Source organism: Castor canadensis, chromosome 4, assembly GCF_047511655.1.
Source record: "Castor canadensis chromosome 4, mCasCan1.hap1v2, whole genome shotgun sequence".
NCBI lineage: Eukaryota > Metazoa > Chordata > Mammalia > Rodentia > Castoridae > Castor > Castor canadensis.
The window spans coordinates 126,569,349-126,641,437 of record NC_133389.1 but is presented as its reverse complement, the minus strand read 5'-3'; positions in this window follow the sequence as shown (position 1 = coordinate 126,641,437).

Sequence of the window (72,089 nt, the reverse complement as noted above, 5' to 3'; positions counted from 1 at the left end):
TACTGGCAAGCTAACATATCTTTAATGTGAGACTCACAGAGTCTAATGTGAGATCCAGCTAATGCAATCAAGCCAACAACTCATGGGATACATTTGCCATCACTGGCCAGAAGCCCCTGAGAGCTTTACTTTTTAGGGAAATCTTCGTTTCTGTGACTTATTAACTGATATTCTGCCTCTCTCTCTCTCTCTTGCCAGTGAGATCCATTCAAAATACCAGATAGTGATGCATGAAAGAACATCTCAAGCTAAAATGACTCCAGCTGCAGTGTGACATGTGGAAGAGATGAAAAGGGAAGCAGAGGAAAATAATTTCATAAACTCTCAAGTTCAGATCAATGACATGAATTAAAACCCAGTGTCTTAAGGAGGGATATGAGATACAAGGTTTACTTAAACACATTAAATGGGGGTGTGGGTATGAAAATTCAGTGCTGAAGCCATGTGAGTTTGGCAGGAGGAAACAAGAAAAGCAAACAAAAAACACTCCCCCGCTTCACTAATAGGCTTCTGTTTCCCACATTTTTCTTAGGTTGAAAAAGTGTCTATGATTTCAGCTAGAATGAGACACTTGCATGCATAAAGTTTATAAGTATAAACTCTTCACGAATCCAGAATTTCATCAAGTATTTTTATAAGCCTAGTTTTCTCAGATGTAGGTGCCTAGAATCTAGTAAATACTTCATAACTACCCATTTGAAGTGTGAATGCATTCCTAACAACAGCATAGCACACACCATAGGTATAAATCAAATCCAGATGGCCATGATTTTGGTTATATAGAGCTCGTGTGTCTTTGGCTATTAAAAAATTCCTATTGTGGAATTTTACCACTTTCCTTAGAAAAATCTGAAAGATTACCTACGCTTCAAAATAAAGGTGTGATAGGATTTACTAGGAGTTAATGAGTGTGCATAGAATATTGCTCCATATACATAACCCTGACTCAGCTGGCAGCATTGTTTTCTGCTCACACAGGTACATGTGATTTGAAACCAGCAATCCTGACTTGTGGGATGTGTGTGGAAACCAAACTTTGGTTTGGAACTGTAGCTGCTTTTCATGGGAACTCTGATTTGTGGCTTGTCATATTGCACTGGGGACCACATACTGCCTTTGTTCAACATTTGTTGCTTCATCTCCTGTTACCACTCATTAATCCTGCCATCTTTTTGCTTTTTCCCTTACTATTTTTCCATAGTTCAGTAGAAAATAGCTGAAGTACCTAGCAGGCATGTGTGCCTCGGTGTGTGCACAGCAAGCCTTCCCACCTGATTCCAATTAACCTCTCTGAACAGTGCCTGTGAGGGCCTCTACCTTGACACTTGCTTCCCATGCATCCTGGAGCAGAGGGGTGAGGCCTGACACTTAGGTCTGTCATTCACAGACCCCCTTGACGCACTGACTTAATGATCAGTTGTTGTATGTGGGTTGATGAATTGACAGGTGCCAATTCCAGAAGCCAACACTAGCCTTCTGGGTAGCACCCTGTCCCTGTTGGATGAAACAGTTCAGTATTGACGATAAAGCATCCATCCCATCCATTTTAGGGTTTTTCTTCATCATCAATGTCAATAATTCTCACCCTGCTCAGACGGGGTGCTTGTTAATAATGCAAATTCTGAGACTCCATTTTCAGAGACTCTAACAGGCTTCATATGGGGTACAGGTGGTACACAGACTATGCTTTCAGAAATGCTAATTTATCTACAACTTCAGAAGTTAACAAGTGTGCCACTGGACTACTATATTTGGAAATTTTATTTTTAAAAAGTGCGCTTTACAAGCCATGTGGCGGCTCATGCCTGTAATCCCAGCTACTCAGGAGATGGAGAGTAGGAAGAATACAGTTGGAGCTCAATCCAGGCAAAAAGTTCACGAGAACCCCCCCCCACCCTCCCGCCAAATCTCAACAGAAAAAGCTGGTAGTGGTGGTGCTCACCTGGCCTCCCAGCTGTGGTGGGAAGTGTAAAGCAGGAGGATGGAGGTCCATGGTAGCCTAAGCAAAAAGTGAGACCCTATCTCCAAATAAGCAGGCCAAAAGATGCTGGAGGCCTGGCTCAAGCAGTAGAGCGCCTGCTTAGCAAGCACGAAGTTCAAACTGAGTTCAAACTCCATATTGCTCCCTCCCCCCAAAAATGCGCTTGACAAATAAGTAAGCAAGATACTATACTCTGATTTTTTTTTATGAGCAGATATCTATCATTGAGTGAAGCATCACTTCAGCTTGGCTAGCTGACATTATGTCTAGTTCAACTTGGTAATATTATTATCTTAAAGAGGATAGCCAGAACTTTCACCGATGGTTTGACCTTGACAAAGTCCTATGCAGCATGAAGATCCTGCCTCAGAAGAAGATGACATGTTCTTGCAAAGTCAGGAGACACCTGTGCAGAAAAAGGAATGGCTTTGTTTTCCTATCTAAACAAAATCTAGAACTGTATCCCATTTTATTTGAACCTAAAACATAATCATCAAAGCCTCGTCAAATCTGTCAAATATTAGACAAAGATACACTTGACCTAGAGTGAAGTATCAGGAATTTTTAAACATTTAACTCCTAGTGTGTATTAGTATGAAACTAAGTTGAGCAGAACCCATTAATGTCACAGTGATCGGTTACCAATGGAAATAAATAATTCATGATGAAGGGAATTAGTCTAATTAGCAGGCAGTTTGAGTCCTTTGATAAAACCCAGCTCTAATTCCGTGAAGGGCAGGAAGTGCTGTCATCAGTCAGCCCTGAAAAGATTAGCATCTATTATGAATGAGGTTCGTCACCCTAGCGAAGTCATGTGTGTCCTGGAGACAAACTTAATATGTTCCAGAATGGGACACAGTTTGTCTCACCAACACATCACGATTCCTACCAGGCTATTGTATGTAATAACAAGCAAAGATCAGCGCTCTGTCCTGTCATTCGCTCCCCTGTCCATCATCCTGACAACCGCGCAAATACATTTTCCATGCAAAGTAGGTAATGTGCCCTGAATACTTGCAAAATTGCACAAGATGTCAGAGAAAATATGTGTTACTTTCTCACTCACCAAAACAAACACACAGAACCAAATGTCAGCCCTGAAACTGATGCTTTCAAAGATGGCGGGCAATAGAGCATGTCAGGCTTGGGGTACACACATTTCATTTTAAAAACTGTTGTCAGCTCTCCCAGGAAATTTGCTTCCCTACTTATCTCTCTGGAGATATTGAAGTTAGAAGATCAATCATAGGCTTCCAGCTTCTGCAACTGCACATAAGTGGAGATAAGTGTCCTAGGCAAAGTAACTTCTAGAATTCCAAACTAATACCTAAGGGCAACAAGAACAAGTTGTTTTGTTTTCCATTACAGCAGATAAATGGCTTAGATCATTGGAATGGCTCAGCTCTAGGAGGATTTATAGTTTCTGAATCATATCTGGCCTGGTGTGTCTAAAAGATGTTGACTATGCCACACTGTGCAAAACCCTACATTATTTGCAGCCCACGAGCTGACGCGGCATCAGCTGTGTTTCCATTTTTACTTATGAGCCTTTTGAAATTACATGTTTCCATTTTGTAATTTGATGTAATAATGAAGAAACTCCAAATTTGTAAGTTATTGTATTGCTTGTTTTTATTGTGTAAAATTAATCGCTTCATTTATTTATGTCATTAAGAAGGGGGGGATACCATTTTGCACATTTTATCATTTGCTGTAATAATTAACATGCCAATAACACAACAGAAGCTGTGGAAACAGGATGGATCATGCTGGATGTGTAAACAGCATAAAACATGGCAACCCTCAAAGGTTAGAAGGGTTCCTCCCAAAAGTGTAAGGAATGTAACATCCCAGGGGCATTAATAGTCCTGAGGAGCACGCAGCGACCTGTGGGAACAAGCATCTTTAGTCAATACAATAAATAGTTTAGGTAGAAACAGATAGTGTAGTTTGTAAAAATTGTAATCCAGCTGTCCTAGCACAGTTGAAGTAAGCAATGATAATACAGTCCATGGAAATGGGCTGTACAATTTAGTACTGACAACTTGCTTAGATTAGAAAATACTACCTGAAAAATATTTAGTCCAGATTCTTTAAAACTAGAGGTTACTCGTAGAGGCTACATATTGGATATATCCCTTTTTTTCTAACAAATCTATAAACTAAAATCTAAATCTGAATCCTATGGCTTTGTATTCTATGTATTCAGCATGCAGCTGGGTTTGCAGAGAAGTATGGGCACATTTTGCTCATCCGCAAGATCTTTGGCATTTCATTCACACCTCCTGTTATGAGCAGTTTCATAGACAAATATCACTTCAAGGCAGGAACCTGCCTCCTTCATCTTTATATCTTCTCTTCCACCAGTCTCAAGCAGAGAGAGCAATACACTTGGTGCTGAGTGAACATTAGCCAATTCTAAACATACTTGTTTAGTAGTAGGCTAGGCAATCCAACCAAATGCTTCTTTGTATTTCCAGTCCTAAGAAGGTGGCAAAATAAAGCCATAGAGTGCCAAAACTCCACAATATCTTAGAACACACCTGTTGTCCAGTGTCTCATGATATTGGAATGGTGGGTCCTGGTAGGTCTGAGAGCAGATGGTCTGAAGCCTGTTGGTAAGTCCTGGATGCAGAACCTTGTTCTGACAGTGACCATCAGTGGAGCTTGACTCCATTCTCCAGATTTTCCTGGGCTCCAGCTGGGAGCTCTAACTCCAGGGAGAAGAAAGCTTTCAGTCAAGACTCTTAACAACCGTTCTCAGATGCACCTGCACATAAAAGATGGAAGGTGTTTTGAGGGCAATGTATTTTTGAGTATTCAGAATATTAAGCTAAGTCTCATGTCTCCTTAGAACCCAGCTATCTTTAACTGGGTGACATCTTAAAGCAATACAACAGAGACAGCTCAGAGATTATGGGGAAGTTGGCTACTTAAATTCCATAAAAACCTCTAGCAAAGAATATGAAATACAGAATGTTTTTTAAATCAAATTTGTATTCCTTTCAAATAGTATTCACTCATCCGAATGAGCTACAAAAACTTTGAGAGTACCTATATTAAAAATCCAGCAATGCTGATATGGAATTAGCATGTGATTTGCTTATGAATAATCATTCTAAAGCAGTAGTTTTTAACTGAAGGGGTGTGGTGAAAGCCATAGATCGTCCATAGAATACACTAATGCCCACAAATGAAATTTGGGCACAATTTCTTGAAGAAATATAAGGTGTTCTTTAATTGTCTTCTTAGGTATATTTTAATTTTGTTTAGACAGATTTTTATTCATAGGAAAATTGTGAATTTGGGAAGCCCAAATTCATAAGTTTTTAATTTTTATCTCCATATTTCTATAATACCATTTTTGGGGCAGTACTTGGGTTTGAACTCAAGGCCTTGTCCTTGCTAGGCAGGTACTCTACCATTTGAACCACTCCCCACAGCTCTATAATTCTATTTTGCCTCCCCTACTAAGAAGTTCTGAATTCACCTTACCTTGTAAACAGTGACTCCAAAGTCCAGAAATCATGGGACAGGTTCTCATGAATGCAGGATGATCCTGATGCAGGATGGAATGAGCAATTTTTTTCAGAGCCAATCATTATAAATGATGACAGATTCAGATCACCACTTCCTCAGTATCATTTCCCTCTTCTTTCTTGCTACCATCACCTCCATTTTGCTTGGACGTAAAAAGAAGAGCTCCAGCCTGCAACCTCTCCCATGCAAGTTTCTGGAAGGAAGTGCTGGGAATGATCTTCACAAGGGCTCAGAGTGGTACTCATTTCACCCTTTGCCCTACACCCAGAATATAAAGATGCCTAGAGGTCTAGAATCCATTTGACTACCATGAAGACAAAAGCAATGGGCTAAAGATGGCCAAGTGGAAATGCAGACAGAAAATGAGCAATTGTGACACCATCTTTGAACTTATTCATCTCTTGATTTCATACTACATGAGAAAAATAAAACCTCTATTGTGTTTAGGCCACTGGTTGGGTTTTCTTCTATTTGTGGTTGAACTTACATCCTAACTGATGCATCCACATGCCCTTGACCAGCTACCATTAGGCTGCGTTCCATTGACTCCTAGGGCAGGGCATGTAAGTCACCTGGAATTGAGTTAGAAGAGCTTGCATTTCTAAACTCCCAAGTGAGGCTGATTCTGCTGGTACAAGGCCCACTCTTAGTAGTGAGGTAGTATAGTATATAAAAGCTGAATGCAACTTTCTTTCCTATGGATTTTCCTTTTTCCAGGAGTGAGAGCCCACTGGTTTAACCTCATTCTCAAAGAAGCCAGACAAACAAAAACATTTAAAGACAATATTGCATGGGATTAATTGATAACAGAAAAGGGCCAAGATGCCCACAGGAGTCAATTCCCTCTCCCTGTGGGTCTTTAAGGAAAAGATATATATCAGACTGGTCATTCTCTATCTGTCCCACTCTCAATTCCATTCCACTCTCCACACTTCCTTGCCCTTCTTGGGGCTCTGGGAAGAGACTCTATGTACTGCACCTCTTGGATGTTCTTATCAGCTGACTCTGCTTGGATTTAACCAATGGAGACAACAGCTGGAGATCAAAGGCCTGGAGAAGGGAGAGGAGAAGTTTTCCTCCCCACTCCCTTCCTGCTTTGTCATGTCTATGGCACTACTCTGGGTAGCTCCTGCTCTCACAGGACACTGCTAATGACAGCCTTCCTTCCTCTTCAGCCCAAAGAGTAGTGCTTGCTGTTGCTAGTCTCTGCATGCCTCCATCTTTCTTGCCTGCCCATACCTCTGGGGCAGTCCCCTAAGAGAAGTCTCTTCTCCTGACATATGCAGAAGATCCCACTTCCTGCAGGATGTGCACAGCAACTGGCTTCTGGGTTGCCGGGCCAGTGGCCACTTACTAGGATCAGTTTAGATTGTTTTGTTTTGAAAAAGGGAGTCCTCCGTCTGCCTAGAGGACTCCCATGTTTGATTTGCTACAATCCCCAACAGGATACAACTGAAAGTGAGCAGCAGCCACCTCTTGCCACTGCTCAGGGACTCTATCAGCCCTCAGTCTCCCTACACCACAGTCCTGGCACCTAAAAGATGAAAAAGATAACAATCTCCACACTCCTTAGGAAGTGTCAAGGTTCCATTCCAAGCTCATTTGCAACTTCTCTTCCGTTCATGTCCTGCCTGGACTCACATGACCCACCTGGTGTGCCCTAAATACATCGTACTATTTCAACCTTCTAAACCTTTTCACTTGCTGTTCCTTCCCAGAAGAATTCTCACTTCTCAACCACCAAGAAGATTTCTACTTTACTTACAGAGGCTGACCAAATGTCACTTTAGGGTCAGTTCAGCATCCTCTTTGTCCTCTGGCCCTTCAGGACACTGTGCACATGGCTCCTTTCATCCATGCTCAGTGTATTATAATTCATTTCTTTTTAAATTTAAATTTAATTTTGAGACAAGGCCTTGCTATGTAGCCAAGGCTGGCCTCAAACTTGCAGTCCTGGTGCCTCAGCCTCTCAAGTGCTGGAATGACAGGCATGTATCATCATATCCAGATCTAACTCGTTTCTTTTTAGGTCTGTCTTTTCCATTTGAGTAAGCACACTGAGGACATGAATGCCAGCTTATTTGACTTGACTTCCCCAGTGTCTGACACATGTTTGTAACCTTTAAATATGAAAGGAGGGAGAGGGGTACAGAAAGATGGCGAACTCTTGGAAGGTTTACCTTAGCTTAATCAACCTGTCTTCTTCTTTGGAAGCAACAGCACAACACCCACCTTCACCTTCAAGAGACTTTATGTTTCTGTGAAATTTCATATGTGTCCTCGAAAGATAGGAAGGGCTGAGACTCAATCCCCAAATTGTCATGTAAGTAGGACTGACTTTCAGACAGGCAAGACACTGCGTGGTGATGAGAAATATACTTCCAGGTGTGATTAAATGCTCCAGCACAACCCATTTCTATCATTCCTCTAGAAATGCATCAAATGACCTAGGGTGGAAGATTTTTTTGTTTTCACAATAATTGTTTTTTTTTAACCTTGGCATAATATTTATTCTTCGTGAGTCCCTTGACTAAACTATAAGCTGATGAGAACAGGGAAAAACTATGGGTGTCTTATGGAAAGTCACTTAGTATTCATAATGGTTCCCTAAAAGATAGGCAGAGAGGATGAAATCGCTTCAATAATTGCCACCTTCTCTCCTCCCTGACGATAACCCGCGTCTTTATCCTTACTTTGCATCCTTCCGTGCTTTGACCCATATGTGCTGTGTCTTTATGATCTAAACATAACAACTCTAATATTCATCTGCCTTATTCTGTATCTCTTTTGTCTCTCCCCTTGCTTCATCTCCCCTGCAAGATCGTCAACAACAATAAAGCAATGTGTTGCTGCAGCTAAGGACATGCCAAGTGACATCCACAGCTAAATCTGCATTACTTACAGCGATATCTTTTGTTCGTCTCTATGAAGTGTCTGCATGGGCCCCTAGTGATTCAGACCCCCTGGTTAATAATCATGCTGTTTTGTGTCATTCTTCCTGTTAGGCATAGCAATGTAAGTGACATCTGTCTCAAAGCTAACTGTCAATATCTTCTTTAGAACCTCTGTGTTAATCCTGCTGCCTTTTGCTGCTGGACAAGTGTCAAATTCCCCAAAATGCTACTCCTTACTAAGTCTCTTACCAGGATGGCTCACTCTTGGAACGTAAGAGTTTTGTGACTCAAGAGTGATGCCCATTGGCCTTGAAACAGGATGATGGCTTGCTATGATCTCGTATGATCTTGGAGGGGAACACTGCTTTCCATTCCCTTCCTAAAAGCAATTCAAAAAGGAAGGGCAAGACAGGTGCTTCCCAACACTTTCACACCCTCAGTTACGCCAGTTCAGTTTCAAGAGCACTGTGTCTGTCCCCTGGGGAAATGATGCTTACATTTAGAAGTCATCCTACTTTGATGTCAACACCATGTTAGAAAAGTAGGATTTCCCATCATTCTAAATACAGAATGGAATGAGTTCTGCAAAGGACTACATTTGGACTTGAGATGAGATAGTTGGGGTGCTAGTGAGGTCCTACTGACAGAGAGGAGGGAGAAGAAGGTGGTGCCTCTCTCCAGGGTTGTTTCTCACGTGCTCTCATTGTTCTGAATTGGACCGGGTGTGGCAGTGTCTCTAGCTCTCTCTCAGTATCACTTTTACCTTTCTCTTGCAAAGATACAGAACTTCTAGGTTTTGGTGGGCTTGTGGCCACCATGCCACAGGGAAAGGCAGCAACATGTGTAATTTCTGGCCAATGAGAAGTAAGTGAAATTGACGAATGCAATTTACATGCCAGCCTTAAAAAGAAGCATGGCCTTCCCTCTTCCTTCCAGTTGGATGGATGTGGTGGCCAACCATCCTGAGACACGCTAATGGAGATAACACACAACAAAAAAAGCACACAGGTAAGACAGAGGGTTCCTGAGCCCTTGGCTCATCTCTAGTAAACTTCAGGTACCACAGCACTTGGGACCTCTCTGTCAGGGATCAAAGTTGCTTCTTCCTAGCTTACCGACAATAGCCTTCTTTCGTTGCTGCCCTCCTGCTACCAGCCTGGCTATCAATGGAAAAACAAGACCTTACATCATAATTTCTCAATTCCTTCCTAATACTTTTCTTTTTGAGAACCATAGCTTAGGGAGAAGCTAGTTATACCCAGTTTTGCAGATGAGGAAACTAAGACTAAGTGACTTACCCTCAGAGTTGGTATTGCCATCCATTCAGGGGTGCTGAAAAGAATCCAAGGATCAACACACAAGATCGCAAACAGTAAGGGACCCCAGAAATGCAATGGCTTTTCCCAGTGGCATATGTCCCAGAGATGCTTCATTTGGCAGGTTTCTGGTACTCATGACTGACTGTTTCCTCATAACCACTGCTGAGGGTCCTAGAGATACCTCCCCTCCCCCTACCCTCCAGCGCCTCCTCCCTCTGGCAAATGATCAAAGCCACTGCCCTAGCCGCCCTGGGCCAGCACTGCTGTTGGGCATGGCAGTTGCACCATGGCAGTGGCCACCATGCTTGATAAAGAGCTGACAGTAACAGCATTGTCCTGCTTCTGTGTTGGGTGTTTACTGCAGAGCTTAGTGGAAGTCCATTTATCTGGTTCCCAAGCCAGAGACACCTGAATGCTTTCCCTGAAACAAAGCATTGATGAGTCCTTGGCCTATGATTACTTTCTTTAATCTCTCTATGGTCAAATAAGCAGAAAGCTGAACACGCTCATGGGCTGAGAGGTGCTGAGATTAGGAGTGCATGCCTGCAGTTCTAACCAGTGAGAAGCATCAAATGCTTCTCTATCCTTGAGGTAGTTGTAGAGTCTGACACTGAAGGCTCCAATAAATAGCTCCTTCATTCTCCATTAGGTGGTCAACTGTTTTTTGATATTCCTTAGTATGAGAAAGTCTGACAGAATACAAGACCTTGCACAGAGCTGGTGCTCAAGAAGCCTAGGTTACTTGTATGAACTAATTCCAACTGAAGTATTCGTTATGCATACATTAGCCTTGGAAAGCATTTGCAATATTTTTTAAATCATCAAAACTCAAGAGTTATATGGTAATAGTAGAAAACCAAGGCATGTGGTAAGTAATTGGGGGAAATAGTTTTGGCCTTAGCTGCAGGAGGGCAGGTAGAAAAGTGACGAACCTGGATCTCCACCTTAAGGGCAGTTTTTGATTCCGTGGGTCTAGAGGTATAGCCTAGATTCTACATTTCTGGCAAACTGCAGGTAACACCCATGCTGTAGGTCTATCCAGGCTGCAAGTCCAAGGGCCCCGCTTTGAGGAGCAAGGAGCAGCACTGTCACGATATAACACATTGGCAATGTCCTGTTTATTGGTTCACTTCTGCTCATGGTGACAGCAGAAGCACAGCCACTCTTCTGACCAATCTCTAAGCTCAAACATGTTCTCATATTTCATACTTCCTCAGGACGTTACAAGGAATATGAAATTATTCTTGGGTATGAAGTGGAGAGTCTTCCTAGCAGCTTAGATTGTTCAGTGGGTACAGGACTCTGCTACCTGTTTGAGAAACTGCAAATTGCTGAGTGTCTAGTATGAAAAAATGGCCACCACTCCTAGGAGTTCTGAGGTCCAAGATAGAGTTTAATTAGCAAGAAGAATGGTTATTGTGGAGTGCTCTTGGGATCCACACTTATGGACAGGAGTGGAGGAAGTAGGGTGGGACAGAAGGAGACACTGAGCTCTGATAGGGGCACAAGAAACTCCTTAGCCATCAAAGTGGCCCTTCAGAGTTGTCTGTGATGGTTTGGACATGGTAAAAAGACACAATTCTGCCTAGTGAGACTTGAAGGTAAGTTTGTTATAGATTTCTAAGAAAGTATTCTCCACTCTTAAGAACACCAGGGAATGTCCTTTCTTCTGTCTCTGTCTCTGACCAAGTTATTTTATCTACATGTGATGACAGGAACTATAGCAGCCATTCTGCATCCATAAAGATATATGCTTAAAGGCAAAAGTCAGATGGCATAAAGATGGGAGGAAAAAAGACCTTTGATGATGTCACTTGATGATGTATTCCACCCTGGAACTGCCTTTCTGAATGTGCCACTATTGGAGATAATAAAGGTGCTTACTTTTTAACCACTGCATTTTAAAAATTATAAGTGATTTAAACATCTTAACAATTTCAGTGCTTGATCAATACTTACTGAAGTAGTAATTGAATGAATTAGTGCCACAGAGCTCAACCGCCTCATATGAGAAAGAGTAGCACAGAGTACATTGTGATATAGTCCCATTCTTTTCTGGATGGTATAAAGGACCCGTAAATAGGTATAAAGGATGAGAAAGAGGACTTGAACTTAAGAAGAGGGTGTCTGGTTGTTTATAGTAGGAGTGGATTTAGCAAGTCTTACAAGGTCTTATACTTCCAAATTGTGATCCAGCTGCTGTAGTGGGGGTGGTGGAGTTGATGGAAGATGTGAATCACACCTCATAAAAGCAAAACAATAAAACCTTAACTGGGAGCGAGGCACACTGAATGTGAATTATTTCTTGGAACTTATGTCTTAGAAATAGCTCCCCACTTGACAGTCACCAAGCCTCAAGCCAGCACTTTGTCTTACGTTCCATAATCAAGCAGGGCTCCTTTGCTGGGGTGGGAGCTTGCAGGAACTCTATCTTTTAACTAATTCACCTTCAAATGAGGGCTGTGTCCTGATGTATCACCATGATGGGCTATACCATGCTTGTAATCCATCATCACCGTCCGCTGCTGCTGGGTTCCCAGGATAGAGAAACTGAGCCAGCTGTTGTTCTGACATGAAGCAATGAGTCACCCAGCCTGGGGCTCTGATGATCTATTGCCCCACAAAGACAATGTCCAGAATAGAGATAGTCCCGGGACACACGAAGCGGTGTGTGCTGGCTTGACAGAGTCCCCATCAGGGGTGGAAAAGAAAGACTTCTTTTAGGTTTAGTTAAGGGAGTGAAGAAGTGTGCACATATGTCACTGTTATTGATTGAACTCAGGACATCAATTTCTTACTAATGTTTTTCTCAAAAATCAAAGCTGCCCTGACAGCATTTTATGTATCTTAATCTTTATTGAGGATGCCTAGAATGGTCTTTACACAAACCTTTCAAGTCAGCAAATGATATAGGCCACCTGTTCAATGTCAGGGCCCCCATTTGAACATGTGTAAATAGAAACTGTTTAACTGTTGACGACTGAGAATTTGCTGGAATCATCAATTTCTAGTTTTCTTTTTGTTCCCCAAGTGAACAGCTTCATCAGTATCTGCACTGCACAAGAGCGTAAGTGGAATTACCTAAAATACTGGCGTAATACTTACGCCACCATAACCATCCCTCACTCAAGCTCTCCCACTAAGACAGCCTCACCAGTACCTGCTTGTCTGTACAGAGAATTGACCCAGAAAATAGAAAGATTTGAAAATGCATCATAAAAACTCTAAACTGTTGGTAAGATAGTGTTTGTAAGTAATTTCTCAGTTTTTCCAGCATCTTTAAGAAGCTACAAGTCTAGTGAACTAGTGAAACCATTTTTCTGGCTGTGACTCCAAGGGCACAACATGCGCCCTTTTATGCCTGCTTTCCCCTTCTACAGTATAAGAAGCTGTTCCCACCTGTAGTGTACAAAAGAGATGGTTTCCTAAAATCAGGAAGGCAGCACAGGTAATAGAATACTTTTAGCAATATAACAATCCTAACTATTTTAACAAGAGGAAAGTTACTCAAATACATAGAACAATTTGATTCTGAAATCCTTCATTCTTTGGTATATGCTATATGACCAAAATTAATCATGATTAATATTTCCATGAATAAAACAACCCAAAATAAAATTATTGGCACCTCACTGGAATTAAAATGTCTTCATTTTGTACGGGGTTCCCTCTCCTTGCCCCTGCAGTTGGGAGGTAGTTTCCCTTGTGCATAGGGCACAGAGTTCTCACTGTTCTTATCTCGGTATCACAGGAAGCCGTGTGGAACTCCGGTGTATTTATCTTTTAAAGAGCAACGAGGGGCTGGAGGAGTGGCTCAAGTGGCAGAGTTCCACAGTGCGTGCCTAGCAAGCATGAGGCCCTGAGTTCAAATCCCAGTGCTGCCATAAAAAACAAAAACAAAAACAGATTTTTATAAGAGCAATGAGGCTTTATCTGGTACATTTGGTGAACGTGGTGACCAACTCATCACAGTTTGCTGAGATTTTCCCTGTTTGGCACTGTAGTCCCTTGCCCTGGAATTCCTCATTCTGGGGCAAACAGGGGCAGTTTGTCACCCTAGCAGTAGGTCCACAGGAACTCACACTTGGGGGGCAATGTAACTAAGCCAAAAACCAGGTCATCGTATCTAATCTTGACTTCTTTTTCCTCCTGTACAAATAAAAATAAAGTGTGATGTGGAACTAGGTTAAGAACTGGGTTGGCGGTAAGCACAGCGCTTCACCAAGAGCCTGCACATGAGCTCTAAGAGAGAAAAGAGGGGCATGACATTTATTAGGCAGTTAGTCCCTTCACCTATCCAGGTCATGTGATTCCACCCCAAGGTAAAGCTTCACAGTTTTTACAGAGTAGATTAGTGGGACTCAGAGAGGTCACATGACCTTCCTAGGAGGTAATGAGTGAGTAACATATTAAGATGTGAACAAGGCCTCCTATTTCTTAACACAGGCTTAGAAGTGATAGATGTAGGCCAGTTACAGGAGGAACTCCTGCCCAAAATAGACCGCATTACCTGTCTTCTCTCCTTAGAAAATACCTTTCATCCAGACTATGCTAATAGTCTTTAATTAAAGGACAAAAGTCCCTTTTTTTTCTTTTTCTCATAGGAAACGTGAGGGGTTGAAAGTGTACAAGTAACATTTTTCTCACTGGTGAATCTTGAGATGGGAAATGACAACAGCTGATAGCTGGGTACTACACAGGTGACTTCTGTGGGGGGAGAAGGGTAAAGAAAACATAGTAAAAGGGGCACAGTCTAGGACCTAGGACTATGGTTCTCATTACAGTTCTGGAACCAACCTCTGGCTGGCTTTGGTTAACTTCAGTTTCTCAAGCATAACAAAAGGGGATAGGACCCAGCAATGGTTGTGAGCATCCCCTTCCAGCCTAGAGCAATGGGTTGGACTTCAGATTTCTCAAGAGACCAGTTTTCTTGTTGTCACCTCAAGCTTATGAGTTGATAGGACAGACACTGGATTCACAGCGTCCTTATTAACCCTGGAAGCGGTGTGACTGTGGAAAGAACATGGGGTTTGAGTCAGACCTGGGGTAGAGTTGCTTGCTCTGCCATTTGAAGCTGTAACTTTGGGCATATTTCCTGATCTTTTTAATCACATTGTGCTCCCATGTCAAATAACAATAAACCAACCAGCCATGATTTTGTGGGAAGCATTAATGAGAAAGAGTACCATGGTCTGAATTGCAAGGGCAAAAAGCTCCGCAGCCATTTAGCTATGAGCTGGCCCCTCCAGCTCTTCCCAGGATTCCCAACAGGGCCTGGGAATCTCCACCAATGACGTCCATGTCCGACCCCACATTGATGTCCGTGGTCAATGGCTGTCACCGCTTCTTTCACACTGATCACAAAGAAAGAGAAATGACTATTTCACCCCAATCCTGGCCCATTCCTAGGATGCTGTAGAGACTAGGCCATAACCTTTGTCTAGAGCAAACGTTCAGAATAATGAAAATGAACGATGGAAAGGAAGTTCCAGCACAGAGACATTAAAATGTTTCTCAGGTCCATCCTGGGATCTCTACCAGATTCCTCACTGCCACCTTCTGGTCTTGATCGCAATCCACCCCCCTTCCCAAGGCAGGAAAACTGCAGGTATCAGCCTGCCCTGGGATCTGAACCAACTTGACCTTCGGCATTGCAGAGAGAAAGTACTGCGTCCTCCTCTAAGCTGCCTCACATCTCCCGAGGACTGCACTAGCCAGAAGAATGGATGTCCCTTCTTCTGAGGGGACTCTGCTTCTACAACTACATGAGTGAGGCTGGCCCTTGGCTACAGTCAGTTTCTGTGTCTTTTCCAAAGTCTGGGTGCATTGATTCTGGAGAACATTTAAGATTTGAAACCCCCTGGGACATCACCACATTGATCATGTTTCTATTCTGCATTTTCCTCTTTAAATATTTTTTTAAACCATTAGGTGAAATTTTACCCAGAACCGTCTTGGTACATGCATAGATCAAACCCTGAAGCCTGTGCCAGGTGAGCACATCCCTCTCCTTTTCACTTGGTGCTGAAACACTTTTCTCCTACTAGTCAGTTGCAGAGTGTGCAGCGGTCCCAGCCATGAGCCACCAGCATTCCTCCTATTTGGGACCCTCTGGAGGGATCAGGAGCAAACCCACTACTCCATACGCTGCTGATCTGCCCTCTGCCCAGAGCAGGGGGCTCTCTGCCCTGTAACAGACCAAACCCACTCAGGTCTGCTGACCTTTCTAGCTCCAGTCACTTCCTCTCCCTGATCCCAACACAGTTCCAGAGAACACAGATATGTGCTTCCTGAGGAAGAATACTTCAGATTTCATCTCAAGAAAAATTACCTTCAATTAAAAATTAACCATTCCTCTGCAAGATGGTACCTAGAAGAACCAAATGTATAGAAACAGAAAGTAGAAAGTGGTTGCCAGGAGCTGGGGGAGGAGAGATGGGAGCTGGGAAGTTGATAAGGAATTTTAGAGCAAGAAAAATTTCTGGAGATGGAAGATGGTGGTGGCTGTACAAAAATGTGCATCTACTTAATGCCAATAAACTGTACAATTAAACATGGTTAAAGTGGTACATGTTATATCATGTGTATTTTACCACCATCACAAAAAAAATTATCATCTGGAGAAAAGCAGACTTCGGATGTCTCCTGCGACTCACTCCCCAAGTGCATCTTAGTGAGCAATCACTCTGTGAATCCTAAGTGCAGGAAAAAATAGAAAATGAAGCAGTGGACCCAGGTCCAGTTCAGGGAGCTCAAAACCTGGTGCAGAGGCAGCATTGGAAAACACATTAAAAAAAAGTCCACACTGGAAAAATTGAGCATGCTGCCCTGATAAAAGGGCAGTGCTCCCCACACCTCAAGCTTCCCAGCACGAAGCCAGCAAAGGCATATGTTTCCTGGGAAATGGTTTCTCCATCATGACACAAAGACGAGCTTGGTGCTTCCTAAGCTTCTGTCCAGAAGACAGTACAGAAAATATATTAGTCAACTCTTAATTTGTCAGTTGGGTTAAGGTCCTAGCATCAGTCTGCCTAGGTCAAATGTCAACCTGGAGTCATTAACTTAAGGTCTCCATGTGTCAGTTTCCCCATGCTTAAAATAGGAAAAAATAATAGTAGCTACTTTGTGAATGCTGCACCAAGCAGGTTGCTATAGTTTGGATCCGGATGTTCCCCAAAGGCTCGTGTATTAAGGGTTGGTTGGCTCCCCACTTGGTGCTGTTAGGAGGAATTGACTACTGGGAGTTCTTAGGTCATCATAGGCGTGCCCTCAGAGGGGTTAGTGGCAATCAGTGCCTTCCTCCCCCTTTGCTTCCCAGGCACCATTAGTGAGCAGTGTCCTCTGCTGCCTGCTTCCCAGCCTGATAATGCTGCAGCACCACAGACCCAAAGCAACAGAGCCCACCAATCATGAGCTCAAACTATGAGCCAAAATATAAGCCTTTCCTCTTGATTTTTTCAGGTATTTTGTTACAGTAACTGAAAGCTGACTAATACACTGGTCAAGTGACTAGATCTCAGTACATAGCAAGTATGCAATAAATGTTATGGAATTTCATTCCTGGCTGTGCCATCCAATCCCTTTACAAGCTCAGAAAAAGTAAACTTGAAGATTAGTGTTATATGTAGCTTTCTTAAGTTTCTTTGTTTTTTCCCCTGGAACAATCAAACTTTCTCCCTGAGCAGTGGTTTTTCCAGACGTACCAATCAAAAGGCTTTATAGTCTTCTTGGTTACTTTGAAATTTTCCTAGAAATCTTCTTTTTTCCCAACCAAAGAAAATTTGACATGCAAGAGTAACATTGATATGCAAATTAGCATACTGTAAAATTCATTTTGGTGCCTCAGAGGCAGTATTTTTATAAATACAGAAGCATAATTATGCATCCTCTGGAGGACTAAAAATAATTATACAAATTTACAACAAAGCCCAAGGCTGTGTTTCCTTTTAACTGACTGTTTTTAATATCATTTAAATCTTGTTAGAACTTAATTACCAAATCTCTCTTATAATAATCCAGGTGGAAGATTTAAAGTCTAAACTTGCCATTCAGAAAACAGAATCTCATCAGAGAAACAAAGACATGGAGGCCCTGGTTGGCCCAACAGGACAACAGAAGAAACTCCTTCGAGATGAAACCATGTTGGGTTCTGAGACAAAGACATCTACTAAGAAGAGACATTAATATATAAGCCGTGTTAATGTTTCTACCCCCTATTTCTTGGAAAGACACAATTATATACTATGATCATTATGGATTATAAACTCAATCAGCCATTTCTACCTCTGCTTTAGTTTCTATGTTCACCTTGTCTTTTTCAAATTATGGTAAGTATAATTTGGGGGTAGCATTTTTCATAATGATTTAACTACCCTTTCTACAGTCTATCCAGAGTGTGTGTGTGTGTGTGTGTGTGTGTGTGTGTGTATGTATTTCATATTTAAAGACTGGTTTATATTAGTGTGGAAAAGAACAACGACCAAAGTCATGAGCAATGGTCCAATTTATACCCTGCTTTAAGGACAATTATTTATTAGCTCTTAGAGAAAATGGTTCTTTTATTATGAAATAAAAGCTACAAGAAACTCAGACACCTGAAATTCAAACACACTTTCATTTACCATGAGTTAATAATAGTTTCCAGAACTTATCAGACCCTGGAAGATTAATTAGTTACCTTATTTTATAAAGGATAATCATTTGTTTATGTGTGATATCTCCTACATAGGTTGCTATCTGTTATAGAACAAACTGACCAATTAATTTTCCAAGGAGCTATAGCAGTTCTATACAGGAGGTGTCTATACAATGTCATGGTTCATTCTAGTCACTACAAAGTATCAGCCAACGCAGAGAAAAAATACTAATCAAAATGATGTTAGCTTGACACCACTTAGACAAATTGATTGAATTTCTCATTTTCCAACCATCTATTTAGCTTTTAGCTGTATAAATATATATACATGGTGCTGTGGCACTTGGGTTTTTTCCTGGTTCAATGGCTTTAATCCTGTGAAAATTATAGAACACTAGAAACCTTTATGTATAAGGTACTTTATGTGGAGGGGAGGGGTAAAAGGCTTTGCTCCTGCTTCTTGGGTTCAAGGACTCTTTAACACCTCCTTTGACTGGATCAAGGAAACATAACTTTGGCAGAGTTGGATTGCAAATTCTGATGGAATGGGCAGATTTTCTGCTCTAACTTCTCTTCTTTCACTCAAGTGTGATCCTTTGAAGAGTTATCACAATTGTCCCATTTCTTCCTTTTATCATAAAATTTTGTCACTACCTCAATTCAAGCAATATGTAAACCATTTCTGATTTGAAGAAATTCCAATCTTAAAGTGCTTAAATCTCTAAGTACACTCTTGTCTGTCATTTGCAGTTGGCTCAACTGGGACTTCAAATAAATAGATTTATGTAGATTGCATATGTCAGAGGGCCTACCCAGTCCCAGCAGAAACTCTAAGACTTGTACAGCACTGTTAATTTCAGGATGATAATTGAAGAAATTCAAGCACAGGAGTCACTCCTAATCTTTTCCTTGGTGGTGACAGAATATTACTCAAAATCTTAAAATTGAATACATTGTCTGGGCTGCTTACAATGGAAAACCTCAAGAACTCTTCCTGGAAATATGATCCACAGACCTCAAAGCCTGTGACCGTTTCCTGTTGGCCAGTGTGAGAAGTTGTCCATGACGTCTGCCCATTGTGCGTGTCAGTTGCATTTGCCAGCTGATGTTTAGTAACAAGGACTGTTTGTTCCTCACAATCATTTGAACTTTCTCCATGTATGTTTACCTTCACATCCAAACTAGAATAACTCTGCTCAGAGTTAATTTTCCAATTCTATTATGGCCACAGTAGGGATGGGGAAAAGGATTGAGTCCAAACCACCAGACACGAAACAATGGAAACAGGCAACAATCCAACAGCCTTGGCATGGTTCGCAGGAGGAAACCAGCTCTGATGAATGCTATCAAAATGCTTGTCTTTCCTTTGATTGATAGTCCAGACCCTTGTTAAAATTACTGATGCTGGTGACAACTGTTATCTGAGTCTTTTTACGGTTTGCTGTTGGTGGGGAGGCTGCATGGGCTTCCTCAGAACATTTGCACACCTGCCTCAGTTTAACTGAAAACCCATTATTTTGCAAACAAAACCTATAAACCCAGCACAGCAATCATTATCTCCCATACTCTTCTATTAAAAGCACTCCAGTTGGTGGAAAGAGTAGATCTACTCATGACTCACCCCAGGAGGAGTGCATAGAAGCAGTGTGGAGGGTCAGATATACCTTTGGAAGGTTCTATGGGCTCTGAAATCTGGCACACTAAACACATTGCTTGCAATGACATGCTTGCCCTGTGGTGTGACATTCCAGCAGGCTAAAAACAGGCAGTATAAAGTCTTCTGGGCTGCTGCTTTTCAGGAGTAAGTGATAAAACGGCCACAAGTATCTGAAAATGACCTTGCCCAGAACAGCCTGCCCTGGATGGCACAAATGTGGCTCAAAACACTGCACAGAACCCATGGGCTGGTTTTTTTATGTACATGATAGGAAGTATGAATAGGTTCTACTCACTCTCAGGTTATCCCATTATTCTGGTTAAAATAATTACCAGACTAACCTCTGTGCACTGTCTCATTTAAACTTGACTGAGCTAAAGACTTTCTCAATTTTCCTGCCTCTGATATCTGTAGGAATATCTGTTTGGTCTTTCTGTCTCCTACAGGTAACCTACTAAATTACAGAAGCCAGAAAAACAGTGTAGTTTACCATATGAGTGCAAGTCATTTTTTCTGTGTCACATAGGTTTAGGGAGGATATTTAGGGAACTGTTTTTTAAGGCAGACATGATTTAAATAAATCTATATACATTCTGAAACACTTATTTTTCTCTAACGGGCATTTTTATTAAAAAGCAGTTAACATAGGTGCCCAGGTAAAAGGAACCATATCTTTTTTTCTCTCTACTGTATAGCCAGGATCTAGAATTGTACCCTGCACTCAACAAATAATTAATTAATTACCTAATTAATTAAACTAGCAGAAATAAGCCTTGGCAGGCTAATGTTCTGTAAGAGTTGATGCCCAGCTGGCTTGATCACAGTGAGCAGCCAAATCTTGATGAAAACAGACAGGTGAGGTATGCCCAAGCCAGATATCTGTCTGAGCCTATGTCAAGCATGTTTTCTTTCTACCTTTTTAGTGTGATACTTTGAACATATAAAAAAAAAAGTTAGAAGAAGAGGTATGGCTCAAAAGATGTGACTGTATTTGCTTTCTCTCTGTATGTCTATGTCTTGACAACAATCTGTCAACATCTTGACATTTCACCTCTAAATCCTTCAGCATATCTTAATCCATCTCTTAAGCATTAAGACATCCTCTTAGCCTGATAGAGTGCTTTATCTGAAATAACTCTTTTGACAGTACTGGGGTTTGAAGTCAGGGCCTTGAGCTTGCTAAGCAGGCCCTCTACCACTTCACCCATGGCCCAGCCCTTTTTTTGTTTTGTTTTGTTTTTTGCTTTTTTACTTTAAGCTACTTTAGGGTCATGTGTTTTTTCCAGAGGCTGAACTTGAACCCTGGTCATCCTACCTAATCCTCATGTGTAGCTAGGATCACGGGTGTGTACCTCTGTCCAGCTTGTTGGTTGAGATGGAGTCTCACTAACTTTTCATTTTCACCTGGGCTGAACCTCAATTTTATTGATCTCTGCCTCTGCGTAGATGGGCTTACAAGTGTGAGCCACTGAGCCTATTCTTAACTGAAAATTTTAAGGGGAAAAAAAGACTAAGACCGTTGGGGGATGACTGGTACAATTAAATAATAATTCTAAGCCATTAAGTTTTGATTCCAAGTAAGTACAGCAAGGCCCAATGGTGGTGCAGATTATGGTTCTCAGCTCCACTTTTCCAGGGACAGTTAGCAATCCTGAACACCTGAGAACATCTGGCTCCGTCCTGAAGCCTCCAGCCTCTCTGTCACTTGGGCTCCTTGAAGTGGCCACACATGTCCTGTACTATCCTCAGACTTGGTGCTACCTTGTACATGGCCCTTTCTGGGACTCTGACTGCAACAGCTTTAAGTCGAGGTAAAGAACAGTCTGTGTCTTAACTGTCTTTGAAATGTAAGATTTGCTCTAACGTTCTTGGCCAGATATTGTTGCTGTCTTGGGCAGGACTTCTTTTCCCATTGCTAGAGGTGTGGAGCATTCTTCTCTCTCTAAGCATTCTCTCTCAATGTGTCTGTCCTACATTTTACCTGGAAGAGGAACTCCCAGAGGAACCTCAGCTAAAATGGATGCCGAATGAGGCTAAGTAGAAAAGTTACCTATGATAATTTTTAAAATGTAAAAAAAAAATTTTTTCCTCTATTACAAAAAAAAAAAAAAAGAAAAAGAAAAAGAAAAAGAAAAAGATATGTTGGCTGGGCACCAATGGCTCACACTTATAATCCTAGCAACTCAGAAGGCAGAGATCAGGAGGATTCCAGGTCAAAGCCAGCTTGGGCAAATAGTTTGAGAGACCTTATCTCAAAAACACCCATCACAAAAATAAAAAGGGCTGGTGGAGTGACTCAAGGTGTAGGCCCTGAGTTCAAACCCCAGTATGGCAAAAAAGGGATGTTGATGTTACTTTTCTTGAAACTATCACCTCCATGGTCAAACTCCACATCCCTCAGCTTATTAGAGCAGCCAGGGACCTTACAGTTTCCTCACACCAGTGAGCTGTGTCATACACATTTATGTTTCTAACAACATGGAAATCACAGCAGCAAAGATTGTTCTCTTTCATTCAAATTAGTAGGTCCAGACTATAGCAGCTGCTTGCATTTGAGCTTAGACATTGAATAACTAAATAATGATTCATGAAAGACCTGTGTCTAAGGTTATTTTCGACCATGAAGGGAATTATCAAATATGTTTCAGTTGCCTTCAGGGCTCTTCCTGCTTTTCTGGGAACTTGTCTAGGAGGTAGATGTTGGATTTGGTCGTAACCCGCTGAGAGCCCAGGGCTCTACTTCATTCACAAAACTTTCACTGAATGCCTGCTGTGTACCAGGCACTACCCTACCTAAGCAGTGACGATACAAAGATTCTCCCCTGAAAACCCATAGTTAATGGGAAAGGCATTGCTTTTTTAAATTTATTCATTGAGCCATGAGTTCTATTTGAAGATACAACAGAGTAATACGGAAAATGTTCATTACAACTTAATCTTCACCTTTGAGCTAAGTAATTACAAGCATTATCCCATTTGATCCTCAAAAACAGCTCTATTCTATAGTTACTAATACTAGGTCAGATACACTGGTTACAGAAGTTAGGTAACTTGCTCAAGCTTATCCTGTGAGCATTCAAGTTCAGAGAGACCTCAGACACCAGGATCTAAACAGCTAACACTGAACAGTTTTCTACTTTCTTGCATGACAAAAAAGAGGCAGTTCTGCCTAAAATAAGCCCGATGAATTGAGGTCATGAAGCCCGTATTTGTATCAATTGACTCTTTCCATTTGGAGCTCTCTACAAGGCAGCAAAATCTTTCGTCTGTCAAATGAAGGTTGGGCAGTTGGCTATCTGACCAGCTTATAGTGAGTTTGTACGCGGATACACATGTGTCAGTTTCGGTGAGAATCACGGTGATTCTTATCCTCTTGAAAAGAAAACAATGAATGACCAGCACCAGCATGTCATTATGCGGAGCCTTCAGATCCACAGATTCCTTGGAAGGATAGATCTAAGGCAGACTGGGTTTATGGTAGTGATTCCTCTGCCTTGATTTTTACTCCATGCCCTTCTAACTTCCAAGTTTCTACTTGTCAGACAGAAAATGTAGAATACCACACAACTGGAAAAAGACCTCCGTGTGAGACAGTCATTTCAGTGCAGGAAGTGAACATATTTGGAGAATTCTCATAGTTGTTTGTGATACTTATTCTGAGACTAAGGCTAAATCAAGAATCAAAAGAGCATTTCCATTAGTAAGTGCACTCAGAGAAGTGATGTGTCTTGGTCAGCTTCCTTTTAAAAAAAAATGATCAACACATTGGCTTGGCATGGTGGTGCACACCCATCATCCCAGTTACTCAGGAGGCAAAGGTAAGAGGATCTTTTCAAAGGCAAGCCAGGAAAAGTCAGCACAAGACCCTATCTGAAAAACGAACTAAAAGCAAAAGGACTGAGAGTATGGCTTAAGTGTTAGAGTACTTGCTTAGCAATCATGAGGCCTTGAGTTCAATTCCCAGTACCATCAAAAAAAAAAAATTAACACTGGGGTGAGTAATGAGTTTCTTATTCTAAATCAAAACTCTAGGTTTTCTCCTTAGGCTATACCAAGATATTATAGTGAGTTATACTTTCCTTTACTACAGATTCAGTAAGTTCCAGGCATGGGATGTTAGGGGTGGAAAAGACATCAGGTGACAAGACTGAGGTTAGAGGTGGAGTGACCTGGTTAAGGTCACATGGTGAGGAAAAGGGTCAGAACCAGACTCTGCCTCCTAACTGTCAGGCCAGGGACCCTTCTGTACACCCACATGACATACTAAATATAGAAGAGGGCACCTGTGCCCTTTCATGAGTGATACAGCCCTAAAACCACAGGGAACACAGCCTGAAAATGAAGGTCAATGTAAAGAAATGGAAAAGAAGCAAAGCTTTTTTTCATCAAGTCAGCCTTCCCTGCTCACCATCCTTTCAGTAGGAATGGGGTAGAAGTATCACAGCCCTGCTCTGCTGGACATTACCACAAAATGCAAGAATAGGAGAGGTTTGGCCATTTCTTGATCTTATTAAAAACTCACTGCCTTTTCCCAGATCTCCCTGAATCTGCCTTCTTTTGACCAGCCAAAGTTTGGTTGTGTTTGTCAAAGTTATTAGGATAGTCAGTGGGCCAGGAAGGGGAATAATTCACCAGACTTTGGTCTAGTTGCTAACGAATTTCCCTGGGCTCTGATGACTGCAGCATTATTAGGATTAGCCATCATAGAGCAATGCATCCTGCTCCCCCACACCCTACCTACCCATGCGGTTTGCCTTGCCTTGTGCTGCTCTTCCATCATTGTGTCTTCCTGCTGCCATGACAGCTCCAGCCTCAGACTAGACCAGCTGCCTGGAGACCGTGCTCCATGCTGCCCTGGGCCAATCCCACCTGCTTCACAGCAGACAGCCTCCTGTCCTCCTCCACCCACCCTCCTGACACACGCCATACCCTGGGTTGCCAGCAAGTCACCACCAAGTATCTAACCCCAGTCTAAATTCTTCTCTTTTCCTAAACAACTTGCTGTTGTCAACAAACTCTCCTTCCCTTCCCACAAAGGTAAGTCAGGCTGTCCTGTGAGGAGGTGACTTCTGGCAGCACTCTCATCTAAAGACTGTGTCTCTGTCCCCAGGCACCTCAAGGTTGGGAAGGGTATGGTTCTTCAGATGGCTGTCCTTTCTCCTTCAAAAACCCCAGCTTAGCCAGGTGTGGTGCAATCCCAGCACTTGATAGTTTGAGAACAGCCTGGGCTATATAGCAAGACCCTGTCTCAGAAAAAAACAAAACAAACAACAACAATTTTAAAAAACGCCTTTTTGAAGTTAGGCAGCAAACTTTACACCCTCTCAAGCCTCTCATGACTATCACTGCACACGTGTGCACACACACACACACACACACACCACCCACCGATGGAGCCACAGGTGATCTCAGCAGTGGCAAACTACATCCCTCCCCACCACAATTTCTTGGGGTCAACCAATATCCTGACACTCAGCTCTACTCCTGCCTTAGCTCCAATGATCTTTTCCTCCACTTACCTCTGTCACCTACTCACCTGGTTATCATATTCTAGCCTTGCCATTGCCAATAATGGCAACATGGCTCCCAAACACCACAGACCCTTTACTGTCCACTCAGTAGCCTTTGCTGGTTCCTCCTCATTTCCCTGACCTCTAAACACCAGAAAGCCCTGTGGAATAGTCAGCCTGTTCTTTCCTCAATCTATGTGAAATGAGTTCCAAATTTTACCATCAGTATTTAATAGGTTCAGAATTCTGAACTCTAGTCTTATATGTGCAACTGCTATACCTCTACTTTCAAGTCAAAGAGGAATCTCAACTCTGACATGAACAAAACTGAAACAGGTCTTTTACTAACTTAACACTCTGAGTTTTTCTCCACTCAAGTAAACATCTGGTCCCACTAGCCAGCCTCTCAAGTTAGCATTCTTGCCTTGCCTCCTCCTTCTGCTGCATAGCACAGATTCAGCCCATTGACAAACCTCTTTTTTTTCCAACTTCACTACGTGTCCAGATTCTGACCACTCTCCATCATCTCCAGCACCACTACCTGGACCCTACCTGTTATCTTTTACCTGGGCTATTGCAAGAGAATGCAAGTTGATCTCTCTACTTCTGTCCTCATCCCCTCACCTTGTCCTGTCCCTCTGCAGTCTCCTCTCAACACACTTTCAACTTACACTTTCAAGTGTAAGTCTTGTCTCTGCTCCAAACCCTCCAACAACTTTCCATCTTTCTCAGAGTCAAAGTCAAATCTTTGTAGTGGCCTACAACATCCTCTCAATGTGGTACACAACTCCATGTGGTCTGATCCCCCTGGCTCAACACTGTTATCTCCCAGACCTCCTACCATTCTGGCCTTGGCTGCTTTGGTCCAGCCACTGGACCACCTCACATCTGTCATCATTCTGCTTGAACCACACTTCTTGAGATATCTCTATGTTAACTTGTCCCTTCCTTCCAACCATTGTTCAGATATCACCTTCCTTTTCAACATTTCAATGGCCCTCCCTGTACTCCATATTTCCCTTCCCTGTTTTAGTTTTCTCCATAACATGTATTACCATCTAACACATCAAGTCATTTTGTTGCCTATTTATTTGTTGTCACTTTCTTATAATATCATGTATCATGAATGTCTATTTCATTCACTGTGCCCATACAGCAGTGCCTGATACACAGAAAGACATAAGCACCTCTGAAAATTCAAACTCAAGCAAAGTACTCCCTGACCATTATACCTTGTCTTTCCAGCACCCCTCTTTGAGATGCCCCATTCATCAACTCAGCCACAACCTCAAGTCCTCACAGCTCTTACTACCCACCTGAGTCTTCAGGATCCAAATCATTCTCAAACATTCTTAACCCCCTTACCTCATCTCTCTTCATTGCATTCTCCCAACTCTTCCTTTTTTTTTTAATTTTGAGACAATTTATTGATAGTAAGTTATCTCAGTATCACCTGAAACCAAAAAGTCTATGGATGAATTTAAATTATATTTTAAATTTTTTACTTCAGAATGTTTTAAATTAAATTATAATGAAGGAGGAGTCTACATAAATGAAAACCAAACATGAAGTCATGGAGTCTACTGAAGGCAACTTAGGAAGAAATTGTTGGGCTATTTTAAGCATCGTGAAGAACAGACGTCTCAATTAGCAGCTGTTAATCATGGGTGATTTCTTTCTCCATAGGCCTTCTTCCCCTGGAAGTGAATTTGGGATTGAACTGCTGTTGATCAACACACTATGAGTTTAGAGGTAATGAAAGGTTTTGGGATAGAGTGTGAGGAAATAGTTAACTTTTCAGAGCAATTATCTCAGGTACATTCACCATATTTCTCCAATAAGGACACAACCATACTCATGAGAGTGACAAGGCCAAGCTGCTGCTTCTGAAAAGGCACTCACTGTGCAAGGGTTCAAAACGATTCTATTAAATGTCATCACTCCTACCATGATACTCACTGTTCCCAGTGAATGTCCTAAATGTCTACAGGAAACTTGACAAATGTTACCAATTGTTTGAAAAAAATCTTTTATGACCTGACCATTGACCATGATTTGAAATAAAAATTGTAAACCCTGAGCTATTCTTTAAGCTCTGCAGCCAGATCACCTTTGCCATCCAGAGTTACAATACAATGGCCACCAAGGCAGTCACTCAGTCTCCTGACTCCTAAGGCTCAGTGGTGGAGCACAAATGAGGCCCTGAGTTCAATCCCCAGCACTGCAAAAAAAAGATCCAGTTTCCTGACTCCTTTCTATCCTGAGGCAGTATCTTCCAGGAGGGAAGCTAATTGGAAGAAAGGGGATCCCTGCCTCCTCCCACAGGAGGGAGCTAATTATTTTTCCATTGCGTATCATGGGTTATTAATGTCTTACCTTTTATCATCAATAAAGTCATTACTGGCTTTGAAATGAACAGAAATCCAAGCCCTCTCAGTACCCATCCTGATGGTCTACTGTCTGCAACCTAGACAGAAGCATGTACTCTTCCATCAGGGTTCGGTGCAGAAGCAGAAACCCTGTTGGGCAAGGAATTTTTAAAAAGGAAAATTGTAGTTAGGAGATTCCAAAGTTATTGAAGGACTGGAGGAAAGCACTTGAAAGGATCCCCAGAATGATGAGAGCTAATGCCCAGAGAAAACATTCCCTATAAAGTCACTATCAACCATTGCTTCAAGGACTCGCACCAGAGGATGAGTCCAGATTCTAGCGAAGCTCTGACCAAGAATCACCACCCTTGTCATACCCTTCAGGTCCAGAAAACGGGAGAATGGGCACTGGGATTTTGTTGCACACACACATTTGTGACCTTGTGCCAAAAGGTGGTGGCAACATTGCCACTTCCAAGTCTGGCATGAGGGCACCTCCATTCATGTTCTCAGGGGCAAAGAGGTCTGGAAATTGCAGACCCTGGCACTAAGTTACTCAGTCAGCCAGTCGCTTTTCCACATAGGAAGGTAATTTTTGAGAAAGAGCCAACCCACGAGCTAGTGATTTTTTTAAAAATTGGCAAGAATTTTTTTATATCTCAGTGTTTCTCCTCTCCCACCCTTGAGTCAACATTTCAATGTACTATCATTGTCTATTCTACAATTTCTTCTATTGCCTAATTTATGAAGTCTGTTTATCCAAACTAGTTCCTTCTGCTTTCCATGGCTTTATTTTGTTATTTTCTAATCCCATTATTTAGATATTAGCTTTTAATGTTATTTTTAGTATGCATATCCAGAACTATGAATCCAAGCCCTACATCTCACTATTAAGTGCTATATCTCTTATTTTAAAACATTGTCTAAAAATATTTAACCTGAGATCTACCCTCCTAATAAATGTTAGTGTACAATATGGTAATGTTAACTGTAGGCACAGTGCTGTACATCAGATCTCTAGAACTCAGTTATCTTGCATGACTCAACAAACTGTCACTGCACCTCTGTACCTAAGCAGCTGAATGGTGCTGGGGGGAAAAAAAAAATCACACAACCACCCTACCAGGACTCATTTCAAATTTATGACCAAAAGCCTTCAGTGAGCACTCAACACTACCTGACAACTAAACCTCACTAGTAAATTCATTAGCCTGCTCCCAAGATGACTATTAGGCACTTTCTCCTCAATCCTCAAATCTTCAACATCCCCTCCCACCCGACTCTCAGCTGAAGTCCTTATCATATATTTCATAGAGAAAATGGATGCCATCAGGAGAAAGCCATTTCAACTCCCCCCTTCAACTCCATAAGCCTTCCTATGTCTGTTCTCACATGCCCTGGTAAACTGTCCCATCCTACTCTCCTCCTCGCAGACTTGACTCCTAAATCAATGCCCTCCTCCCTGCATCATCTGTTCCTTCTTAAACTAAATCTCTGAGTGGTGATTGCTCCAGGAAGCTCCTTAAACCTCTCCTCTGGCTACACTTTTTCCTGTAGTGACTTTGAAAGTCCCATGTCTTCAAATAGCATACAATGTCGATAGTGCCCAAACTTATTTTTCCAGTTCAGACTTCTTCTCTCTGTGTATTATAATTACAACTATGTTACACCTTTTTTAATGTCTAATGTGCATGAGAAAAATGATTCTTAATAAATTTTCCCATCCAAAAATTAATACCACCATCCTCCCAGCTGCTCAGGTCAAAACCAGAGGCATCACCTTGGAGTTTCTCTCTCTCTCTCTCTCTCTCTCTCTTTCTCTCTCTCTCTCTCTCTCTCTCTCTCTCTCTCTCTCTCACACACACACACACACACACACACACACACACACACACACACATTTAGCAAGTCCTATCAGCATAACCACCAAAATGTATCCGGAATCCAGTCTCATTTCACCATCTCCACTGCAACCACCTTGGGCTCAGCTATCACCTCTCCCCTGAAGAGAACAGCAGCAAATGAAAAGTAAGTTAGCTGGGGAGCACACTTCATAGTGGTAAGCACTCAGGAGAAAAACAAAGCAGGAAAGTGGAATACATACGCAATGTGGAATTAAGGGGGCTGACATTTTAAGCAGGGTCACCACAGGAGGTCTCAGGCTTGAGATGGGGATACCTGGTGCTTTCAAGGAACAAAAAGGAGACAGGTATGCCAGAATATTTAGGGATTGGAAGAGAAGAGAGGAGGTCAGAGGGTCACGGGTGCAGGGCCTGGTAGACTGAAGGAAGCACTTTGGCTCTGCTTTGAGAGAAATGGGACCCACCTTAGAACAGGAGTGAAAGGATCCGAACTTCCTTGAATGGGATCACTGTACTGTGTGTGAGCTTAGATTCCAGACAGCAGGGGCAAGAGGGGAGCGGCCAGCAGTGATCTACCACAGTGAGAATCCAGTCACTGCAGTCTTACTGTCATCTACTTTCCAGCAGTCAGTGAGAAAGTTGTGCATTGAGCAGAATGGTGGCAGTGGATGGTATAGAGAAAAGCATTTGAATTCTGCAGATATATAAACAAATCCTGTTCGTGACTCAGGATTTAACAAGAATGTCTGAGAGATCAGAAGTGGGTGTGCGAGTAAGAAAGAGATCACAGTGTCTCTAAGGTCCTGGTGCTCTTTAGTCTTCCCTCTACTTATCACAGGGGAATCATTAAAATATTCCATGAACATGATACCTAGTGCGTTGGAATCAGTTTCTGAGCCACTGCTGTTTAATTGTAACTGTCTCTAGAATATCTGTCTTAGGCTGGGCCTAGTGGTGCATATCTGTAATCTCAGCTGCCTAGGAGTCAGAGACAGGAGGATCGGTTCAGGCTAGCCAATGCAAAAGCGAGACTGTATCTAAAAAATAAACTAAAGCAAAAAGGGCCAAGGATGTGACTCAAGTGGTAGATCACTTGCCTAGCAAGTGCAAGGCCCTGAGTTCAATCCCCAGTAACACCAAAAAAAAAAAAAAAAAAAAAAAAAGAATGTCTATTTTAGAATATCATCAACCAATCTTCCAGTAGGAAAAAGACAACCTATCTCCAAGAATGTACCCATTAAAGTTGGTGATTCTGGAACTTTTGATGAGCAATGCAGTGTTTATCTAACAGATTCCTTTGAAGAATCTAATCTGAGCTGTTTTTAGTTTATATCAGTGATCTGTTAGGCTTCCCTATGATCAAAAGACAAGTCTCCCAGTAGCTGTGGATCTTACCAATCAAGATGCATAACAAGGTGTGACAAAAGGAAGTACTAGAACTCTGTGGAAGCAGGTGAATAGACCTGTAGAAGTTGCTTCAGTGAGCTGTGTCCTCAGCACCTTCAGCAGAAGCCCAGGCACTGGTCTGCAATTAGACAATGACCTGCAGTCTCAGGCTGGGTTTCCACCTTGCCAATATGGGAACCATGCCACTCTGGGAAGTGTGACACTTCTGTGTCTTCATTCCTGAATCTCTTAAATGAAAACATTAAACAAGATAGTTGTGAGGTTGCTTCCAACTCTGATGTTTACACTGCAGACACCATCCAGCTAGAAATGAAATGGGGTAGATGGTCAATGGTATTTATTAAGTTTTATGTCCTTCCATCTTATCCAGAGATTTGTGTTCTATGCTCAGGGCAATAAAAATTAATCATCAATAAATATAACCTGCCATGCACTTATGGCAAGACTTTTCTAACCCTCCCAGGGCCTTTCAACATGAACAGTATTCAGCCCCATACTTTAGACTTAAGGGGCCAGTGATACGAGGAGCCTGAGATGAACTTGTAAACTTTCCTTCTCATTTTTCTCCCAATTTTTTTGACTAATCCTGAGTTCCTTAGTATATCTTCAATGACTATACTATTTTGTTCAAGACCACATCTAATTCTATGTCTGGTCCTTGTATCATTACTCTAGTTATCTCTTGTTGTGTATCAAACTACTCAAAACTCATTGGCTTAAGCCAACAATCATTCATTAGCATACAGTTTCTGTGGATCAGGAATCTGTGAGGGTGCAGACAAGATGCTGGCTGGGGCTGCAGTCTCATCTGGAGGTTTGGCCGGGATCCCTTCATGCTACTATGGGCAAGAGGCCTCAGCCCTCATTGCGGAGACTGCTCAGTAGGCAGCTTAAGTGTCTCCATATTACAGTCAGCTTTCCCAGAGCAAAAGATCTAAGAAAAAACAAGTAGGAAACTAAACTATGATCTAGTCTCAGAGGTCACATTCTGTCATTTCCATTTTACACCCTTCATTAGAACTCAGTCACTAAGTCCAGCTGCACCCAGGAGGAGGGGAACAAAGTGTCAATGAATTGTCAAACATTTTTAAAGCAATAGATCAAAGCACTTAAAAAATACTCCATGATACTGAATCAGAAAACTTAGAAAAACGTTTAGAGATTATGTAGTATGACCCATGAAAAAAGTGTAGGAGTAACTTAGGGTACTACACAGTCTAACAGTAGCATGCCATCCTAGGAAGAGCCCATGTGTAGCTATCAGAAGTCTAGGCTTCTGGACTGGAGGTGTGACCCAAGCAATAGACCACCTACTTTGCAAGCATGAAGCCCTGAGTTCAAATTCCAGTCCCACCAGAAAAAGGAGGAGGAGTAAGAGAAGAAGAGGCTTTGAATGAGGGCTCCCATTGCTCACCAGCATTTCATTGAGTCTTAGTTTCCTCATCTATAAAATAGGGACTAGCAGTTACTTTATAAGATGTTGTAAAGATTAAATGCAATATTTTATATAAAGTGCTATATAATAGTTGATCTACTCATCTTAGTTTTCTTTCCCCTTTACTTAGCTGATAACTACATCTGTGCTCTCTCTAGTGGACAGTCTCTAATTACTTATCATTTTTTCAACTTGGATATTTGGGGGACAGACCTCTTTCATGAGAATTCTTTTTTTTGCAGTGGGGAACTAGGGTTTGAACTCAGGACCTCATGCTTGCTAAGCAGGTGCTCTACCACTTGAGCCATGCCCCCCTTTTTTGTTTTAGTTGTTTTCTAGATAGGGTCTCACAGTTTTTGCTGGGGGCCAGCCTTAGACCTACCTATGTCTCCCACAAAGTTTGGATTCCAGGTATACATCACCATTCCCTGCCTGGCTAAGTTTTTCCCTGAGCTGGCCTCAAACCACACTCCTCCTGATCTGCTCATCAGACATCTTGTTAGAGGACATGCATTGTTTAGTTAACTTCTCCAAATGCTCAGAGCATGTTCGTTAAAGAAGCAGCTGCCAAGCTTCTGTTCATCAAAAGAAATGGTCTCTAAACTGAAGAGAATACCTACAGAGTGGGAGAAAATATTTGCCAACTACACATCAAAGGACTGATAACCAGAATATATAGGGAACTTAAAAAACTAAATTCTCCCAAAACTAATGAACCAATAAAGAAATGGGCAAGTGAACTAAACAGAACTTTCTCAAAAGAAGAAATTCAAATGGCCAGAAAACAGATGAAAAAATGCTCACCATCTCTAGCAATAAAGGAAATGCAAATTAAAACCACACTAAGATTCCACCTCACCCCTGTTAGAATAGCCATCATTAGCAACACCACCAACAACAGGTGTTGGCGAGGATGCGGGGAAAAAGGAACCCTCTTACACTGTTGGTGGGAATGTAGACTAGTACAACCACTCTGGAAAAAAATTTGGAGGCTACTTAAAAAGCTAGACATCAATCTACCATTTGATCCAGCAATACCACTCTTGGGGATATACCCAAAAGACTGTGACACAGGTTACTCCAGAGGCACCTGCACACCCATGTTTATTGCGGCACTATTCACAATAGCCAAGTTATGGAAACAGCCAAGATGCCCCACCACTGACCAATGGATTAAGAAAATGTGGTATCTATACACAATGGAATTTTATGCAGCCATGAAGAAGAACGAAATGTTATCATTCGCTGGTAAATGGATGGAATTGGAGAACATCATTCTGAGTGAGGTTAGCCTGGCCCAAAAGACCAAAAATCATATGTTCTTCCTCATATGTGGACATTAGATCAAGGGCAAACACAACAAGGGGATTGGACTTTGATCACATGATAAAAGCGCGAGCACACAAGGGAGGGGTGAGGATAGGTAAGACACCTAAAAAATTAGCTAGCATTTGTTGCCCTCAACACAGCAACAAAAAGCAACTGAGGCCAATAGGAGAAGGGGACCAGGAACTAGAGAAAAGATTAGATCAAAAAGAATTAACCTAGAAGGTAACACCCACGCACAGGAAATCAATGTGAGTCAATGCCCTGTATAGCTATCCTTATCTCAACCACAAAAACCCTTGTTCCTTCCTATTATTGCTTATACTCTCTCTTCAACAAAATTAGAGATAAAGGCAAAATAGTTTCAGCCGGGTATCGAGGGGGTGGGGGGGAGAGGGAGGGGGCGGAGTGGGTGGTAAGGGAGGGGGTGGGGGCAGGGGGAGAAATGACCCAAGCCTTGAATGCACATATGAATAATAAAACAATAAAAATTAAAAAAAAAAAAAGAAGCAGCTGCCAGTGTGACTAATGAATAGGGAAGAATGTAATGGGGGATGAAAGGTCGATCATACCAATGACACTTATGTGTCCCTCACAAACTCAGTAGCCAGAGAAGAGTCAGAGAAGGAAGAAGACCCCCAAGTCAGCTTAAGTATTGACTCTGAACAACCAGCACACAGCGAGAACCTCAGCCAGCCATGAACAAGAGCTCTTCTTCCCCCTGCCCCCAGGGTCCCCAGGGCTGAGGCAGACAGGTTGGTGAGCAAGGTGCTCCCCTGCCCTCCCCCAGTGCAGGATTTAGTTTTACTGTCAGCACGAGGGCTGCACAAGGCCCTGGACCTGCAGCACTGGGTTACCATTTATGGCCCTTGAAAGAGCTTTAAAAGTTGCCTAAATCTTCTTCCCTCCAAATAGTCACAGTGCCTTGTTAATCCTGATCAAAAAGTAACTTCCACGCCCCTAAAGTCACTCTTACACCTGGCTGAGAAACCCAGGGATTGGCCCAGGGTTTTTGTGCATAAAACAACCCATATCCTCCATGAGACTAGTGACAAAATTCAATTCCATGAGAAAGCAAAATGATTTCTGCCATGGGCTTTGTGAATCGCCTTTGCTGATGCACAGGTAGGTTTTACTGCTAACAATTCATTCTCTTTTTCTGGCCCTACGTTGACATTCTCTGTCCCACGCAGCTGGCTGCACAGCTCCTTGCCAGGAGGCTACAGCACTCCTTTTCCACACCCCAGCCCTCCCCTGACTTTTTTATTTCATGACACTCTCCACTCTCTGAAGTCACCCTGTTATATGTATTTATTCACTTGTTCATTACCTGTCTCCTTTCACTAGGTGACACAAAAGTAGCCACTTTCTGTTTTATTATCTACAGCATGAAGAAAAATTCATATATAATATCATTGGATGAATGGATGAATAAGTGAATATGTAATAACTAAATTTACTGACTATGTTACAAAATTATCAGTCATTTTCATTCAATCCTCAAAACAACGTAAGTAGGTACTAATATTATTTCAATTTTACAGATGAAGAAAGTGAGCCTCAGAGAAGCTAAGTCACTTGCCCTAAGTCATTGTGCTTACAAGAAAGATGACAAGAATTTGAACTCAGATACCATTCTCCACCTATAAGTAGTCTCCTCAAAAAATATTAACCCTCCTTCCAGTCCAAGTGTGAACAACTTGAGAAAGAAAATGAAAGAGTAAGAACAGTGGTCAACTTTTGCGTAACATTTTATGGAACATAAAGAGACTGTTGTTGCTTTACTTGTTTAACTTGGCACTGTTGCTTTTTACTAGAAAAATGCATTGGCATTTTATAATATATTACCTTATCATTTTTTCACTTCTGTGCTGGGTGGGAGTACATTGTGGCATTTACAAAAGTTCTTACAGTGTATCAAATATATCACACTTTAATTCACCCCCTCCATCATTCTACTTCAGCCTCTCTCCTTCCATTCCTGGAATAGTTTCAACAGGTCTCATTTTTCCATTTGCATACATGTGTACACAATATTTGCACTATATTCACCCTCCCACACCCTTTCCCCACTTCCTCCCCCTCCCACTGATACCAAATCCCCACCCCAGCACGCAGGACTTGTTCCACCCTCTTATTCTCCGATTTTGTAAAAGAAAAAAAAAAATGACATTTGTGTTTGTTTAAGGTAGCTACACAGGGAGTTTCCTTGTGACATTTCCATGTATTTATGTATTATAGCCTGATTTGGTTCATCTTTATTTTTTTTCTTTCTACTTTAGTCCCCTTCTTATGGTGATTTCAACAGGTTTAACAATTCTACATTCATTCTTGTATAGCGAGCACATTAACCATTCTTACCTTTATTATTGAAGGAGGCCAAATTGGAAGATGTGGCATTAAGGCTTCCAGGGAAATAGATTTGTCAAAATTGTCCCCAGATGTGGCAGCCCTACCCTCTCAGTCACAGGCAGCACACAGAGGGACTTCCATCAAGCAGGGAGCAGAGCAGAACCCATATCTTCAGAGCACAAGCAGCTCCCAGAAGGAAGAAAGGAATGGGTCATGAAACCCAGCAGGACCAGGGGTTCCTCCCAAATTTACCAATCATAGAAGACATTACATATCTCTAAGGGCAAACAAGGGTTGAGAAGGAGAGAGAGGCCAGGCATTGCACTCTCTGACATCCTTCCAAGGGAGAAAGCATCAGGAATGCAGGAAAGCATGGCTTTCTAAGAAGCCCTCACATGTATGAGGATGCTGTGGTTTGAATATAGTTTGAGTAAGTGCCACAAAGGTTCATGTATTGAAAGACTGGTTCCTAATGTAGCCATATGAAGAGATGGTGGAACCTTAAGAGGTGCGGTCTAAAAAAAAAAAGAGGTGGGGTCTAGTGGAAGGTAGCTAGGTCATTGGAATCACTTGGAAGGGATTAATGCTCGTATCACAGTGTGAGCTAGTTTCCTAGACAGTGGGTTGTTATAAAAGAACAAGACTGGCTCCTCTTCCCCTCTATGTGAAACACTCATATTACTTTACAAAATGCAACTCACTTTGTGCTTGTCTACAAATGTTCATCTAGAATTCGTTTTCCCTTTTCTCTCCTTGTGGTATTTTGTATTTTCTTCTGCAACATGCTCATTGTAGTTATTGGTGCAGATCTGATCATTATATTCAGTGTTCCACTCTGCTCATGCCCCACTCTGGTGATCTATACCTCCAATCCCAGCGGAGAAAGTGCTTTGGCTGTGGCCTATGGGTCAAGACTTAAGGAGCTACTTTTAATAGTGCTCTTTTTCCAGTTTCATGGGCATATGTTTGAGTGAATTTGCAAGAAAGAAAAACTGTGTGCTGGATTCAAATCCTCTCCTTCTAGAAAAGCTCTATGACGTTGATCTCATGACTTTTTGGATATGACCCCAAAGCATAAGTAACAAAGGCCAAAATAGACCAATAACGTGACATCAAACTAAAAGGCTTCCGAATAGCCCTGGAACCATCGTCACAGTGAAGAGACAACTAAAGAGTGGGAGAAAATGTTTGCAAACTATATACTGACAACGGATTAATATCAGGAATAGATAGGAACTGCAAAACTCAGTAACAAAAACCCAACTTTAAAAAATGGGCAGTAGACCTAAATAAGTATTTCTCAAAAGAAGACATACATACTCAGTGTCACTAATCAAGGAAGTGCGAGTCAAAACCTCAAGGAGATGTCCCTCATTCCAGCAAGAGTGGTTAGCATGAAAAGACAAAAGATAATAAGTGCTGATGAAGGCGTGGGAAAAAAAGGAATCCCCTCACAGTGTTGGTGAAAATGTAAATTAATACAGCCATTATAGAAAACAGTATGGACATTCCTCAAAAAATTAAAAACACAGCTTATATATTATCCAGCAATCTTACTACCCAGCATATATCCAAAGGAAAGGAAATCGGTATGTCAAAGAGACATCTGCACTCCTTGATTTATTACCAGACTACTCAAAATTGCCATGAAATGGAATCAACCTAAGCATCTATCAACTGATAAATGAAAAAAGAAAATATGATACGTATATAGGATGGAATACTACTCAGTCATAAAAAAGAATGAGATCCTGCCATTTGTAACAATGTGAACAGAACTAGAAATCATTATATTAAGTGAAATAAGTCAGGCACAGAAAGACAAATACCACTTGATCACTCTTATACATGCAATCTAAAAAACTGAGCTCATAGAAATAAAGAATAGAATGGCGGTTACCGAGGGCTAGGGAGGTAGGAGTTTGGGGAAATTATAGCCAAAGTATATAAAATTTCGTTTATAAAAGAAGTAAGTTCAAATTGCATTGTATAACACGGTGACTATCATTAATAACAATGTAACTCACAAGACCCCATCTCCAAAATAACCAGAGCAAAGTGGACTGGAGGTGTGGCTCAAGCTGTAGAGCACGTGTTTACAGTGCAAAGCCCTGAGTTCAAACCCCAGTCTTAACAAAAAATATATATTGTATTCTAGAAAACCACTAAGGGAATGGATGTTAACTGTTGTAAGTGTTCTCGCCACAAACAAAAATGGTAACTATGTGAGGTAAGACATATGTTAACCAGCTAATTTTAGCTATTCCTTACTGTATACAGATATCAAAACATCATGTTGTACACAAAAATGCACAATTTTTATCAATTTTAAACATGTTTTAAAGTCCCTCTCATCTTTTCTTTTTGTCAGAGAGTCTTCTGATCCCTCAGAAGTGGTGACCCTTCCCCCAGCAGTTCCCACCCCCCATGCTAGGATCGGCACAGCCCGGGCCTATAGCTGAGCTCCGCAGCACATGTGCTGGTGCTTCTGTCTCCCAACAACGAGTCCATGTGCTCCTGAGGAGCAGAACCTTGTCCTACGTACCTGTCTGAGCACTGCCATTGAACCTGACACCTATCAGGAGCTCGGTGAGTAAAAAGCTGATTGATGGCTTATACTAGCTTTCTAAAGACTTTGAGCTGCTATTGTTATACAATCAAATGGTTCTTTTCTGTAGTACTGGGGTTTTGAACTCAGAGCCTTACACTTGTTAGGCAGGCACTCTACCACTGGAGCCAGGCCCTCAGTCCATACAATCCAATGGTTCTAACTCCCAATTTTTAAATAAGTATAAAGACTACAGTAATTTACACACCATGTCAGAGTTGCTTGAAAATATCGCGCAGCACATATGTTTTCTTTGTCAGGAATGGATCTAGATTATAAACATAGGCTTGTTATTCCATTGTATGATATATACATAATTGCTCTCCTCCACGAACACTTAATCACAGTAGGTGCTGTTTAAACATATTACTTGATGCATTAGGAATCCGACATCCGTCAAAATAGTGTGGAACTAACCTATTTATAAAGTACTGTTCCTCCGCTGTAGAAGTGATAGCAGACATCAATGAAAGAATATAAGTGACTTTCACAGGACTCTGACAAAACAGAAGCCAGACCTTACCTCGGTGTGACTTGGATTTGCTGTTCATCAGCAATACATACACCAGGAATCAGAGTTGAAAAGCGAGACACAGTGCTACAGCGTGAGTAACACAGCAAGAGTTCCCTTCATTTCAGCAGAGTGACGCTGAATCTTTCATTCACCTTTGTTAACTGTCCTGGAATGTCATAAGAAAGCCCTTTTTTTTCTAGGACACTATATAATATGGACAGTATCTTAAACATACTATTTAAGATAGCCTCTGATGTTTTCTAGACTCACTTGGATGTGGCGTGGCCATATGAAAATTTTCTCTTGGCTGTGATGCAGTTGAGATGATTAAATGCTTTATTCAGGCTCAGATGTCAATCCATTAGTGCACCATTCGTTCAAACGTTGCCATGATGTATTTTATCCCCGCTAGCACATTCATCACAGGTGGGTGTGAAGCTCAGACAAAGGTGTATGCTCTCATTAATGACAAGCAGCTTATTCATCTTACTGGGAGGTAATTAATATTAGTTACCATCTTTAATTTTTCACTGTTTGTCACTAAGCATATTCAACATAGTGTCCTTTATCAACTGGCTCCCTCTTATCACACAGCTAACTCAAAAGGCATATGTTTAACCAAATCTGGTGCTCCATTTTTAAAATATTTCCTCCTCCTCTGTTTCTTAATATTGGTGGCAGTACTGCGAAACTTCACACTGGGAAATGTTTAGCCTACCTTTTTTGTTTTTCTAATGTATGAGATTCATGTAATTCATTTGCTAACTTAAATTAAAAGATCTAAAAAGAAATATTCTTATATTCTACACTACAGCATCAACTGAATAGAAGTGGTTTTTAGGTTACAGGAAGAAAGAGCACTTTGTCAAATGCATGCCTTGCCACCGGTCACACAGATGCACAGAAGCATGAACGTAACTAGTGCCTTCTCCACCACCCCCTGTAAAGGGTGCTACATATGATAACTCATTTAACCCTCCTGACTATCCTTAGGAGGTAAGTCCTTTCATTATTCCTATTTTATAGCTAAGGGAACAGAGACACAGAGAGGTTAAGTTGCCCAAAACCACACAGCTAAAGAGCAGTGGAGTGCAGATAGAAGCCCAGACAGCCTGACTCCAGAGCTGTGTACTTAATCCTGCTGCCCTACCTTTCATCTCCATAGTTCTGTCATTTAAAGATAGTACATTAAATGTGCATGACGTAAGTCTAAGATAAGGTTCGGAATTTAGTTACATTCAAAGATCATTTTTCATTACTCTGCTTTCATTTTACTCTAACGGCATAAATGTGTAGCGTGAAATGCCTGCACACTTTTAGTAAAACAATAAACTCTAATCTCCTTGAGGTCAGGGAGGGAATTTTAAGTCATTTTTATCCTCTGTGTATCTGGAAGAGTGTCTCTATACAATGAGTGGTCAGTAAATATTTAAACAAATAATTGAGTTCTTAAACGTTAGGATTCAAAGAAGAATGAGAGATGAGTTACAGAGTGTAACTTGAGACTTGCTCCCCATGGGTCTCAACTGGAACTCAGCACTGGGGCCATGTCTCTTCCATTCCGAAGACCCGGGTTTATAAAGTTTACAATGCAACCAGGCACCGGCATGTTCTCCAAACATGGCATTTGGTATTGAAATGGGTTCAAGGTTCTCCATTTACAACTCGAGTTTTCAAAAAGCCGGAACTCTCTTCACCCTTCTGTAACCCCAATGAGTTTCTGTCTAACGGAATTTCCCAAATCACAGAAACCCAGCTGAGGTCCTGCCTCACTGATCTGTGGTAAATAGGGCCCATGGAGGGTCTCCGGGGGACACATGACACCTCTGCTTCCAGGAGTTTACGTGGCATGCTGGTACCTGGGGAGGCATCTGGTCCTTAGCCTTCACTCATCTGCCTGGTGTCTTCAGAAATGTGTGCGACCTTCTCAGCACACGCTGGTACCTACCAGGAGAGCACTGCCATCTGGACTTAGCTAAGCCAGCTAAGCCATTCCTCACGCCAGCCACTGGGTGCCATGTGGGCCAGGCAGGAAAGTGTTCCTGTTCCTGTGACCTCTCAAGCCCTGACATGCCCTGGAAGTCTCCCTCAGGCCCAGCAGCCCACTGTAAGAGGCCCCACGGTTACATGGTGTTGCCTCACTTGGTGAGCAGGACACGCACACACGAGTCAGCAGAAGGCCCGGTGTAGAAACCCATTTGGGAGGAGTGCCACTAATTTCTAACTCCTTTTATCTTGCCCTGGGCTCTTCTGTCTCCTACACATCAGGAGATCGTTCTTCTTCAGGGGTACAGGGGTTTCTAGAGAGGTTGCTTCCACCACACCATGAGTTCGTCAAAATGTTTCCTGTCACATATGTGAGCCATGGCTCAGACTTTCACGACTCAGACTTTACCACACCACATCCTACAGGGCCAACTAATACCCCATACATAATGGCTTAATGGGACTGAGAAAGTTCCAGAGGGGAAAATACTCTCCCACAACAGCCCTGTCACAGCATCACATAGGAAGAAGCCATGGGGATCTTCAGACCATGTGTCACCTGTCCCTAATAAACAGCCCTCAAGTTGACCCTTCAACCTTTCTAGTGAGTTCCAGCTACTACTGCTGTATGTTGATTGGCGTACTTCCCTTTCTTTGAAATGTCTCTCTATCTTTTCCTCTTAATTTATTTTCCAATTCGTTGCCCAATGCTAACTTTTCTTTGAACAAAGCAGACACTATTTGCAGTACTTCACACCAGACCATGCCTGACCAAAAGAGTGTTTGGAAAGTACCTCCAAACACTGAGCAATCTTCAGTTTTTGCTTCATTTTAATGCAGACTTGCATGTTACACTGCACATACTTTAAATGAAAGAAGACACTTTAGTGAATATCTTTATGATACAACATAAATCATTTCAAACCAAACCTGTATTTAGTGTGTTCTGCATGTTGCCACATAAGGCCCCAAAACACAGCCAACTCAAGAACACTAAGAATACCTTCACATATGAATAGAGTGAGTACCTCCTGTTTTTTAGCTACCAATATCCCCCCACAAAGCCATGTAAATACCAATGCAGGTAAATACCACATGTAAATACCAATGCAGGTTGCCATGAGCTCATGAGATGAATCCAAGACCACCAGAGAAAGTTGCAAGTTGTTGACTTCAATGTCTGCCTTGTTATATGCAGACTTTGCACTTCCCTCTCCAATTCTATTTAAAGTAAACTTTTCTGTGGAACTGGGAAGTGAACCCAGGGCCTCATGCATGCTAGGCAAACGCTCCACCACTTGGCCAGGCCCCCTTGCCCTTTTCTGAAATTTTGCTTTTGAGATAGGGTCTCACTAACTTTGCCCCGGCTGGCGTCAAACTGGAGATCATTCTGTCTCTGTCTTCTGACTAGCTGGGATTACAGGCATTTCCACCACACCCAGTTTCAAAGAAAACGTCTTACTTACTGGAAAGTTATTCAAAGCAATTCAATAAAAGCAATAGAAATCCTGGTGTTTTTAATTTGGAGACATTACATAAGTCATCCCATTTACATCCCAAGAGATTGCACAGTAGAAAAATCTACTTCAAGTAGAGAAAAGGGGAAGGCGCCCATTGGTTGACTCTCTTTCCAAACTCAGGTCAGAAAACTATCAGGGTGAGAACATAGATGTCCCTACTGCCTGAGCGTACCTCTGAACTTGTCCCTCTCCAGCTCAGTGCAAAATGGTGTGCCATCTCGAGGGCACCATGCCACCTGTTCTTCCCCAATTCATCCCCACCTGGAAGTTAACTAGACTGATGGCGGCAGCACATGATCTGGAAAGCGGCAACCGCACCCTCCGGATGGCAGCCCCCTGAAAGGAAGCGGGGACCTTCCTCTGGTTTCCCACCAGTGAGGTGTGAGCCATCCTAGGTGGCAGTGATCTGCTGATGTCGCTGCTAGCAGACGTGGGAGAATCAATCTCTCTGCGTGGAGCTTTAAAACAGTGTGTGTGCTACACACCAAACCCTTTCTTCCCCCGTCCAGAAGAGGCTTCTCTGTTGGAACAAGGCTGTAAGCTTTGTACAATCAAAAGCCTTTGATTAAATCGGACCCAGTCCTTCTACTTGCCATGGCATTGTGTGACCCGGAGAAAGCAGCAGGGCCACAAAACAGCCCAATCTGTCGCCAGGTGGGCTGACAAAGCAGGGCTAAACACACGGTTGGTTTCAAGCTATGTTACATCTTCACATTGCAAAGCGAGTGATCAAGCCAGCCAGAAAAGCATGCTGTAGGTGGAGATTTGTCACAGACAGAGGCCACTCTGCCTCTGAGAGGGCTGTTGTCCTTCCCACTGAGAGTTTTTAAGCCACTTGGGAACAGCGACCATTTGAACAAAAAATTGTTCCTGTTTCTAAATGATGTTAAAAAAAAAAAAAAGGAAAGAAAGAAAGGTTTGGAGAAAGATGTTGACATCTAACCTGTAGTGTGCACACCCAGCCACACAGAAAGAGACACGTCTGTGAGGATTGACTTAAAGAGATGTTTGCTTACTCTGCCTTTCCCCTGCTGTCTCTTCATCCTGGCACTTGTTTCTGTCTATCTGTGCCATCTCTCCCACCTCCCAACCCTCCAGAAAACTCAGGAGAGCACAGGCCCACCCCTTTCTTTACCAGACTCCAGTCTGACCTGTCACCTTGGAACCAGAATGGGACGTGTGAGTCAGTATTTGGTCTGCTTTAAATCAGATTCCTTTAAAGAACTGGTCAGCACCACTTAGTGCAGCAGAAGTTGCACACTGTACAGGTAAAGAGCATGAGAGGGCACAAGTGAGAGTCCCCCACCCATGCACATAACTCCGAGGGCCCTCCCCTCCTCAGCTGGCACTTTGGTCACCCCTTGCTGTTACTCGAGTGAGCTCCTCACACTGCAGAGTTCTCAGGGCCTTCCCCCACCCCAAGGGGTACATCAAACTTTCCTTCCAAGTGGTGCACTCTTCTCCTTCAAACGCATCCTGTGTATAATAGCCTTCATCTCTTTCACCTCCATTCCAGGTTTTCTTTGTTTTGTTTAGGATATGACTTTTTTCATTTTAAGTAACTGTCTCACATGAGTCAGGGCTAGAAAGTTTAAAATCTGCGGAGCAGGGCATCAGCCAGAATCTTGGACAAAATTCATGCTGTACCCTTGAGTTGTTCCAGTCTCGGGGCAAAATTTCGTCTTCCCCTGAAAAATCTCAGTTTTTTGTTGTGAAAGCCTTCAGCTGATTGTATGAGGCCCACCTGCACTATTTAAGGTACTCCTTTAATCTATTAATTAATTAATTAATCTGTTCTGAATCTTTTAATCTATTTAAAGTCAACTGATTGCAAATGTTAATCACATCTATCAAATGCCTTCCCAGCAATATCTAGATTAGAGTTTGACCAAAAAGCTAAGCACCATACCTAGCCAAGTTGGCACATACAATTAATTTCAGGCTCAGAAAGAAATTTTATAAAAGAGACTTATGGTGAACACCCTTAAAAGTAGTCCAATTAGATAAATAAGTGATTTCAGCAGTTTTGTGAGTCCGTAACAGAAATTTAGCAACAGCAAAACTTGTCTGTGGATGCCAAGATAAGAGATGGTAAGGATTTGAAGCACCCAAGCTGATAAAACTTTCAGTAATTACAGCAGTCCAGGTGATCTTGGAAGTCACCCTGGCACGTCTAACAGTGCTCGTGTGGTGTGTCTCCACCAGAAGAAAAGTGATCAGAAAGGCCTTCAGGCTAGCACAGCTGAGAGACAGGGAACGGATGTGTGCATTTGAATCTGGAAATTCTACCTCAAGGTCAATTGAGAAGAACATAATACTATTTTCCTCTTTATCACATCTTGAGTCATTGCAGAGAAAATGCTGCAGCCCAGTAAGATACCCGCCTGAGCTACCTTCCTAATAAACACTGCCGGGCACTGTCTGGATTCACAAAGTAATGCCAATATCACTGTGATGTACAGACTGGCAAGCAATCCCAGAAGAGTGACAGTGACATTTATGGAAAGTAGGACTAGACACTGGATATATTTGAATGTCAGATACCTTCAAAGATTTTTTCACAGCGTCTGAATTTGGGGGGGAAATAAAAAATCCAACCCTAAATTGGGCAGAATTCATTATTTTAGTCACCATCAGTAACTGAGGCTGATTTATGATAATGGCTTTGTGGGTTCCCTTCCTTTTAGCAATAGTCTTGTGGAGAGTAATGCCTTAACAGGTAGCTTACAAGACTAATGTTACAAGGTTCAGAAACTCTGGCTATTCTGAGAGGAATCACTGTCATTTCGGAAGTCTTTGGAAACCCCTCTCACATTACGCATCCCACACGCTCATGGACACCTCCCCCCCCTTCAGGGGTCACTTTCAGTGATGATGCAGACGCCAACTAGAGACTCACCCTACAGAGGTCAGATAGCTGCATGGCACCAGGGTAAAATTCTTTTTCTGTTTCACTCTTCGCCATGGATATGCCGTTCAATCTGCGTGGGTCTGTAGTGAATTTGCTCACAGCAGATTTCACAGGAAATACCTGAATCATAGCTGCTAATAACTTCAGTGGACATGGAAAACATGATACTTCTATTTTTGCTGCATAACTTAGCAGCTTCTTGTTTTCCCTTTTAATACTCTAAGGAATGCCATCTTCACTGGTTTAAACACCAGTTTCAGAGGTTCAGTCTATGGTCACTTGACCCCATGTGCTTGGCAGCACATCATGGTGGCCAGAACGTGTGGCTAAGGAGCTTCTTCACCTCATTGCAGACAGGAAGCCTCCATTCTGTTTTAAAAGTTCTTATAAGTGGGTGCCTGCAACACCACCCGCCTGCCTCAGCCTTAACTCCATGTTCTATCCTACTTATTTTGAATATACCTATACCTGACTGAGGGTGGAGTCAGTGGGGAGGGACTGAGGGATCTGGGTAGCCACAGATGCGGAGCAAGTGAGGAGAAGGAAGCAAGTAGCATACCAGAGTAAGAAGCCACCAACTATCCCAGCACCTCACCGAAGGCTGGGAAGTGTTACAGGCCTTCCAGGAACCTGAGGCTCCCAGGACCACCTCTGCCACAAACAGAGTCCCACTCCCCACCCGTGACATCCCACCACGATCTTTGCAACAATGAAAGAACCTACACTTCCTTGGGTTCAAGTTTTATTATTTCTTCAATTCACTGGTGTTAGAGTTCATATTTTAAAAATAAGTTAACATTAGAATATTGGTGTATGTCAAGAGCTGTAAAATCACGTAGGAAAACAGGGCATCAGCACTGACATGGGGTGTGTCTCAAGGGGACATTTGCAGTGAAAATGAATTTCTAGAACATTCCCCCACAGATGGCTGCTTATAATCACCAACCACATGGCTGACTCATTAATATTATTCAGTGAAAAACATTTCATTTGTTAATATCTATTTTCATTTTTGAGGAAATGCAGTCCCTTTCAAGTTCACTTAAGAGGAATATTTCATAACTTTCTAGTGTGGAAAGTATTTTTATAAGTAGTGCCAACAGCTAAACTGAGAGCGTAAACCTTTCAACTTTAAAGATTTTTTGCTTGTAGTTCCTGAATGCTTTGTGGTTCTAAAAGACTGACTGTGTGAAACTAGAAAACATGACACAGAGAATTAAATAAAATGGAAATGAATTTCAACAATGTTGGCTCTGTTGGTATTTTTTTTTTACTGTAAATCAATTAAATAGTAGGAATTTATTTTTAAGTTTAACTTTTATAAGGTTATCATCTGCTTCCAAAGGAGAAAAAGAGATCTCTGAAATAACACCAGGAAGAGAAAGTTTGTTGCAAATATTTTTAATTCTATACAACCATTGTTGAGTTTTTCTTAGTAAAAATAGTGGTCAAAAAAGGTAGTTTCTGGGGGGAAAAAGGTAGCTTTGTAGTGTAAAGTAATTCTAAGAAAAGAATGGGATGAGTGTTTTTGTTACGTCTGACCACTTTGCAGGGCCGTATTTCCAAGCCATGGGATCATGCTGTTTGTAGTTTTCACTCATTTTTAAATCCAACAGATGAGATGACAGTGGTATATGTCTGAGACCTGACATGGCTAGGTCTTTGTCTTATTTTTTGAAAAGAAAAAAAGCAATACTTTCCCCATCTATTTCTAACCCATCTTGATAGGTAGCAGTAAACATTTCATTGGTACATTTGTACTCGTTTTGTATTTACCCAAGGTATAACAGGAAGGAAGAAGAAGAAACAATACCTTATGATCCACAAGAATCATTGCACACTGACAGCCCTGCAGGGGCTAAAGTGCAGGAATGAGCAGGAAGTTGGAACCCAGGTTAAAAACAAGCCTGGGTGGACTCTGAACAGAGAATCGCTTCCAAAATGCCTTGCACTAGCCAACCTGGCTTCCAGAAATGCTTGTACAGAATAATGAGAAAATGTTAATAGTGCTTTTTTTCAGTAGCATCGTACAGCCAAGCCCTTAAAAAGAGGAAGTTTTCATTGGTAAGGCATTTCATTTAAACATTGAACTGTGGTGTAATGTGAAGTATGAAATAAGTTTTGAAAGGAAGCTGATGATTAAGAAGAAATGCAGTGGGCATTTAATAATGTAGAGGACCGCAAGATAATTAACTGGCATGCATAAAGATTCATGCTTTATACCAAAATTTTAATTTTGCACATAAATGTGCCTGATGTAGGCAGCATTTAATCACCTAGCTGACAGGAGTAACTACTTTCATTTAACCTTGACTGAAGATCATGAATTCTAACAGGTTTAATTGGATACATCATTTAACAGAATGAACAGAGCAAATTTTTCTCAATTCATAGGTTCTGATTGACATGCACCAGCAATAAGGCGTTGCACAATTACAGCTGCTCTGCATTCCTGCCCTGGGCCACAATTGCCATAGTGACGTGGCACTACTAAGTCGCTGTGGCTCGGGAACTATACTGAAGCTCCCCTTGGTTTAAAAGGGCAATGCTTGAAAAAAAAAAAAAGAAAGAAAGAAAGAAAAGGAAGGAAGGAAAAGGAAAAGAAAATGGAAAGAAGAAGGACAGGAGAGGAGGTTGGAAAAGAAAGGGGCTTGGACACCTAAAATTTTTTCATATTAATCACATTGATATGCACATCCTGTAAGGGAAAGGGTATGTCTTGTTATCAGCCACATGGAAAATGGGGAAATAATGACATTATCTTTCATCTGTTTAGCACATTTTTCTCAGATTGTCAGAAAAGACTATAGTTGAACAAAACAGACCCAGAGAGAGGACTCGTTAAAAGCAGGCCAGCGGGGAGTTTCCAGTCCTGAAGGAAATGCAGTGTGACACCAGTTGTACAGGTAGAACTGGGGCCTTTAGAGGAGAGGAGGGTCTCTACCAGCCAGTCCCACAGGCATGGGGGATACAGTCCCTGGGTGCAAGGGAGAATGGAAGACAGGACTGGAAATCTTTCTTTCTCTCTCTTCCTTTGATTGTTTTATGAAAACCCAAATGAATTCCAAAAACTGGACAATACTGTTTTTTCAAAGACTTTCCTCTAGACATCAAACCACTAGCTTCCTCAGGATTATTTATTTGCATTTCCTTCATTCCCCTTGTTCAGCAAACGTGTTCCCTTGTCAGCAAGGTACCTCACTCCGGCAGGAGACGGTGGGTGGTGACTGCTGCCCCTCCCCCACACTGATGTTGGCAAACATTGACTTAGTCTTTGGTTGTCCTTACATTTGTCACCTCCTCCTCATACCCTTCCCCTCCCCGCCAATACTACCCAAATTAGAGGCTTCTTGAGGTCAGACTATACACTTTCCTTTTCATATCCTCAGTTCCTGGGCTGGTGCCTATAGCTAACCCTGTACCTCCATGATTATTCAACAAATGAGGGTGGAGAGGCTGGAGACTCTAAGAGCTAAGCACAGAGATGCTCTGCTTTCCCTCCTCTGTCTTTTCCTTCCCCTCACTTCGTCTCTCTGCCTTGCTTTCTTGCTCTTCTTTTTCTCCCCCTCTCTTTGCTCAGCTTTGTTCACTCAGCAGAGCTCCTGCCAGGCTGAGTGCTGGGTGCTGGGTGCTGGGGCCTCAGAGATGAATAAGACAGAGCTTCCCCCTGCAGCAGATCCCAGTGTCGTGGGGGAGACAGTGAGAATATGTAATTATGACCCAGTGTTATTTGTATTGCACTCTGATGAGCGGCAAGGGTGTGCTGACTAAGTGGAGGGTGGAGGTGTGACTACTTTTGCCCCAGGTTCCGAAGAGCTTTTGCGGAGGAGGTGACATAGTTGAATGAGGAGTTAGTTTGGAAGCCTGGAAGGCAGGAGAGAAAACAGCATTTACAAGATTCTACGGTGTGAAATAGCACAGCTTATTTTAAGAATAGAAAGTAATTCAGCAAAGCAGGGGGTGAGACAGAACGCCAGGGAAGTTTGAAAGGTAGATGGCACCAGGCCTCAGAGGTTCCTGTGTGCCGTGCCAAGGGGCCTACATCTTCTCCTGAGGTGGGGAACAGGAAAGCTTTAAGAGGAGGATCGGCCAGTGTTTCAGAAATGTCACTCTGACAACAGGTGTGAGGTACCAGTTTGAGGGAGAAAAGAGTTAACAGCCAAAAGTGTGGCTCCAGTGGCTCCTGCTTTTTCTGCCCTTTCTTTCCCAGTGCCTTCTTGCCTTCCTAAATTCCTGCTTGTCTTGCCTCCTTCCTCCCTCTCTCCCTCTTCACTCCCTTTTTCCTTTCTCCCTTCCTTCCCTTCCTTCCCTTTTCCCTTCTTTCCCTTTCTTTCTCTCTCTCTCTCTCTCCAATTCCTACCTTTTTCTCTCCTTACACAATGAACTTAAATGGTCTTCTAAAGAACTTTTGAGTCCTGGGTGCTTAGACTCTGGTAGTGGCTGGGAAGAGTCTAAGTCTCATGACTGCTGCTGGTCCACTGGAGTTCACCTCCCTTCTCCACCGGTGCTGGGCGCAAGGCAGAAGCGGGTGGCTCACACCGCAAGGACTGAGTTTAGAGACTAGGAATACAGTTGAAGAAATATCCTGGAGGAATGCTCCACTCAAGTCTCGTAATACAGGGGGAGTTTTAGAAAAAGCCTTGGCCTCCGTACCCTCCCAGTCTCCTATATAGCAAACTATCCTGGCTGCTCAATCCCTCAGGCTCAATATGGCCTCAGTTGGCTATGAATTCCTTTCTTCCATTTGCCCTCATTTGCATATCGACCCACCTCCTTCACTAAAGTGTGAGTCTGTGAGGTCAGGGGTCATACCTCATCCATCTCTGTACCAGCCCTCCTCTTCCAGCTTATAGCAGTGTCTACACTTGGTAACTTTATGGGTTGAATTGTGTCCCACCAAAGTCTATATTGAAATCCTAACCCTCAGTATCACAAAATGGAGCTGTGTTTGGAAACAGAGTTCATATAGACCTTGAGATCTTAACAGAAGTCAAAATGAGATCTTTAGAGTAGGCTCTAACCCAATGTGATTGGTGTTTTTAAGAAAGGGGGAAATGTGGAGGCAGTCACGCACACAAGAAGACCACGTGAAGAAGGAGATATGAGGAGGTGCCTATTTACCAACCAAAGAACAGCAGGTTGCCAGCAACCATCAGAACCAGAAGAGGGGCCAGGAACAACCTTGTCTCACACCCTCAGAAGGAGCCTTCCTGCTAACATCCCGACATTAGGTTCCTGGCTCTAGTAACTATGAGACAGTAAACTTCTGTTCTATAAATCACCCAGTTTGTGGTATTTTGTTACAGCAGCCCTAGCAGACCAATAAGAGACATTTGTCCTATAGATGATTTCATCAGAAACTTCCATAGAGAGAAGAGACAATGTTCTTCTGGAAAGATTGATCTGGCTAGCTGCATCATCATCAACTTGATACACTTTGCAGTATCTAGTCTTTCTTCCTATTTCAGTTTATGGCTTTGTGGACACAACCATAAGCCAGTTGTTTGCAAAGAAGAGAGGGATATAGAAAACCCAGATGGTTGGACTAGGTTGGCTTAACTGACTTGAGGGATTTTTAAGTCAAAATTTAGGGCCAACCTAAGAAAAAATTCCAAGCCTGGTGTGGTGGCACATGCTTGTGGTTCCAGATGCACAGAAGGTGGAGGTAGGAGGATCACAGGAAAGTTAGACGCTGTCTGAAAAACAAACTAAAAATAAAAGGACTCGGGCATGGCTCAAATGCAAGAGTGTTGCCTAGTAAGCACAAGGCCATGAATTTAATTCTCAGTACCACACAAAAAGAAAACCCACATCAAGCACCAGTGGCTCACACCTGTAGTACTAGCTACTGAAGAGGCAGAGATCAGGAAGATCACAGTTCAAAGCCAGACAGCAAATAGTTCACAAGACCCTATCTCAGAGGGAAAAAAAAATCACAAAAAAGGGCTAGTGGAGTAGCTCGAGGTGTAGGCCCTGAGTTCGAGCATCTGTACTGAGGGAAAAAAGAAAACCCATAGCCTAAGAAGGGCCTTTCTAAGGTTTCATAATCAGTTCTTTGAATTCTTTCCCATTTCCTGCCAGGCGCTTGGCCTCGGTTTCCCTAGGTGTAAAACAGTCTGATACTAGCTAAGTAGTCCCCGAAGGGACTCTGAGCTTCTCATGTAAGTTACACATCTAATTACTCCAAGGATAGTGTTTCTCCATAAACACATCATAACAAAATTTTACATCATGCAGGACCTGCAAATGGCACCCCAACCCGCTGTGAGAGCATGAACAGTTTCCTTTCTGCGTACAAGTTCTTCGTGAACATTAAACAGCAGATGATTTGTTGAAAACAAACAGCAAATCAGAAACATAAATACACAGAGAAAAATTGTTCTTTTTCTGCTTGAACAATGACTCTTCTGAGCATTGCTTTCCTCTTCCAAACCTCCCTCTTCTCCCCCTCCTCCTCCCCCAAAGAAACAGCCAAGTCTCCAACGCTTGTAGGCACACAACCTTCATTTTCCTCCCATTTCTTCCACTTATCCTGCATAGCTGCTGTCATTGCAGCCAGCTCGAGGCCCCTCAATCTCCTTGGCTTCCTTTCTCCATTACACCCTCAGCTGGAAGTTGTGCCCTGGCTGGCGCTGCCCCAGCTCCCCAGCCCAGCTCCCTCCCTCTGAGCTGGTGATTCATCCCAGCTCTTCAAATCTCACCTTAAAAGCTTCCCCTGGATTTTATCTTGCCATCAGCTCTCAATGCAAAGTGTTTGGGACACTTTATATTAAGAGTGTCATTGGCACTAATGGCACACAAATCAATTGTATTAAAGCTTTGTGACTTCAGGTAATTTGTCTGGGAAAATGACATTCTCCATTTCCCCCTAGGATTTTGAACTTGTCTATATGTTCGTTCTCTTTTTCTTTCCTCCCCCTCGGTGCTGTTTTGAACAAACAGCAAAAATTACATAAATTCAAATATCCTTTTCTTCCATTTTCCCAACTGCACCTTCTCATTGTGTGAATTGGCACAGTCTCCTGATGCAGTTGTGTTTACTTCTGGGCACACTGTATAATTTAACTTTCTGCAACATAAAATAAGTCAGTGGTGATATTTTCATTTGTTCTGACAATGTCCAAAGTTGTCTCACTGTTTTTTATTTAAAGGCACTGGACACAAACCTGGCTGCTTTCACCACTGGCCTCTGGGAGGGCTACAGCTGAACAAATCCAGTCTGCTGTCAGGAAGAAGTGAATAGAAGTAACAAGACTATTGAGCTGGCCAACAGATTAGTGAAAGGTCTGGAGGTGAGGTCCTACAGGGCAGACTAATGAAGCAAGCTGGAGAAAGCATTTCTTTGTTCGCCACTACTGATCTGGCAATAACAGTGGCATTAGCAAAGAGCCTGATGAGCTGAAAAAATTATGTCATTATCATTCATTTTTTTCATAATAGAAACATGGTTTTGACCTTTACATTTTCTTACATTTTACCATGCTGTGGCCTGTATTAACTGTAAGATTACCTAGTGACTAGCATATTCAAGAATCCCACCAGGAAAGGGAACAGTTGCTCTTGCCTGAGTATTGACAAATAAAGTTGATGCAATAATAATAATTAAAAAAAAAAAAAGCAAAGACTTTATTTGGAACAATTAGCCAATGCTAATGATAGAGCCCTAGGTTGGTTTACCACGAAGCGCAGTGCAATTTGTCCGACTTAGTTAAAGGATATGATAATGCCCTAATTATCTGTCTAAGATGTGCCCTGGATATTACAGAGGAGACAAAGAATAAAGAGTGACAAACCATGAATTATCCGAAATAATCCATATTGTTAAAGGTTGGCTCCTGAGAAAGTCTGGTCACTGGCAGCTTTCTCATTTGCCATTCATCTGTTGTTAATTTAATCTTTTGTGTATATTCAAATTTTTTCCCCTGGGTTAACATTTGTTGGGCGAATGTCTCTTCTTGTTTCCTACAGTTGTAGGAGGCATTTTTTCTTTTTCAACCGGCAGCTTTCCTTGCCTTTCTTTTATTTTGGTAACTGGACTTGCAGTGGCCAAGAACACATCAACCCACTGCTAATTAAACAGATTAATCCAACTGGATATTGTTAAGATATAAATTGATGAGTGTTTGTTTAGTGCCATTTGAAGTAAAAACTGAAAGGATTTTTTCGGCTTAGAAGAAAAAGTCTTAGTGTCTTGGATGAAAGCCGGAAAATCTAATGAATTTAAATGTGTCCCTCCAGGGTAGCCGTATTTCTTCTCACTGTGAGACACTGGTGTCTCTCAAATTAATTGAAGTAAATTACTATCCTAATCTGACAAATCTATCACTGTTTTATCAAATCAGTTTGCCAACTCCCAAATAGATCAGGGGAAATAGAAGAGGAGTAGTAATGGAGTTCATTCTTTCAAGAGAAAAGTGAGGACCCAAGAGTCTAAAAGACTGTGGGTGCCCAAGCGTTCCTGTCTGACTTTCACTCTGTCAATGGAGCTGTTGGTGCAAACAAAATGCCTGTAGGAACAAGCTCCAACAATTATCACACTAAGCCAGAGAGCAGGAGCTCTGCCAGTATTTCATGGCTTTTGCTCTGCCCGTTCTGACAGAATGAGTCAATCTTTGGCCTCCAGAGAACATTCCACCAGGATTGTGAACCAGGAGACCTGCCTCCCCTCAGCAGCTTTGACCTTTTTTTTTTGGTGGTACTGGGTTTTGAACTCATGGTCTTGCACTTGAACCACACACCCCAACTCTTTTTTTGCTTTGATTATTTTCCCCATAGGGTTTTGAGCTCTTTGCCTGGGGCTGGCCTCTGACCACCTCCTACCTAGCCAAGCAGCTGGGATTACAGGTAAGCACCACCATGTCTGGCTTATTCGTTGAAACTGGGTCTCGTAACCTGCTCCACCCCCACCCCCTGCACTCCACCTGGGGCCCCAGACCACAATCCTCCCAATCTCTACCTCCCAGGTAGATGGGATTACAGGTGTGAGCTGCTGCACCAGCCAGCTGCTTTGATTTTAAATGTTGGCTCCTTCGACATCCAGAATCACAGGCAGTCAGCTGAGACCTATTATGCCATTACTAACCCCTCAGCAAGTAAACTTTACCATGCCTTGGTGGAAATGTTAAGTGTGTCTATTCCAAGTCTTTTCTGAAATACTTGTGCCATTTATTCTGAGGCATTTTACAGCAAATGAAAGTGTTGGAGACTGTGTAGTGGTGCAGAAAGGTACATACTGCTGTACTTACTTCTGTGATGACAAACCCAACTACATAAATGTCACAAAAACACTGCCATCTCAGCCTCTTGGGCAAATTGGGCAATTAAGGCTTATTTCCTGCAAGTATATCTTTCTTAAGTTGTGTATTCCTAGTACTTAAAAATGTTTTGATATTGAGCCCATTAAATCTTACCATCCTGGAAATGAGTTTTGCTTTAAAATGTTGTTTTCTCTTCTTTTGCCTGTGTTCTACATATTATGAATTCTCTCATATTGTCGTTCTTTTTAGTTTTTCTTCTTCTCATCAATTCTCTGTCCTTCCTGCCTGGTCTTTTTCAATCTTCCTATCTTCTTGTTTTTTCTCTCTCCTCCTTTCTTCCTCCCTCATTTCATACTGTTTTTCTTTGTAGGTAACTTTGTTTTGCTGTATTTTTCTGGGTGAAGAGTAAATCTAATTATTACTGATTTTTTTAAAAAGACAACCCTCTGAGGTAGACTATTAAATTTTTGTCTCTTCCTTTGAAAATATCAAAATGGTCTATTACAATAAGTTCTGTGTTTACAGTTTGAAATTCTTATTTAGAATAATCAGGGTCTTCATTTGTAAGTTCTAAGCATTTCTTTCTCTTTGGTACTGAACTATAGCCACTTCACTATCATTTTAAACAATTCTGTGGTATCACTCATTATGAAATGTTGTTATAAGAATTGTTTTCTCCAAGACCATTTCATTACCGGCATAAAATTCATTTAATTAGTATATTTTAAAAATTAGTACAGATTAAAATAATGAAAAGCAGAAATTTTACTACAACTTGTTGCTTCCAAATGTACTGTTATTTTTCTGGAAGGAAATTTCAGAGCATAACAAATATCAAGAGTGTTTGATCTAGGAATCCTCTTGCTCAGATTTGCTCCCAAGGAAGTAAGAATATGGTGAAGATTCAGTACTACAGTAGTAATACAGCACCATTTATAATAGCTATAAACAAGACATGACCTCAAAGTCTTAAAACTAGATTTTTTGGTTTTAAAAAGTTTTAAGTCATCCACATGTGGAATATCATATGCCGTTAAAATAATGCTGGAGAAGTTTTTATTTCACATGGAGAAGTGTCCTTTGTATATTCTGCAATAGGCAATGCAGGTTATGAAATGAGTCTACGCGTGACTTCAGCAATTCCCTGCCTCTCAGCTCTAGCCCTGCTTCCACGACCTCTTCTACCTCAGTGGGCTGGACCTTTAAGTACCTTCTCTTTGCAGACAGCAGGATGCTGAGTTTGTCAATAGAAGCACGGGTTCCTTGCCTCCCTTCGATTTTTTTCTTGCTCCTCTTCCTCACTGCCAGCCACATGCCAGAGCCTACAGCCCCTCCATAACTACTCAGCCCACCCCAGCAGGTGACCACCTGACAGTAGCCCTCCCAAAAGGGATACCACCCCCTCTAGGCCTCCACCTGGCCTACAATGAGCTGCCTCTTCATGTGTGTTCCCCACTTACCCGGCAACTGAGAACCAGTCCTGGCTCAGGCAACTCAGGGAACTTCACCATCCAGTGGAGCTGCAGCCTCGTCCCCAGCATGGACTGACCCTGTCTTTGGGAGGGGACTTCTTCAATACTTCCTTCCTTAGGAATTCCTTCCTGACCACAGGGCGTACTTTAGCACTTTCTAACTTTATTCTATAAAATAAATTTTCCCAGTACAAATTACTGTGTAGTTTCTCTATCCTGGTTGGACTCTGACTAATAAACCTGCTTATATATAAGAAAAGAGAAGAGACTGAGATAACTGGGCATGATGGCTCACACCTGTAATCTCAGCTACTAGGGAGGCAGAGATATGAGGCAACCCAGGCAGAGGTGGCGTGAGACCCCACTAAAAAACAAACGAAAAGCAAAAGATGTAGGTGTCTGACCAAAGTGGTAGAGTACTTGCCTAGCAAGTGCAAAGCCTCGAGTCTGATCCCCAATACAAAAAAAAAAAAGAAAAACTGAGATAAGAGCCAAAAAAGTTAACGGATAGCTAACTCTGTGATTACAGGATTTAATTTTGGTCTCTGTGATTTATTTCAAAAATATCCTGTAAGGAGACTTTGCTTTATTTATTTATTTTGTTCTAGTTTCTATTTCTAAAATTCATTGTTATGCTCACGAAAGTTAAACCTTGCCTGGTGGAGTAGCTTACGTGGTAAAGCGCCTGCTTAGCAAGTGTGAAGTTTAAAAAAAGCTCAACCATGATATTTTATGTTCTTCTACAAAATTCAGATTGAAAACTCAAGTGATCTTTTGAGGGTGACTGGCAAGCCCCAGTCAGCAAATTGAGTGGCGCTTGCCCAATATATTGGGGACACTCAAAGCCCTAAAATTCCTCCCAGAAACTGGCCTCTGTATAGTAACCATCTACCCCAGATCCCTCAACCTTGGGAATCCTCTAAGATTCTGGGTTTTGTTCTTTAAGGGGTTTGTTGTTGTTATTTTTTGTTGTTGTTTTGGTTTTTTGACAGGGTTCACTATGTAGCCCAAGCTGGCTACAAACTCATGATCCTCCTCTCAAGTGCTAGGATTACAGGTATGTACCACCCCACCCAGCCAACTCTGGTTTTAAAGTCATCCTTTAAAGGCAAAGCTGTGAAGAGCTATTTTTTGTAAATAGCAAGATGATTTTTAAAAATACTGTAGCAATCTTGAAAAATAATTTTATTGCAGTTTTCTGCTATTTAGAGAGATCTCTCTATGGAAACACAAACTGACTAACCACAGAAATACCTAGAGTGCAAGGACACCATAGCGGGCACCAAGATTCATAGTCCTTAAGGTCCACGCTCTTTCTCCCAGTTGTTCCACCAACACTGCCATAAAAGGATTTTGCAGAGGTAACTAAGGTCTCTAGCCAGTTGTCCTTGAACTAGGGAGGCTATCGCAGTTAGCCTGACCTAATTATATGTCCTTTAAAAGTGGAAGGTGCTTGCAGAAGGGGATGAGGTCAAGAGATTGGAAGCCTGGGGGGTGGGGGGAGTCAACATGAGAATTTCTCCATTGCTGAAGATGAAGGGGGTCAAGTGGCAAGAAATACAGGCAGTCTCCATGAGGTGAGAGCAGCGCCCCCTACAGGCTGACAGCCAGAAAAAAACAGGGACTGCAGTTCTGCAGCCGCAAACAACTGAATTTTTTTTTCTGATAAGAATTTTATTTTATTTTTTTTTAAGCTGGGGGGTTATGGAAGTACTTATAATATATCTTAGTTAAATTCACCTCCTCCATCATTCTCCTTTATCTTGCTCTCCCCCCACAAAAAGAAGTGAATTCTAACAACCTGAATGAGCCTCCAGTGGGGACTCCAGAAAAACTATAGACACTAAACAGATTGGGTCTTTCTGGCATCCCTTATTTTTAAAAATTCAACAACCCAGACTAAACGTTCCTTGACGGGATGTCAGTTTCCTTGGAATGATACCCTTAACTCTCACACATCAGTAGGTGTCCTGTAGAACGACCCCCCTCCCTGCATTCCTGACACACAGAGAATGTGGTGGATTGGGGGTTAATGTTCTGGATTATGGAGTCTGTGGTTAATTACTGGACACACTGGGCTGCCTTTCATTACCCTTAGAGGATCCGATTACATACAGTGACTTCATGGAAGACAGTGACTTGGGAAATGAAACCACTTCCTATGTGTAAATGAAATGGAATTGTCTCTTATTAGCATTGGGCCCCTTTTTCTAACACTCTTACTCTTTTACTATTTTACCCATTCCTCCCACAGTCCTTCTCACCCTATCTTCCTAACATAACCTTTCTAACTTGATTAGATTTTTCTCTTACATTTTGTGTGTGCGGTTATTCTTTTCTACTTATTTCCTGTCAGTTACACAAAGGTAGGTAGACTTTTTGTCAGAAACTTGAAGTGATTTTTCATATCAGCAAAAGAACTTAAAACCTGATCAGATTACTTAAAATGATATCTACCATTTATCAGGAAAGGAAGAGATAGACTCTTAATAGAGGATAATGAATTTGGAAAGTCCTGAAAAGAAGTCTGTCATTTTGAACTTAGATGATGTGACCAGAGTGAAGAAATCACTCCATTGGGACAGGAGTTGCCAGGGCTGTTCTACCTACCAGCACAGCCTTCTCTCCTCTCTGAGTTCATCCCAGTGTCCTGATAGGTATTAATCCTGGTCCACTAATTCTGAATGCCTTTACAAATAGTTATTTTTTGAGTTTGCTATGGTCACATCAAGAAGAAGGCAAAATAGCACTTTATTTGCCTTTGACAGTCTCCTGGGAATTGAACTACAGAGGCTGAGATCCCAGTGAGGCTCGGAAGGGTAGTGATGCATTTTTCCTCTGATGACAAGACTGACGTCAGACATCTGAAAAGGTTTTATTGCCTATTCAGTCTGCACTCACCAAGAAGAAGCAATTTCAAAAGCAAGTTGAAAATTCAGTGGGAAGCAAGTTGCTAGCCTGCCTTCCCTGCACAAGGGCCAATATCCATGGGATGCTTCCCAGTGGAGAAGCTGGGAACAGCCGGGCTCTGGGGCATGAGTCCCAGTGGAGGCTAATCCTCTGGGAATCTACTTGATAAGTATTATGCGTGGAATCCTGTCCCCCAAAATGTATATGTTGAAGACCCAGCCACCAGTTCTTCAGAATGTGACCTGACTTGAAAACAAGGCCACATTGTTTTCAAGAAACAATGAAGAAGTAATTAGGTCAGACTTGACTCACCCTCAGGAAGGCCTTGTGAGTGCTGGCATTAAGCTGACACAGTCAAGGTACTACAGGAGCTGGGAGGGAGACCCGACTGGGCCCTCACAGGGGCACTGCCCTGTGACACCTTGAATTCAGACTTCTGCCTCCAGAATTTCAGTTGTCCAAGTAACCTAGTGTGGGGCACTTTGTTACAGCATTTTGTTTCCTAAGAAACTAATAGAATGAAAAAGATGATTCTCCCTTCATTGCTTTAGCTTGTTTAGTTGTTGGGTTTGGGTTGGGTTTTAGTTTTGGGTTTGGTTTGGTTTGGTTTGGTGTTTTGAAACAGGGTTTGTGGTTATGAGCCCAGGCTGGCCTTGAACTCGCTGTGTAGCCCAGGCTGGTTACATGACCCTCCGGCCTCACCCTCCAAGTGCTGCCATTACAGGAATGCACCACACCCTGAGATTCATCGCTTTTAACTGAGTGACTTTGGTGAGCAGTACATTCTCAAGGCCCTTAAACCTGCCTTGAATTAAAAGAGGTCTGAAACAGGAGGAATGGGCAGGGCTGCCCAAAGTCATGTGACCCAGGAGCAAACTAGAGATCTCTGGGCAACGCTGGCTGTCAGACTTAACCACTGCAAAGTCCAAAAACAATGTCCTCACTACCATCATCTGACTAAGGTGACAAAGCCAAGGAGCCACTGCCCAATACTTCCAAAAATGATGTCCTATTCTGCAAAACAGAATGTTTTGTGGACAGGGACAGAAGGGCCATAGTGGCATTTGTCTGGAGGAGAATCACTGGTTTTTACAAATGACTGTGTGTGTCCTTTTTTAAAAACAAAACTTGCTCTCTGGAAAAGGAAGATTCCACATTTTTCCAACTTAATAATTAAAAGTACAAATTCCTTAACACTACTTCTCAAACTGTACATTTCTCACAATTGCCTAAATAAGGTTTCTAATACTTTACTGTTCTTGCCTTTGGGGGGAATCCATGTTATTTTTAGCATCCCACCATTTTGAAATGTGATTGTCAAGTTAGCAAGACTTTTCTTTCTATAAGAAGGTCTTTTGTGGTAATCTAACCAAATTAATTAATTTAAAAGTCTATTGTGTGTTTTCTTTAATTTTTTCCTGATGTTGAATCATGTGTGCATTATATTGGCTGTGCTATTAATTTGTTTAATTTTATTTTATAAACGTGGAACTAAAGTCACTTAATCTTAGCACACAGTTTTATTCAAACGTATATAAATGTAAATGTAACTGTGCCTCATTTAGCGACAGGGACTCTACTACCCTTACATTTTAAGATACTATAGGCTCTGTATTTCAAAAGAAGTACAGCCTTTGGGAGGATGGGTAGAAGTCTTGCTTTTCTAACCATTTTCCTCAGTATTATCATCATTATCTCAACATCCAACATCAGCTTTGAAGATGAGTACAAATCAGTTTGTATTATTATTTTGCCCGTTAGTTCACCCAAAGTGTTCTCCATAGTGCAGACTTCCAAAGAATGCAAAGAAGAAGGACCATAGATGGAATGGGTCCTCGGCCTATGCTGAGATCTCACCTTCCTCTGCCTGAACTCATTTTGCCTCTTCCTCTAGTTTCAGTGCAAAGGAGTGACAAATGTATAAAGACAAATCAGAGACTCCTATAGCGAAATGCAGAAGGGACTATCATGGAGAAAAAGGTAAAACTCTAATAAAGAGGAGAGTAGGTCCAGGACATATGATTATTTACAATACTTGGATGAGGAAAGAAGTTAACTTTTAAACATGAGTGGACAACTTCTTACCAATCTCCGTTTCTTCTGGATTTCTCTTCTTTTCTTTGTTTCTCAAGAACCACCCAAGCCCCAGAAACTACTCCAAGGAGCCAAGGTGTCACTTTGTGTCCCCTCACAGACAAAGGGAGAGGTCTGGACAAATTAGAGAGACCTTCTACATTGCAGCAGAGCCTGTGCCCAGCGGGGGCTCTTCAAGACATGGTCACAGCTCCACTCTCCAGAAAGCAGAAGCACACAACGCTTTCAAAGGCATCCCTGGCTAGAATAGCTAAGTTTGTTTAAAAATATTTTTTTTAATTTGTGAAAAATGGAGTAAACCTTGCAAAATGTGAGCAACAAGTCTTCTTAGTTTGAACCTGGTTCTCCTCTTGACTCAAACCTTGGCTGGAAATATTTGATTGGGAAGTTTTGTTTCCAACTGGATGTGGTTGATTAAAGATTTGTCCAGGACCACTGGCTACTCTCACCTCTATATGATTTTGCCTTGTCATTTGGGAATTTCTGAATGTATGAAGACTCAAGCAGTTGGTACTAATATAGATGTAAAAATCCAGAAAAACACAGTGCTGTGTATTTCCTTGCTTTATGATTCATCAGGGCAGATTGAAATAGCTAATGGTCCCCTAAAAGAGAGCAATTTACTCTTCTCATAAGTAGGATGGGGCCAATAAACTGTTAGAAGGCATAATATTCAGGACATACATCTAACTCCACTCAAGGATAATGCTCTGTGCACAGCTCTTGCACTTAGTCCCAATCAGTCCCCCTCCTGTGAGCACACCGCTCTAATAGGTCCACTGTGGTTTTCAAATTTTCACACACATTTGGATGCATACATTCACCAGAAAGCATACATTATTAATCAGAGTAGCCTCTTCTATGCTTCTGTTATGTGTACCCACCCAGAAACACCTGGAATGCAAAACAAGAGGAATAAAATTCAGAGGTCCAATGATAGCAAGTTTACCATATTAGATTGACGGGGTTCAGGGGAAGCAACAGGAAACTTTTTTCTATCTATTTCTAGGTCTCTGTTCAGATTTCAACTCTAGCAGACCATGTGAAAAGAGCTACAAGGCATTTGAAGGTGAAGAGCTGATTTTACAGCTCACTAAAGTTCTAAGGAATGCATTGCATTTAATTAACATAGTCCTTTATATAAGATTTAAAAATACTTATAATACTTCCCAGGTTATCAACAAGTGAAATTAACCAAATAAACAGAAGCGGGGGGTGGGGGGGGGTGGGGAGGAATGGATCCAGATAATAACGGGACAAAATATTACCACACATACACACACACACAAAGTTCTTAGGCTTAAAAGAAGTGATAGGATGGAAAGAAAAATTACAGAAGTAAGGAAACACAGGAAACACAGCAAGTGTTCAATTAAAGCGGATATAAAATGCACCATCAAATGGGTTTAATCACAGAGAAGAAATTACTAACTGGAAATGGAGGGTGTGCAATCTAGAAGATAGGGTGTGGGTGTGGGAGTCGAATGACTCTTAAGTCATCTGGACACCTCTTTGTCACATGTGTACATGCTTTGGGCCCTAGATCAGCCCCTGGATAATCTAGAAGGCTCCATCTCTTAATTTTGACCTTGAAGAATGTTGAGATTATACTATAAGTGAAAACATGAAGGGGGAGTTCACTGTGACTCTACCGTGTAAGGGAACTAAAGGAAGTGACTGTGGTTTTAAAAGAGTTGAGAGAAGTCCCAGTAGTGGCAAAGGTGATAATAATGATATCTACAAACAAAGATTCCCAACCTATTATCTGAGCTCCTTTTCACTAGATGTGTTTCAGAATTCAGAATTAGGAATTTAAAATTTTAATTCAGTACATATGTCACATAATATGTAATATCCCCACTGGAGCTGGGCAGCACTCTATAATCAAATATTCACCCTTCTGCAGCCGAATATAAAAATGTTTACACAAAATGGGATAAATAAAAACCACCAGTGGCCTTATATCTGATCATGCCATGTTTTCCTGCCAAGGGAATTATGTAATAGGTTCCCATCTTTAGATTTAAAACAAATGTCAGTATTGTGGCTAAGTGGTTATGCACCTGTACTCCTCTTTCCAATGCTGCATCACACACAAACTTTGTAAGCATCCATCAATGATGCACTAAGACTGATAAAAAAGCAGTCCATTACATCTCCATCTGAACATGTGGACTGGGGGCTTCAAAGGTGACAGGGTTTGACCCAAGGTCTTACAGTTGGTTCTTGGCAAAAGTGGGTGTCAAATGTGCCATCCTAATAAGTTAGGTAAACTAGTAAAGAATAGTACTATTGTTCCTGCTATTTTAAAATAGTTCCTGCTATTTTAAAAGTCTAAAGCTATTCTAAATCAACAATTATTTTTAAAATTACTGTTTACAATATGCCAAATGTAATTAAATGACAAAATGGAAAGAAATAAATATACATAAAATACATTTCTATTTTCTAGATATTTTCATTTTCCCAAATGAAAATTTGGAAAAAGGAGCAGAATTTGGGTTTGTACAGACTTTAGTCATCCTTACGTATCACACACAGCTGCAAGTGTAATTCCTGTTCTGGAGGAAGAGTCAACGTGTCTGAATCTTCTGGTCTCTAATAACTCCCCTGCCCACCAGGGCAGGCATCTGCAACATCAGGTGTGAAGACCACTTCTGGTGAACTTGGTACTCCTTTTTGATCAGGCATGTGGGAGCCTTAGTCTCTGCCAGGCTGTAGTATTCCCATTTTTAATGTATTTTAAAATCCCAAATAGAGTTCTGTAGAGTCGGATTATGTCACTAGGTTTCTCTAAGGTCAGAGGTCACAACTCCATGCCTTCAAAGAGGCTTGCTGTATATTGGCTCATTCAGAAAAGGGCTGGGGCTGGGGCTGGAACTCTGTCTCAGAAGTAGAGCACTTGCCTAGCGTGTGTGAGGCCCTAAGTTTAATGCCCAGCACCAAAACAAACAAGCAATAGAAACAGAAAAGGCTCATGGACCCCAGGGCTTTGTAAGCAGTGTATGCTCAGCCCCTCACCACTGTAGACAGGACTAGACTTATAAAGACCAGCCAGGTCTCCTATGGCAGTTGAGGAACCATGGCAATCGCCCTTGTCCTGCACTATTTGGACTTCTCTGAAACACTTGCTCTGCATCCTAGGCTGTCCCCTTTCTTGTGAGCAGTGGAGTTTGCAGCTGGAAAGCTCTTTGTGTGAACACACTGTACTCCTTATAGTCCTCGTCATGCTAATAAAGTCACCAAAGTGAGGGTGACAACTTAAAAATGTATCAAGACAATGATATGCTGTCACATTCCCTCTTCTGTGAAGTCTTCATTCCTCCCAATCCATCCCATATTCTGTGCTTGAGGAATTCATCACTCCTTCTGAGCTTTTCTCCACTCCCAACGTCACCTTCATCCATCTTCTCATGTTGCATTAGGATTATGTTTGTGGTGTTTTCACCTTCTGGTAGACCAGGAACGCCTTGTCTTGGGCATCTTCCTATTCCTAGTGTCTAACTTATATCTGGCATGAGCAGGTACTCCATAAATATTTGTCAAGAAGATGAATGAGTGAATGGATGGATGGATGGATGGATAAGTACTAAATGCTCTTTCACCACACAGCAGCACTTTCTCCCTGATCTCACTCTGAAACCAGGATGTAGATGACCTCTGTGACAGAGGCAGTTAATAATATGAGTTATCCTTTCACTTCCATTTTGTTCATCGTGGTCTCCTGAGGCAAATGCTTCTCTCTCAGATTTTTTGGCAGGTGTCTGGTTTTCTCTCATGTTTAGAGAAAATACCTGTGGATGAGTGTGTGCACCTTTGGGGAGTGTGTACTCTAGAGTAAATTGGGATGCTATGCCCTAGCTTTGTGACTAGCATAGGTAGGTTCTCTAGTGTTGCTCCCTCATTCGTGTGTCTTGAAGATGGCTTATCCCACAGGTCTCCAAGAGGTTGAAGTGAGGCATTTATGGGTAGAACTAGCACTTGGAATAGCACATATCTTCTGAGAATTCACTTGAGCTATATGACACATTTGCCTTTCACCGAGAAAGAAAGATAGTTTATAATCACTACACAAGAGTCACCATCTAGTTGGTGGAGTGGCTCAAGTGGTAGAGTGCCTGCCTAGCAAGCATGAGGCCCTGAGTTCAAGCCCCAGTTACTGCCACAAAAAAAAAAAAAGAGTCACCATCTAAAGATTAAGGAAATCCTGAGCAAGTATTATATATTAACACTTATGACAGTATCTTCATTTTTGTTTTGCATGAATGAAACTTTAACTACTAACAAATTCTTATGTGTGATTGTTGCCAGAAACCAGACACTACACAATTGCTGCCTGAAAAAAAAAAAAATCAAATCTCCTTGAGTCTGACAAGCAGTGTCAGAGTTGTCTTTCAACAACTCTCTGGAAAACATACTTTTTTAATGCAGGGAGAGGTGAGAGGAAAACCCCTCAAACAGATGTACACAGGTATTAAGGGACCATGCCTGAACTTTTCAGGATGAAGAAAGAGGACAAAAGGACAAGGTAGAGAAGCAGAGAGCACAGAGCTTGAGTCTGCTATGCCATTTGGCCCCACTGGACAGAAATCATCTCGGGTACAACAGATTGTTCCAGGCCCTGAACACTGAATACAGGAGTTCTGGGATTTTTCTCGATTCCGTTGGGCAGGCCAGAAATGTAATTTTAAGCTCAGTCCTAGTAGTTGAATTTTTTGTTTGTCTATTTTTGCATTTGAGACAGGGTCTCACTATGTAGTCTAGGCTGACCTCAAACTCATGATCTTCCTGCCTCAACCTCTTGAGTACTGGGATTACAGATATGCACCACCACACCTGACTCTAATAATTATTTTTGTATTTGAGATATAAACTGTACATCCTTAACCAAGGAAGACAAAAGGGCCTCATTTTTATTCACCTGATCTTGACTAAAATTCTAGAAGAATAACTCTTTGCAGGGACAGAGGGCTAATAGTCAAAAAGTTTGAGAAGTACACACACCTCCCCTCTCCAAGAGGTGCATAACATGAATTTAAAGGGCTTAAGACAAATTTGATTTGAAAAAAAAAATGTTGTTTCACCCAGTATTTCTCATATGTGCTGGACTCACAGGCCTTTTTAAGTTTGCATTTGGGGAAATGTTGCCACTGAGTGATGAGGGAGAAAGCCTGTGTTCTGGCTGTGACTCTACATGCTTCAGACCACCATCAGAGACATGCAGACGTAAAGCAAGCATCCTCCAAATTCCCAGGAAAGATCAGAATGCAACTGATTCTGCCCAGGAGGCTAAGTGTCTTTTTAGTGGAGTATATTGGGGGTGGATTGTCACAGGACCTATGTTTCTGCAGATTAGGTTTCCTTATTAAATATGGATTTAGACAACAAAGACTCCAGATAAACTGTGGAAAGTGCCCTCGAGCTGGAACACTGGAATTGCTGAAGTCAACCTTGACCCCTCTTCAAGAAAACCAAACCCCAAGCAACTAACCCAACCTGGGGAATATATGACATCAGACCATTGCATTCTAAACCCCTGGTCACAGGGACAGAGAGCTCCTAAAAGACATGATTGTACTGCTGTCACCAGAGTGATTCTTATGCAGGGAAAAGAGGAAGTAAATCTAGTTGAAAGAACCCTTTCCTTCTCTTGGTCTATATGAGGTTGGGTCCTCCAGGGAGGGAATTATAGCCATGCTACATGTAAGGAAAGGAGAGGGCTGCCTCCCACTTAAAGAAGATAAGTAGGTCCTGCAACACAGCTGCAGACAAAATCTAAAGAGAAGGGCACCAGGTGGTGGTGTGATGATGGTGGGCTGGATGCTGACAGCAGTCCCTGCCTCCTGTCCTGGCCTCTGATATTCAATACACTTCCTGCATTCCCAAACTCTCAAAAGTTACAGCCTGGCCTCAACTGCCACAGGAGGATTACAGGGAGCATTTGCATCCATACCTGAGTAATGAATCTGCAACACTGGAAATAACACATTCATATATATTTTTTGATAGTGAAAGGGACATCTTCATAGAAGTACCTGTCATTATTCTTCATGGCCAATGATGCTAGTACAACTGGCAATGTTTTTTTTTCTGGGTACACAGAGAAATTCCAAAGGAGGACCTTTTGCATGGCATAGAGCAAGACTGCAGGGATGGAGATGCTCCTAAAAGAAATGAATGTGTTGCAGTCGCTGTAATCTTGGGAAGAAAGTGGTTCTTATGCAGGGAGAAGGGGGAATAAACCTAGTTGAAGGAAGAAACTTTTCCTTCTCTTGTCTATACAAGGTCGGGTCCTCTAGGGAGGAAACTATAACTATGCCACATGTGAGGAAAGGAGGGGGCTGCCTCCCACTTAAGACAACCTAATTTGTGAGATTAGGTCCTTTTTCTCAATCTGTCCTTGGGGATGCCTGCCTGTGTGACATCAGTGTTGATTGAAAAAAAAAAATCGGGACCTTGGGCTCTAGAAGGACTTCACAGTCATAGTCTGTTTCACACTTTTTGCTCCATCTTCTCCTCTTCAGCTGGTCATGGCCTAGGCCTCTTCATTCTAGGGAGCTAAGTAAGCCAACATTTTTAAAAACCAAGTGAACACGTGCCTCAACAGTTACAGAGACACACTTGCTCTTCTTTGCTAAAGCAGACTTTCTAGAACATAAGACTCAGAAGGTCTTCACCTCTGGCAGAAAAGCATTCTCCTGTCCAAACACAAACCTACTACGGTTCTGTTTTTAAAATGGGCACTATAACTTAGCTGCCTGATGTAAAGAGTAATGATGAATATAAGACCAATATAACCAAACTGGCTGGGCGCTGGTGGGTCCCACCTGTAATCCTAGCTATTCAGGAGGCAGAGATCAGGAGGATCTTGGTTAGAAGCCAGCCAGGGCAAATAGTTCATGAGACCCTGTCTCAAAAAAACCCATCACAAAAAGGGCTGGTGGAGATGCCCAAGGTGAAGGCCCTGAGTTCAAACCCCAGCATTGAAAAAAAAAAAAAGACTAATATAACCAGGCTGTAATCCCAGCTGCATGGGAGGCAGAGGTAGAAGGATCCAAGTCAGAGACCAGTCTAGGTAAAAGCACAAAACCCTCTCAGAAAAATACATATATCTGTATGTTTATCTATGTATGTATATATACATCTCCAAAATGCAGCTGAATTGGATATTGACTCATTAAAGAAAACAAGTAAGCGACTCTACAAATACAATTTTAGATTAGCTGGACCAGGCAAAGGTGGGAGGAGGCAAAACTCAGCATTGTTAACACTGAGGACACAGTGAATATTAAAGTTTGCAGCTCAGTGGGGAGTTCTGAGGACCAATTTGGTTAAATTCAGAGGCTAAAACACGTTTTCAAAATGTCAAACATGTGTAAGATACAAAGAAAAAGCACGAGGTGAATGCAATTAGCAAAAATAGAAAATTGGGGAAAATGAAATTTTGGCACTTGTATTTCAACCTCACATAGAGATAAGTGGGCTGCAAGTCGCCTGAGCCTTGGAACTTGGAGTCCAAGGCTTGCCGCCCACAGTTGTGCGTGGGAGGTGCACAGGAGCTCACCTTCTGATCGTGTTGGTTCTGGGGACCCACCTGCAAGAGAACTAGCAGAAGAGGGATGGTGCCCGTATTTCAAAAGCTGTCTACAGGGCATGATGCTTGAGGGCCCTAACCAGGCAGCTTCTGCCCTAGAATGCGTTGTTTACATCTTAAGGAGTAATGAGTAGTATCGCAAAATAATATTTAATGAGACATGGTGAACATATTCAAAATAGCATTTAAAAAGACATGGTAGTCAGCTACACTGATTTCCTGGCATTCCTGTGTGGTCCTCCGTGGGTTTCTCTGCTTTTCCTGATTCTGGAAATGTTTCTACTTTTTGTACCCCTATTACTTTAAGGTGGCCCATAATCCACAAAACAGGTAACACTGAGGGAGAATCCTGGTAAAGAACTAAATTTCATCTACCAAAGTCTATCAATGGCATATATTGATTGAGTAATGGCCATGAGGAAAGCTATAAAAGTACCCCAAATTGAAGGTTTTCAGGAAAGGGCATTTGTCAGCATGTGTCAAAAGATTTTAAAATGAACATTGCATCCAGGTATATTGGCTCATGCCTATAATCTCAGCTACTCTGGAGGTAAAGATCAGGAGGATTGAGGCTCCAGGCCAGCCTGGGCAAAGAAATTAATAAGATCCCATCTTAACAAAGAAATTGGATATAGTGACTGAAGCCTGTGATCCCAGTTATTTGTGAGGCACAGATAAAAGGTTCAAGGTTTGAGACCAGCCCTAGTCAAAAAGTGAGAGATCCTATCTAAAAAATAACCTAAAGCAAAAATGACTAGAGATGTGGCTCAAGCAGTATAGCACCTGCTTTGCAAGCAGGAAACCCTGAGCTCAAACCCCAGTCCCACAAAAAAAGGGGGAGGGGGAAATGACTTTATTGGTAAAAGAGAGCTGTTTACAATATATTTTAAGAGAGAACATAGGTTACAAACCAGAACATACAGTACAAAATACCACTTCAGACTATACATCTGTGTTACATATGTGGAATTACAAGAACAAAAGTATTGAAGTGGTGAAACCAAGGAGGGTGGGAAGATGAGTATTTTTATGTCTCTTTGCCTTTTCAGACTTTTCCATAGTGAACATACATTACTTTTGCAATAATGGGGGGCAAATGTTTTTAATAGTAAAAAAAAAAAAAACACCTCCTGAAGCTAGTTTCTTTTGTCTTTTTTTTCTTGTAATATGGAAGATTTATTTTCACTTAATACCGTTTTTCTTTTTTTAGTGGTACTAGGGTTTGAACTCAGGGCCTTGTACTTGCTAGGCAGCTGTTGTACTACTTGAGCCACACTCCAACTCACATCTCCCCCCACTTTTTTTTTTTTTTTTGCTTTACTTACTATTCAGGTAAGGTCTCACCTTTTTCCCCTGGGCTAGCCTGGTACCATACTCTTTCTGATCTCCACCTGCTGAATAGCTGGAATTACAGGTGTGAAACACCACACTCAACCTTCCCTTTGCCCTTGAGAAGAACATGGCCTCCATGCAAAAGACTGACTATAATACCAAGTAGAAAGAAGCAAATGCTGTAAATGAGGGTGTGTGTGTGTGTGTGAGAGAGAGAGAGAGGAGAGAGATTAAGGAAGCAGTTTTGGGGAAAACAAACTTACAACAATAAGGGTGACTCCACTGAGAGAAAACACCTGCAGAGAGGAGCACAGCCATGAAGGCTCCCAGGAAACAGGAGGCTCAGTGCCTCCTTGGAAGGTGGAGGAGGGAAGTGAGAACCTAGGAACAGCAACGAATCGGGGAGAGCCCATTCTCCCTAGCTGAATCTAATTGCCATGGGAGAGCTGAGTGTCTCTGGGAAGTGAGGTGATTGCCACCTCATAGCACCCAACGTAGGAGCTCTTTCTTTCTCGTCCATCAATTCACACTCCATCCCCAAGTAGATAACTCTGCTGGAGGTCAGAGGAGGGTATGCCAGCACTAAGAGTCAATGACATTGTGAGACGTTTTCTGTGAGTCAATGACATTGTGAGATGTTTTCTGTGGAACTAGAACTCCATTTAGGTGTGAGGACCTACGAAGGAAGACAGTCCTAGAAGTGAAAGGCCGTTGGTGGCACAGAAGGTGCTACGGTTTGAATATAAAATGGCCCAAATGTCTCATGTGTAAAAGGCTTGTTCCCAGCTGGTGGCACTATTGAGAGGTGACTGCATCTTCAGCATGCTGACCTCATCAGTGGACGAGAACTCCATCAACTGAGTTGTCGTGGATGAGTTCAGAGGAGGTGGGCCCTAGTTGAAGGAAGTAGGTCACTGTTGGAGTGCAGGGGGTGTCTTTCAAGGGTTTTCTCATCCCTGGCCCCTTTCTCTCTATCTCTCTCTACTCCCAGTCACCATGAGGTGGGAAGTTTTCCTCTGTCCCACCCTTCTGCCATGACATTCCTCCTCACCACAGGCCCATAAGCACCGATCCTAGTGACAATAGACTAAAACCCTGAGCCAAAACAAGCCTTTCCTCCTTTAAGTTGCTTTTCCCAGGTGTTACATCACAGCGATGGAAAGGTAACTAACACAGAGGACATCAGCTTGACTGGAGCAGAGGATTATTTCTGGGAAACAGCTGGAGGAGGTGAAGTAAGGCGATGAGTTACAGCAGATCACAGGAGCCCGGGATTTAGTTGTAGTAGAGATACGAGCAATACTCAGCAGGTGCACAGGTGCCCTTGACTCCAAACTTTAGACGTGCTCTCAGCTGCCTGTGTGTGCATTTCTCCAGGTTGAGCAAAGGGAAAAGGTTCCCGCATCCTTCAGACCCTTTTGCTGGTCTCCATAATCCCTTCTCACGTGCACATAAGGCTCCCCTCACCTCCCCATCTACTTCACATTCTGTTGAGAAGATCAACAGACAAGGAATGTGTGAATATGTTCAAAGAGGAATAGGATGGAAAGAGATTTTCTGACTGGTTCTTCTAAAGAAACCCTACATGAGAAAGAAAGGCCCAA